The following is a 72,089-nucleotide window of genomic DNA, read 5'->3' as shown; positions in this document are numbered from 1 at the left end:
GCCAAGGAGGCCTCACTGTGTGTCTCTCTGTGTGTAGATACCCCTATATAGTCTGTGGCCAGAGACACTGGAAGACAGAAAATTCTTCCAGCTGTGCATGTGGCCTGCCAAAGACAGAATACATAATTGGAGAGTCCCAGCAGGGGAAAAAAAGTCCTTGTTCAAAAATATTAAGAATTTTAAGATGGGGACATTAGAGCTTAGACCAAGTCCAAGGACCTTCTGGGTACAGGGGTCTACAAAGCTGCACAGGCTGCACATCTCTGAAGCCAGTCCTGTTAGTAGCAATAATTCCAGAAAGCAAGTTCAGAAAGTGCCATCAATGTCACAGTTGACCATTTGTAAGTACTTCCTTATGTTCCAATAACTGATTTAAGTATATTGTTCAATTTAAACTCATTTATTCCTCACAATAGGCCCATGAGATAAGTAGCCTTCACATTTTATGTCAAAGAAACCAAATTGCCCAAGGTCATGAAGCTTGATAGTGGATGAGCTGGGATTCAAAACGAAGCAATGTTGCTCTGTTAACCACCTCTTAGGTTGGTGTGGTAGCCTAGTGGTTAAAGTCCTCGCCTTGAATGCACCACGATCCCATATGGGCATCTAATCGCAGAGGCCCTGCTTCCCATCCAGCTCCCTGTTTGTGGCCTGGGAAAGCAAGATGGCCCAAAGCCTTGGGACCCCACACCCATGTGAGAGATCCAGGAGATGCTCCTGGCTTTGGATTAGCTCAGCTCCGGCTGTTGCAGCCGCTTGGGGAGTAAATGAACAGGCAGAAGATCTTTGTTTCTCCTCTTCTTTATATATCTGACTTTGCAATAAAAATAAATAAATGTTAAAAAAAAACACCTCTCACTGCTTTTTACCATGTTACTCAATGGACACGTCATTCTATTTCATTCTAATAGGCCTCTTACTTGCAACTGTGGGGTTGATGCCATAACAATCAAGAACTGTTTGAATTCAAATGTCCATTTTATGGTTTGCCACCTGTGAGATTTTGTCTAAGTTGCTTGTCATCGCAGGTCCTGGTTTTCTCATTTGAATAACAGAAATTACAGTTGTTCTTATCTTATAGTGGTATTTTAACAAGTTACTGAGTTAGTTAAAGTGTCAGGTGCATAGGATATACTCAACAAACTGTTAGCTCCTGCTCCTTCTATTTTTATTTGTGAATCTCACATAGAAGATTTCAAGCTGATTGTAATAAAATCAAGCTACTATGTATTGAAATTTACACTTCTTTAAAACTTAATGAATAAAAAAACTTAATGACTCATACCAAAATATTTAAATAAAGAATAGTCCTTTAAACAAATTATGCTAAGACAACTGAATATCATTTATATATTTAAAATATAGACCCCTTCTTTACACAAGTTACAAAACTTCAAGTGACTTACCAACCTAAATGTAAAATCTAAATTACAATTTTTTTGGAAGAAAAAACAGGAGTAAATGTTTATAATCATGAGTTAAGCAATGGTTTCTTATAAAAACAAGCTACAGAATAAAAAATAGGGAGTCAGCATTGTGGCTTAGTGGGTAAAGTGCCCACGATGCAGGAATCCCATATGGGTACCAGTTTGGAACCTGGTTGCTGCATTTCTGATCCAGCTCCCTGATGATGCACCTGGAAAAGCAGTGGAAGATGGCCCAACTGCTTGGGTTCCTGTGACTAACAGGAAGCTCCTGGGTATTGGCTTCAGCCTGGCCCAGCCCAAACCACTGGAGCCAGTTGTGGAATGAACTAACAGAAGATCTCTCTCTCTCTTTCTCTATAACTCCGCCTTCCAAATGGATAAACAAATTCTTCAAAAAAAATAAATAAAAAGAAAGAAATTGGAGTTCTCAAAAATAATCCATTTTTGTGTAACATTAAGGAAAAGAAAAGAACCTACAGAACAGGACAGACTACTTGCAAATCAGTTATCTGATAAGAAACTTATATCCAGAATATATAAAGAATTCTTACAACTCAACAATTAAAATATAATTTTTTTTCTTTTTATTGTATTGTTGACAATCTTTACATAGTTAATTACAGTTAAAGGAAAAAGAAGAAAAGAAAAGAAAAGAAAAAAAGAAAGAAAAAAAAAAGGTTCAGGGGGTATAGGGAAGTGGGTAATACTATTATGTCCATATTGTTTCCATCATGTATCTGAGGTAAAGGGGGATATTGAGGGAGAAGCCCCACCCGGTTTCCCGCCCACCCCAAGTCCCGGATGTGGGGCATGCTCTGAGATATGTGCTCGAGTGGTGTTAATAGTTCTCCAGTTATGAATCGCTGCCAGTTTCGCTCGATGAGGTCGTCCACCAATTGATATGGTCCATCATAAAGTCTCCGTTTGCCCCATAATTTGCTGCCAACATATAGCTGAGATGAATGATTGTCCTGTTCTGTCTTCTGTCTTTTCTTGGTTAGAGTTCTGAGTCCAGCAGTTCGATTGGGGAGATCTCCAAAGATACTTTGAGGTATTCCCAGATTAGTTTCTTGTATGTTCTAGCGAGCACAGGGCCCGGCACAGTCCATCACCCCGATCAGCTGGTGGTTGCAATTGCTGTGTTGGTTCTGTTTTCAGTCCCGAGTTGCACTGGAACCAATGGGTGTTGCAGTCCAGTCTGGTTCGGCCCTTACTTCAACCAGTGGGAGCTGCAGCCTAGTCGGGGCGACCCACAATAACCCCCACCTGGCCCGCCCCCTACCCTGGTTTGCCAGTATGTGTAGCAGAAGACCAGTCTGTCCCCCATCCCATTTGGCTCTGGTACTTGTCAATGGGTATTAAAGCTTAGTTCTATCTAACCAACTCAACCATCCAGCCCTCACAGATGTTGTTGAGTGCCTCTCTATCTAGCCATCCCAGCCCCCGTCCTAGTTTTCATGCCCTCCCACGGGAATAGTGACCCAAGAAGGGGGAACCCACTTTTCCCTCCCAGGTCTCTCTGTCCCGGTTTATGCACTCTTTAGGTGGTCCTGTGATTTGACTTGACAGAATTAGTCCCCAGTGCCAGCTTCTGCGGCCAGCTGATGCTGCGGCCCTGATCTAGTCCACATGCAGCGTACAGGTGTTATAGCCTTGCTTAGTCGGGTCTGTCTGTATCCCAGCCAACACTCTCCAGTGGGAGTAGCTGTCCGGCGAGGGGACCAGCCCCTTAATCCCCCCACCAGCTCTGCCCCTTCCTTCCTGGATCTCACGTGTGCTGGATGGGTGCTGCATTCATATCCAGTACAGGCAACCACGCCCTGGCATTCCATAATGTGTACTGGTTTTGTCGCAACCAAACCTAAGAAGCCGTTGAACTTGACTGGACAATAAGATGCTGGACTCTATGTTTGGTATACGCTTGCAATGGGGGAATCTCAACTGAACTTGAGCTGTGGTTATGCAACAAGGTGGAGGAATCCACCATGGTGGGAGGGTATGGGGAGGGGTGGGGAGAACCCAAGTATCTATGTAACTGTGTCACATAATGCAATGTAATTAATGAAGTTAAATAATAAATAATTAAAAAATATATAATTTGAGACCAACATTATGGTACAGTAGGTTAAGCCACCATTTGGGGAAGCCAATATCCCATAGCAAAGTGCTTGGAATCAAGTTCCACCTCCACTTCTATCCACCTTTCTGTAAATGCACCTGGGAGACAGCAGGTGATGGTCCAGTTGCTTGCTTCCTGCCACTCATATGGGAGATTCAATGGAGTTTCTGGCTCCCGGCTTCTATCTGGCCCAACACCAACAGTTGTGGACATTTGGGGAATGAATCAGAAAATGGAAAAATCTATCACTCCTGCCTCTCTGCCCTTTAAAGAGATATCTTTAAAAATATAAACCCAACAGAAATCAGCAAAAATTTCATTGCTCATTTCTCCAAAGAAAATATGTAGATGATTAATAAACATATTAAAAATTCAACATTGCTAGTCATTAGGGAAATGCAAATAAAAACCACAATGTTGTACCACTTCACACCCACTAAACTGGTTTTAATCAAAAGGACAGATGATAAGAAGTTGGCTAAAATCGAAAGGAAAGAAATTAACAGGTTGAGGTATGGAGAGATTTAAACTGTTTATGGTTGGTCAAACTGTGAATGGTGAGAGTGCTTTGGCAACTAGTCAAGCTGGTCCTGAAAAAATTAAATGTGAAGTTTTCTTATGATTTAGCAATTCCACCAAGTATAGAAGAAAGAAAGATACGTGTCCATTCAAAACCCTGTGCGTAAATATTCATAGCATCATTATTATAATTGCCAAAAAGTGAAAGCAACCCAAATATCCATCAACTGATCAAGAAATAAATGAACAGCATCTGCTATAGTTACACCATGGAATATTACTCAATAATAAAAAGGCACGAGTTACTGACACATGCTTCAAAATGGATGAATCTTGAGGATGTTATGTTAAGCAACAGAATTCAGTAAGAAAAGATCACATATTGTATGATTCATTTATGTGAAATGTCTGGAATAGACAAATCCATAGAGACAGTAAGTAGATTAGTGGTTGCCAGGGGGCTGAGGGAAGGAGAGATGGGGAGTGACTACTAATGAGTGTAAGTTTCTTTAGGGTGTGATGAAAATATTCTGGAATTAGATAGTGGTGATGGTTGCACAAATCTGTAAATGTGCTAAAAACTACTGAAATTACTTTATCAAGGTAGCATTTATGATACATAAATTATCTTTTTTAAAAAGCTGTGATTAAAAGCCACAAATCCTACAGAGGTGTGTTTTATTCCATGTCTTGTAGATAGGGAACTGACTTTCAGACTGGGTAAAGGACTAGTCCTAACTATTCTGCTCCAAAATTCCAGAAATGGAGAAATTTCCTTCTCAATCACATCCTTGGCTTATATCCAAGGTTATCTAACTCAATCCTCAGTCTTAAGTCCCCTATTGCCAGTCTGACCTGGCTCCTGGGGAAGTGGCTGAACATTGAGGCACAAAAGGGACTCCTAGGAAAGGTCAAAAACCTTATGTCAGTGTGACAATCTAATCCGCACTGTAGTCTGCTGATGCTAATCATGAAATCTGTTCCAACAATTCATGGCAATGCCAGATTCCATTCAATTGCTCGCAAATGTTCATCTGTCCTCAAGAATGGCAACACAGGCCTTTCTAGGCTCTGATCTAGCATTTACAGGCTTGATGTGAGTAGATGATGTTTTGACACTCACTGATTGCACTGGACAGCAATGTCCAGCATATGCTGCTCTTTTTTATTAGTCATAGTATTTTCCATGGGCTATCTATTATATACTACCTGCTGTTCTGTCTTTCTCTACTTGCTCCTCTGTGAGATTCTTGAAGGAAGAACTGTGTTCCACTCATGCGTAAATCTGACACACCATGGAAACTTTCCATCACTTATCAGCAAGAGTTCTAGTACCATTTCCTGAATGTGTGCTTTCCTGAGTTCCAGGCTCTGGGCTAAAATTTCCTGAGAGTGATCATTTTTGATATTCTCAACAACCCTATGAGGTAAATGCTATCACAATCTCAATTTTATACTTGGTCAATGGCAGCTCAATACATCTCTTTGAATGTATCTGGAATACATTCTTGCTCAGTATAAATTTTTCTTTCTGGCTCACTCTGGTAAAGTTATAGAATATGTTTTCATTGATTTAGGTCATGGTATATACTCTTGGCAAATAGAAAAACCAAGCAGGATGATGTCAACTGGGATATGACAAACCAATGGTGCTCACTTGGACTTGACCATAAACACGAGAGGTCAATGGTCTAAATTCCAGTCTTTTCACTTAGAAGGCCCGTTTATACAACTACATGCCTGAGCAATACCTTTGCTAGAATTTATACTACTACTCAAAGCAAAATTTAAAAAAAAAAATGATGTTGTGCTTTTAAAGTCCCAGTGCTGGAGTTGAATCTCTTTCTTTGTCCTTTGACAGGAGTTAAATGTTTTCCTTGCATGGGGGATTATTTGCTTGGGAGGGTGGCTGTTGGTACCAGCTTTCTGGAATGGTAGGAAATCACCCTCAGTGACTAAGGCAATTTCTGACAAGTGGAAGTATTGTTCCTCCATTGATAGGTGGCTGGTTAAAGAATCTGAGGTGTTACATCCTGTGCACTCATTATGTCAACTTTTAAACCCTGCTTTCCTGCCTAAAATGTATCATTCAGGACTTGAAAGGGCTCTCTCCTAAGTTTCTTATTTATGATGTTAACCACTGGCAGGATTCCTACACCTTTGTCAACATCACAGAATTCATCAAGGCCCATGTTAATGGGCCATCTGCTTTCAGCTTCACACTTGGGGACAGAGCCAAAGACACAAGCTCTCACTGGCGAGTACATATGAGTAGCTCAGTCAAGCTGGAACTGACCCCCCAACCATGTCACACAGGCCGATTGCTCACTCAGATGACCTTTCTGGCCCTGTGCAAGGAAGCCCCCAAGCTGTACTATGCTTGACACGCCCCACTTCACCTTCCCACTTCAAAGTGAGGTTTTCCTGCTGTGCTGAAGATTTCTTGGGGAGAAGAGGATCCTACTTTTGTGTCAATGTTGGCTTGGGATATGTATTTGCTTTGCTTAATTTCATTTGGTAGAGTGACCCAACTGGTTATCCTAAGCCTACATGCAACCACAGGAAGGAAAGGGTGAGAAGGAGGAAGAGAATGTTGGATCCCAGTCAAGGGCAGAGCAATCAAGTCAGGATAAGATAGTAGATATTGGAGGCTAGGGGAACTCAGATGCAAACAAAAACTCCCCCTCCCTCCAGACTTTGTGGATATGAAGAAAACAGCCAGAATTAATTTCTACAGCTTTGGAAACTCCAAACTTCCCTCCAAGATTTCAACTGATTTCGGAGGCCTCTCCTTAAAGTAGTTTTTGGCTCCAAGTTCTTAATAAGCTGCCTCTGTCCCTCACACATCAACTCCTGTGCTTAATCCAGGGCCTTCTTCATCACCAACAATCAAAATGTAAGAATCCTTCACCAAATCTTTTCCTGTTTCATAAACTGCCTTGAAATATCCCAAGCAGGTGTGTACTCTTTCGCTCTTCCTCGCTTCACCTTTAGATTCCACTTACCCAGCTCCAAATCTTCGTTCATTGATCAAATCCGGCAGCTGCCCTCCCCGCAGAAACTGTGTTCCAGATCCCCCTCCCAAGCACCACTCTTGGTATCTAATTTAACCTAAAATTGGCTCCCATAAAAAAAACTGTGCTGTCAATTACTAGAATAACAACACATTAGCTACCCAGTTGCCCTGGGACTCAAAGTTGTTTCCAAATTGTGAAGCAGTTATGTTCTGCTGGCAGTAAAGATGAAATTAGGTGACAGGAAAGAGGTTAGGTAGGTACTGGATAGGTACATCGATGTGACTTAAACAGATGCTAATAAGGTAGGGAAATAAAAGAATGTGTGTGTGTGTGTGTGTGTGTGTGTGTGTGTGTGATCATTAACTGCCACCTGGGACCCCTGCATCACAAAAGTGTTCCAGTTTTTATTCCAGCTACTCCATATTCAATCCAGCTCCTTGCTAATGTCCTGGGAAAAAAGTGGAAGATGGCACAGCTCCTCGGACCCCTGTATCTGTATAGATAATCCAAAGGAAGCTTCTGATTCCTGGCTTTGGGCTAGCCCAGGTTGTTTGTTGCAGCCATTTGAGAAGTGAGCCAGTGGGTGATAAATCTCTCTCTCTCTCTCTCCTCCCAAATAACCTTGCCTTTCAAATAAATCAAGAAAGGAAGAAAGGAAGGGAGAAGGGAGACAAGGGAGAGAAGGGAGATAAGGGAGACAAGGGAGAGAAAGAAAGGGGGAATCACTGCTGGAGCAGTTCTTAGCTAGAGGTGAACTCACAAGGGTGATTTCAAGTGCAGTCTCCAGAAATGCCACATGTGGCAGCTCAGCCTTGAAGCTGGGAGAGCCTAGAGTCCTCCCAGGGGCTTTCAAGCACACTCGGCTCCCTCAGTATCATCCTCTACTTGCGCCCAATTTCAGTAACACTGTTTCTGGCAGGCAGGAGTTCAAGACCTGTGTGGTCACTAGCAGTGCTCTTGAATCTCCATTGCTTCACCTACCATGAAGACAGTAACACTGCCTTGCAGGGCTCCCATAAGGACGAGAGGTAATGTATGAAAAGCACAGATCTGATACATGAAGGCTGTCAGGGAAAAGGTAGTTCTTCAGGTGATGTATTTTAATCATTTAGGCTTCATTATCATGCAAACAATCTTAAATGTAGTAAGTCCCATTAATTTTGTTGTTTTATTTAGCTCTGATCAGTGGCATGTTGATGAATATATCCTGCCAATTACAGTTAAATTACTATCAGATGATGGAGAGAGCGCTGTAGCATCTTCTGATTTGCAAAGTGTCAACACCCTCACCATTGTGTGACGCCACTGAGCATAGTGTTGGGAAGGGAAGGGTGCAGTTGAAGGGCACATCAGTGGCTCCACGTGCCCCTGACAGGACCTGTTCAGATGTATTAGAGGTTACATATTATGCACAGAAATTACACTTATTATTTACAACTAAAAAAGACAAAACAAAAACAGGAAATGATGTGCAATATTCTCCCTAAATCAGATAGCCTTGTCACAGGAAGCGGAGACTTCTACGTAAATTCCCACATTCTTCTGATTCAACATCTGCCACTCCCTGATCACCATTTGAATTTCATGATTTTGTGAAAACGATGCCCTGCGGGTTTTGGGGGGGGGGGACATGCACACACATGTACAGGCTGCCAGCCTTCTCCCTTCTTCTCTGACAGAGAAGAGATTCACAAGCCAGCCTTGACTAGACTCTTCTGATAGCTTGTAACCCCAATTTAATGATAGATAAAGGAAAGGAAAATTACATTTTCCTTCACTTAAATGCTAAACCCTTCTAATTGTTTTACTTAAAAATAAAACTGATTTTCCCTTGTAATTATCAATAGATTTCTATCACCCCAGGAAATAAAAAGGCTCTTTTCAAGGACAATTTTAACACCTGTAAATTCCCCAGATATTTGAACTGATTTTGTGAAAGAGAGGAAAAAAGCTTGTTTTACAGTATGACAGATTTTCAGTTTGGTTTTTAATTTCTAAAAATGCTTTCATTGTATTTTTTATTAGTCATGGATAAATGTTTGGATTAAAAAACCCTACCGTATGACTGTACCCTGCATTCTTGCTACTGATTTCCCAGATACAACAATTAATGAAAATATGCTTACATTTCAATGCAAGGATCAAAGTTCTCAGACTCAGAACTGGAGGGGACTGCTTCGACTATGACTTTGCAAACAAACAAACAAACAAAAAGGTGGCTTAATTGGCTAATCCTCCACCTACAAGTACAAACATCTCATATGGACACTGGTTCATGTCTTAGCTGCTCTACTTTTCATCCATATCCCTGCTTATGGCCTGGGAAAGCAGCAGAGAATGGCTCAAGTCCTGGGACCCACTGTGCAAGACCTGGAAGAATCTCCTGGCTCCAGGCTTCAGAGCAGCTGAGCTCTGGCCACTGGCTAATTACGCAGTGAACCGGCAGATGGGATATCCTTCTGTTTATCTCTCCTTCTCTCTGTAAATCTGCCTTTCCAATAAAAGTAAATAAATCTTTTTTAAAAATATGTATTTTTCACTAGAAGGACCCAAATTCAGAGAGAAACGTTTCCTTATGTCCGCCTTCACAGTCAGAACCCTCATTTCTAAGGACTGTGTTCTAGCTGGTGACTTCTGAGTCCTGAATTCAGGAAACAGTTCTGCAGAAACTGAGCCTGTGACTCCGTCTGGTATTCTTGCCCATGACAGGTTTTATATCTGTGTGCTCATTTAAGCCATACTATGAGGCTTAATTTTCATTGCTTGTTTCCATGACTCATGCAGGAATATTGGCTCAACATCAAGCCAATTCACTGATTAGAAAGCAAGATCAGAAACCAAATATGAGATAAACCCTGTTTCCCCACTGATGAGCAAGTTTGTAAGGCACCTCTGATGATGCAGGCCATAGTCTATTTATTTCCTAATACAGAATAAATGTCTTTGTTTTTGTTGTCATTTAAACAATTTGGAATATTTGAACGGAAATAACTGTCAGTGATGAGAAATGTCTATGTTCTGTGTACAAACTACCCCAGAACTTTCAGATTGGAAACAATTACCGTTTTTACTACGCTTCACGAACTCCACAAGTTAGGAAGTCAGACAGGGTTCAGCTGGGTTGTTCATCCACTCCTCCTGCCGAGAGCAGATGATAATCATGAGAGCTGTCAGCTGTATACCTCACTGCAAGATGGCTGCGCTCACAGGTCAGGAGCCTTGGTAAGGATAACTGGAATACTGAACTTCATTAGGACTGCTGACCAGAGCACACTACATCTGTCCCCTCTTTCCAGATAATCTCAAGACATTCTATTTACATGACGTTGGTTTCCCACTAAACGAGTGTCACAAGAAAAGGCACACAAAAATTCATGGCCTCATCTGACCTGTGTGGTAGGCCAGGTGGTGCCACTTGCACTGCACCCACAGAAGAAAACAGAAGCTAAAGCCAGATTCAGAGGAGAGAAATTAAATTCCTCTTTGATGGCAGAGTATAAAACCACATTCCCAAAGACATGTAAGATGGGGCTATTCTGGAAAAATACAACCACTGCAAAACACAATCTGAAACTGGAGACACGGAACAATCTCTATGTTCTTATTACAGCTTTAAGGCCAAAAATGGCTGTGTCACTTGTGGGTGATTCTTTGTTCTGAAGTTGTTTGTTGTTGTTGTTCAATCTTGGAATACCTCCTTTGTTGCCAAACCAGTTTGAGAGTTAGTAATTGATTCTGGGAGGATCTGCAGGGTACTGATTTGATACATAAATTTATTAAAGTGCTTAAATGACACTTAAACCTTTAAAAAATCCTTGGAAATGGGATGATATGGATTAGGATGAATATACTAAAAGTCTTCCAAGGTAGCAACACATTGTGTATCATTGGGACATATGATTCCACCCAGTGGCGTTGGTATGAAGTGAGATTCCAAATGCTGGTTGTGGCAGAGGGTCAATAAAGTGCCTTTTCTGGAGGATAGGCCAAGCTAACTCAGAACCTTTGCTATCTTGGGTATAACATACAAGTCTGAGGCTGGAGTTACATTTCATGTGAAAGTAGAAAACAGACTGCTTAGCATCCCCAACAGAACTTCATTTCTGCCAGTCCATCACATGAACCTCAGTCTCTCCTGTAAAGAAATGGTAAGCAGTGGAGCCAGTATTGTACACAGCAGGTTAAGCCACCACCCATGATGCTGACATATCTTGTCAGAATGCCAGTTCAAGGTCTGGCTGCTCCACTTCTTTTTTTTTTTTTTTTGCTTTTTTTTTAAATTATTTATTATTTAACTTCATTAATTACATTGTATTATGTGACACAGTTACATAGATACTTGGGTTCTCCCCACCCCTCCCCAAACCCTCCCACCATGGTGGATTCCTCCACCTTGTTGCATAACCACAGCTCAAGTTCAGTTGAGATTCCCCCATTGCAAGCGTATACCAAACATAGAGTCCAACATCTTATTGTTCAGTCAAGTTCAACGGCTTCTTAGGTATACCCTCTCTGGTCTGAAGACAGAGCCAGCAGAGTATCATCCCAGTCAATTGAAAGCTCCAACATACCATCAGCAAAAATTTACATCATTATGGAATTAATTGACGTAGTAATGAGTAACCAATATGTTAAAGATAAATGCGAGTTCCCAGCCACCTTCTGTGACCACCTCACCTATACTTCAATTTTAGTTTATACACAACATATAACATTCAAAACATAACATGTTATACATAACATCATATCATCTTAAATTAAGGCAAACATGTGGTATTTAACCTTTTGGGATTGGCTCATTTCCCTTAGCATTATGGTTTCCAGTTTGGCCCATTTGGCCGCAAAGAACTGCATTTTGTTTTTTTTAATAGCTGAGTAGTATTCCATGGAGTAGATGAACCATAGCTTTCTTATCCAATCCTCTGTTGATGGGCATTTTGGTTGCTTCCATGTTTTTGCAATTACTGATTGTGCTGCTATGTGGCTGCTCCACTTCTAATCCAGCATCCTGCCAATGTACCTGACATGGCATCAGAGCATGGCACAAACACTTGAGTCCCTGCCACCCATGTGAAATACCAGGATGGCTTTCCAGACTCCTGGCACCTGACTCTGGACTAACACAGACCTGACTGCTGAGATCATCTGGGGATGGAATCAGAAGATTTCCCTCTCTGTTGCCCCGAGTTTCAAAATAAATAAATCAATCTTTTAGAAATGGTAAGCAGATTAATTTTAAAAGTGACATTTCATTGTTTGGTCTTGAACTTCAGATATGTTCCTCCAGGCATCAAATCTCCTGCCCGGCTGTCTGGGTTGAGGTTGGGTGCTGATCATGATGCTGGAACCCAGTGCACCTCTGCCTTCTACAGGCTTTGCTCTCTGAAGTTTGACCTATAGTTTGGAAGCTTTTGTCTCAGTCTTGACCAATTCTTAGATTTGTAGAATAAGAATGATAGCAAATACTTACCTCTATGGTAGTGCGGGATGGACTAAATTAGATGAGAGAGGCTGGAGATCACATTACTGTGGTTGGTGTGGTGGCGAGGGTTGGGGAGGGTGGCATTTTCATCCCTCTAGATGAGCACTTGCATGGCCATCTCATAAGCCACTGTACACTTTCATAACAGCACAGGTTCATCATTGTCACCTTCAGCACTGCACAGAGTCTAGCTGAAGGTTCTCAAATTGAATAAAACACAAAAGATAATCTATCCTCTCAGAACACACAGTACTCAGTGTTTCAGAGCAATGATCTTGCATGCTCCTGGAGCCCTCGTCCTATCTTGGCAACAGAATCATTTTCAATAAATGAAAGTACTTATAGGGACAGTGCCAAGACCGAGCTGTGACAAAGCAACCAGACAAGATAATGGAGTTATTTGGGAGGACTTCTTAAAAAAAGAACTGAATATTGATTGGAGGTGAAAACTATGGAATGGCCAAACTTCATGTACCAGTATGATTTTCTTCAGCATTTGGAGCAAGCTATGTCACTTCCAAACACCCAGAGGTATTCAGCAGTTAAACCACCATGATTTCTGTCAGGAAGGATGTGCTGGATCAGAAAGTATCTCCAAAGATGACCCAGAGGATGTACCTTCCGACCCCAGGATCTCCTGCTTGGTTTCCAGTTTGCAAATGTAAGCATGCTGTGCGGCAGGCCAGGCATTTGTGAACCAAGCTTTGCAGCTGCTCCCTTACTCTGCTAATATCAATATTAATTTTTGTTGGTTTCTGTCTTCAACACATAAGGCTGGAAATGCAACTTGTACACACCTTGATGTTTGGCAAGGGGATTTGTGAACCTATTCCCAAGGCACCTCCTTCGCTGCATCCCCCCGTGGCACCATGCAAAAATCTGGTTCCAGCTCAAGACAGCAGGGAGAAAGCAGGAAGAGCAAAGTCAAGCCGCTGCTCACAGGCCAAATCGCAGAAGCTGAAAAACATGTACCTGGGTATTACGTGACTGCCTCTCTGGTGTTTTTGCCGCCAATTCCCCATTTGGCCACATGTGCACATTTAATTAATGTTCTGCTCGTCATCTCCTGCTAGTCATTAATAATGATGCTCTGTAGGCCTCAGCTCAGCTTAGAGCATGCCAAAAGCACACCATTGGCCACCATTTCCCAGCCAGCCCATGCTGTCCAGCAGCTGCCCACGTGGCCTTCCCACCAGGTCTCTGTCAGGGAGATGGAGCTCTGAACCAGCTCGGTTGAACTCATCTTTCCAGTGCAATTTCTGGATGCATCTATTTCATTTCCTTCACCCACTAATGTTGTGGTAGGTTTTTTTAATTCTATTAAAAAATGCAATTAAATTTGTCTCGTGGAATTTGCTCTTTAAAACTCCAGACAGCTGCTTGCTCGTGGTGGCATTATGCTCCTGATTCTTACACATTTTTTTTCTTCCTCACCATTCCATTACTTTCCTGAGGATTAAAGACAGGCTTACCAGATGGCAAATGCCAGGATCTCATCCCACTCCCATTTCCCGAGCGGAAGGTTGGGATCAAGTCAGCCAGAATGCACCGCCCCGCCTCCTCTAGGCAGCTTTGGGCAGGGGCGAGTAAGCCATTCTCTGATATTCACTGGTGAGTGCCTAAGGCACAGTTCAAGGGCAGGAGCCAGGAGAGACAAGTCTTACACACAGGCACTTAGCTGGGCATGCGTGCCAGGCTTGGGCCACTCTCCCTGTACCTCAGTTTCTTCGTTTCCTTTGTCTCCCTTGCCTCCTCCACCATTTCTCAGCCATAAAGCAGTCATGGGCCTGTGAAGCAAATGAGGTAATGTCTGTGGTGAAATGGTTTGTGCGTTTCCAAAGAAAGACACCATATAAAAAGCATTCTGATTGCTAGCAGTCAGGGATGCTGGGGACCGGGCTGGCCAGCTTTATAAACTATTTAACTGCCTGCTTCTTGCAAAAACTATTTTTATCAGTTAATTACACATTTTTCTTATTAAATAACAATGTGAAAGCATTTCTTGCTCATTTTCCTGTCATGATTAATTTAATCTGCCTCTCTTTATTAAAAGTCCAGTTTTCTTCCCCTTGTCTCATCCAGGCTAGTAAAAGCCCCATGACTGTTCAGCAACTTTGATTCACATTAACCCACTCTGCTTCTTGCTAATCCTCAGCCCAAGCCTCAAGCCTGTGCATCTCATATCAATCAAAGCACCGGATGTGGAAGCAGGTGCCTTGCACAAAGTGGTAGCTTCTCTTCTCCTTCTTGTTTCTGTGCTCTCCCTCAGCAGGTGAAATATCCTTGGTACATCTGGTTTAAACCCATCTTTGGGCTGTACAACAGAGTCAGAGAAGATAGCAATACTCATGTTTGATTTCAAAATGAGAGTACCTGTCACAGGATGAAGATCTGTGGGGATAGGGGTCAGACAGATGCCCATGCCAGCGGCATCTACCACAAAATGGGACTCTAATGTTATCGACTATGACTTACATCAAATTCTAATTCAAGTCAGTGATGATGTTATCATGGCCCACTTAACTCCTTGACAGAGAAAGGGGACCTTAGAGAAGCTTGTGCCACTGCTCCAAGAAATGGAGTAAGAATTGTGCTGTGAGGAGAGAAATCACTGTTTTGAGGCAAAATAGTTAACAACAACAACTACAAAAATAGCCACAGTAAAAGAAATTTCATTTGCTGCTTGTGGTTGGCAGGCAGGGTCTGAAACAGCTACCTCCCATGCCCACCTCTTGCAATCCATTCCTTGGGGCAGGCCCCACCGAGCAGGGCCTGAGGTCCCGGCACCCTTCTGATGAACAGCAAACTGCCTGAAGAAGGCAATCAGGGGTCATTAAAGACCATGGTCTCTACTTAGCATTCACTGTCATTGGCGAAAACCAGCCGCCAGGTCCAGCTGCCCTGGGAGGAGGCTGCGCTTGCTGAGAGCTGGAGGCCCTCACAGCTACAGAATCCCAACAACCTGGAAGACTGTGCGTTTGCACCCTGTAGCCTCAGACAACAGGGCTGATTGCCACCACCCAAGGAATTCGGAGATGGAAGAGCCGGCTCACGTGCACCTATATCCCACACCCGACAGAAATTGTGAGACAGCAAATGTTTGGCTCTGTTGAGCAGCAAGTTTGAGGGCAATTTGTTGCTCAGCAGTCGATGACTAACGCACCAGGCGGCCCACATGGATGTGAATCCAGAAGTAACCTGGCACACTGCAGTGCCAGGGAAAAGGAGGATGGCTTCCTTACATTCTCCTTGAGTGGGTGACCAACCAACAGGCTGTTTCCACTTGAATGTGACCTTCAAACCCTTCCTGACATAACTCTACCTGCAGCCATGCCCAGTTCGTCATTTGGCAGTGACAAGAAAGCCCATTTGCTGTCCCTGGAGCACTTGAAAGAGATCTGGTTTCTCTTCACAGCCAGGAGACTGTGGACACATCCTAGGTACCCTTGAACTGCTCTTCTTTGATAAAAGGAAATGTTGCATTCAGGTGCTCCAAGGTACGAGAGCCAGAACATCCAAATAAGGGTAATTTTTTTTTATTAATTACATTGCATTATGTGACACATTTTTATAAGGTGGATAGAACACGGTCAAATAAGGGTAATTTAACACCACAAGATGATAGTCCCAACTCCCAAAGACAATGCCCATGACAAGGAAGCACCTTCTCTCCAGGTCTATAACTGAGGAACTCGTTCCACAACAGTTCTGAAGCAAAATTCCCCCAGTACTGGAACAAAACACCCCTAGAGTCATTGCTGCCTGAGGGGATCCAGCCAGCCCACCCACATTTTACTTCTGAGACTGGGAGGGACCTAGCCTCTCCGAAAAGAGATGGCTGTGTAGAGAAGTGCTGGCCACATGTAAGCTGCTATTAAGTATGTGTGTTCATCTAGAGAGGCCAGGAGATGCTAGAGTGCATAGCACACCATTGTTTGAACTCAACACACTCCGTGCCCAGCCCAAGTCAGTGGAGGGCTTCGCTCAGCTCTTCGAGGCTCCACCCCACCACATAAGCCTGGGAGCTCCAGCTGCATCAGAGGAGGGGCTTGGTGTGTTCTGCTGTCACCTTCCCCATGCATATACTAAGTCACAGCCAGTTGTTGCCCTCCCCTAACTGAAAGTGTGGGCTTCCATGTACCAGAAGGAAGAGAAAGAAATGGCAATCATTCCCACCCCAGTAGGCAAGCCACAGCTCTTAAAACAAAGGTTTCTCTCTTTACAAGGGTTTTGTGATGTTCCAAGGAGACAACGCAGATACTTACCTCTCAAACATTCACTAAGATCTACCAAGCACTGAGCCAGGATAGATCACATTGGGTCCATGAAACACAGCCACAGGCTTCCTCACAGCTAGAACCATTGCCATGTCAATTTGGCTTGTCTTCTGGCTCCCCTTCTAGGTTCATACTAATCATCCAGCCCGCTCACAGACCTTGTCTTTCTGTTCCTATTGTTGATTTCAAAGCGTTGGCAATACCCCCCATGAGGGCTTATGGTTAAAAGATCAGAGGAAAAAAATCCAAAGAAGCAGTGCCTAAGGATGAGTACCAGAAGATGGCGGGACGTTATGCTAATGCCTCCATTTCCTTGGTCTCCACCTCACAAAATATAGAAAGAACAGATTGTTTCTCTGGTTCTTTCCAAATCTCTTTGTGTGGCTCAAGAGAGAAGAGTTTCCTACCTGAGTTGATTCTAAAATCAACTCACCTTCCTCTCAAGCTCTCCTACTGTAGCTGGCACTATCAGCCACTCGGTGCTTTCTGATTTCACTTCTCTCATGAATGGCAGCTTCTTAAAGATGATGTCATGATATTGTTGGGGTGGCTAGCCTGCAGTGGCAAATGGACCCTAAAATGCCAGTGCCTTCCAGAGCATCACAAAGGATCACCGAAATTCACAACTAGCTCAGGCCTGTAGGGAAGGTCTTGTCTATACAATTATTGTGGACCCAAACTGATGATGATTTTTTATTTTCAACCATGGCCACTAAGGTTGTCCTGGGCATTGGAAATACCATGGATGTCTCATAAGAGGATTTCCGGGCTGGCCCCAGAATGGCATTTGTCACTTCTGTCCTTATCACTCCTGAAAACTTAGTCACATGACTACACCTAACTCAGGAGATGCTGGGAAATGTCATTTAACTGCACTTAGGAAGAAAGTAGAACAGATTTTGGTGACAGCTAACCCCAGACTCTACCATACTCCCCCACACCAAAACTTCCTGTTTTTCAACTTAGCGAAAACTGAAAGCATGGTGCTTCTAAATGATAGTGAACTCAATGGCCTTCTAAGGGGCCAGAATTTTTCAAGGAGATTTATAAACATTCTATAATGAACAAAGACCTGACATACTGCCCGTGTGTTATGTGTTATTCCTCCATGTGATTTCTTTATCAGGTGCTCCAATTCTAGTTGGATGAACTTGAGCACAGGAAGTGATCTATACATTTCCAACACATGTAAAAACCAATGGATGCTTCCCGTGTAAGAATCATCCCTTTACAAGCAATTAAAAAGATACAGGCTTACAAGAAACACATTCCACCAGTCACAAGACCGGAAGAGAGGTGCTGCTCTAAATACCTTCCATGCATTCACCCCCAGTACTCATGGCATGTGTCAGGCTGGGCACCTCAGGAATGCCAGGCACTACACTGGCACTGGAGATACATTGATGACCCAGAACCATTTGATCTCCTGAGTCTTACAGACCAAACCAGAATGGAAAAGCGAGCAAGAATAAAGCAAAGTCTAACACAGTATGCAACTACAAAGTAAAAAGAGGCCAAGGCAGGAAAGAACAACAGAGGTAGGGAAGGGTGGTGGGTAAGTTACAACCTGGAGGGTAAGATGTCAGTCATGCAGAGAGCAGAGGAGAAGACAAACATTCCAAGTAGAGGGCTTAGGAAGTTCAAAGGTCAAGAAAAGGGGAAAGGTTTGACAAGGCTAAGGAACAAAACAAGGAGCCTGTGTTGCTGAGGATGATGAGGGTAGCATTCCGGGAGGATGGTACTGGAGAAACAGGCAAGGGGCAAATTACAAAGTTTTGTAGGTCACAATGAAGACTATGCTTGAGTCTTCAGAGGAGGTGGTGGGGGCATTGTGGTACAGTAGATTGAGCCACCAATTGCAGTACTGACATCCCACATGAAACTGGTTGAAGTCTTGGCTACTCTGCTTCCAATCCAGCTCCATGCTCCTGTAGCTAGGAAGACAGCAAAAGATGGCCCCTTGCCACGTGCAGGGAAGATCCAAGCTCCTGGCTTTGGCCTGTCTCTGCCCTGGCCACTGTAGCCATTTGGAAAATGAATCAGTGGCTAAGAGATCTCGCTTTCTCTATCACTTTGTCCTTCGATTAATTAAATGAGTGAATGAATGATTTAAAATAAAATAGAATGACTGCTGAGCATAAATGGGAAGATGGGGTCATTCAAGTGAAAGCAGGCAAGTTAGGAGGGCTGGTGAGAAGTGGTGTTTGCCTGGGCTGAGTGTCCAATCAGAAGTAGGGTATATTGTGTTGATGAAGTCAACAAGAACACTGATGATTCTGTTCCATTGGTGAGGCTAAAAGTTGAAGTAAGGATACTTCTTAAGCTTCTGCTTACATGAGAAAGAAGATGATAATGCAGTTTATAAGCCTGCGTGTTTGGGGGTATAACCCTTCTCCAGGATGGAACTCCATGGCTTTGAGATACATATGAACCATCCCAGTAGACCAGACACATCCACTGCGGAAAGTGAGGGGCTGATTCTTGGAGTGGAGGCCTGTGCCCAGAAATGAGTGTTCAATCATTTGCCTCAAAAGGATGTCAAACCTGCCGGGACAGTCGATGTCCAGAAGCTTTGTCACTCCCTCGGAAGGGTGGTCCCGGAGGGCGGAGCATGCGCACTAAAACGCCAGCGCCTGATTGTCCACCTGAGGCCCAGGTCCTCTGGTTCCTTCATTTCTGGGGAACAGGACGACGGTTCTGGCAGTTCTCTCCCAGGGTTGCACAAGGGTTCCTGTTGTGACCCACTCAGCCTAAGCTGCAAGGCTACCTAAGTCGTGTGAACATACCCCCGCACACCCAGCACCTTCCACAGAAATGACCTACACTTCGTGAGGTTCACATGTCCCTAGAGATGATCTCATTTGCCTGCTTCAAAAGCGCTTTGGTCTGCACAGCCTGTAGCAGCAAATTTACACTTCAAAAAGCAGACAGCTTTTTCCACATCTTATTCACTTAATGGGTGAGAATGTAAAATTAGTTCCGTTGCTGATGAGGACCTTGAGCCAAATGAAAAGTGTTCATTTGTCAGCACAGACTTACAGCCTGAGACATGATTATATAGCTAATCCAATAATGGGTTTTGATGCTGAGCATTTATTTATATACAGTATGTCTTGTTATCTGTTGATAATCAGGACCTACAATTTACTCTTTCTTGTGCGTGTGGTGTGAAATAGCAACATCTTCCAGACATATTGCTTTTAAGTACCAACATGCAAACACATACAAAAAACGCCATCATCAGCAAAATATTTTATTTGCTTTCTTTGAAAAAAAAAGGAGAGCCAATGCTTGAATTTCAGCTTTCATATTTTTAAATAAATGTGGTGAATAACGTGAGCTCTCTCTCGCTATTATATAAGGATTAAAACAATGAAGATGAGGGTTCCGTTATCATCTTGGCCCTCCGTAATCAAGTGATGTCTTCTCTCTGCTCTCTAAAACTTCTATTGGCTGTCAAAGTCTACACCTACACCTATTTTTATACAAATGGTATGAACCAAAACAGTCCCCTGGGGCAAATCATAATGTCACCCCATGACTCAGGGTACCTGAATCTTACAATACTCTGCTTGCTGCAAAGATGTGCATTATCGCCATGTGAGCAAGGGGAGCGTCATAATTATCCCAGGCAAAACCTTTCTTTAGAAAATGTAACTTAAAATTAAATATAAAGCTACCACATTTCTGTAAGCTCTTGTGGCGACTACACACTGCTGCAAGATATTGTTTCTTACCCCATGCATGAGTGCAAATGCCTGTCACCAAAAGATGGGGACAGTTTCAGCCCAATATAAACATAAAATCCAACATTCAAGCCAAGAAGGCACTTTTATGGATATGATGCATTGTCACAATATTCACAATATGCCGGCTATCACAGAGCTCATAAGAAAAGAGAGGCACGTCAGAATTAACTAGTCTGTCAATCGTGAATTTGTAGCACATCTGAAACATCCCGTAACATCTGGGGACAGTCAGGGAAAATTTTTTTTTGCATGCTCCCATCTTTCAGATGGGCCTAGAAACATCCAGAACAAATGCAGAGAGATTGCAGAGAGCTGGTATCTCCTGGTGCCACTCCCGTCCCACTCAGAGATTCAGCCCCATGAGGTTGGCAAAACTGGCCCCTCCCTGGTATGCGACAAGGCAGGGGTACATGTACACTTTTTTTAGCTGAAATTTATTCTGCAATAAATTCTTCAATGTTGGTGTGACATGATGTTTTATTGGATTACACTAGTTTGCTAAAGAAATCACATTGGGAATAGCAAAGCCTGTGGTTTTCTGGGTAATGCATCTGTAGATGTGAGGGCTTTGCACTGGAAGAGTGTTGGAGAAGGATGACAAGGCAAATTAGGACATGACTGAATTCATGCAAATCTGTATTATGGCAGCACTTCAGTTGCTCAAGTCCAAGAGTTTTTTGGTGGCAGTCACTTTACCCAGGCCAGATAATTCATTAGGTTTTTGACTCTGGCAAAGATTAAATGAATATAGCTTGCATTACATTCTTACTTTCATCACAGAAACAAATCTTTCTTGTACCAGCCAGTGTAATCTTCAGAGTTTTCATTCTATAAAACACCTCAAGAAAAATGCACCTCAGTAAGATTTACACTTTATTACTCTAATGATTCTACAAACACTACCACAATGTGATGAAAGACAGAGCAGTCCCGGCCTGACTGAGAGCTAATAAAAATCAGTAGTGAAAACTGCAAAGAGCACCCTTATCATCTTTCTTTCATTTAGAGCTGATTACTGGGGGATTATAATGCAATCACAGCTATGTGTGAGAGGTAGCTATGGGAACCAGTTTTAACTGTTTATCTAGCCAAAGATCTTAATTTAAGTTTGAACACTCTGATTCATTTATATGTAAGACACCAAGGAGACAAAATGCAGAAGAAACAGATGCGCACTTGTTCTTTCCATTTAACTTCATAAGCTACCAGCCAATTTGTCTTTCAGGGACAAAATTAATTTCTGATGACAATGTGAGCAAGTAATAAACTAGAAGTTCCTGTCCTGGGAAACTTGTTAATGCCATGTAATGTTCTGGAGTTATTTAAGAGGGGAAAAAAGAGATTTGCTCCTGGAGTTCCAAAGATGTCTGCAACAGACCTGCCTTTGTCCCAACTCGTAGTCACTCCTGCAGAGGTTTACGACACCTTTTCTAGAGGCTGAATCAGGCAAGTTCAGGAGAAGCCATGTTTCTTGCCATTGCTTTCCTGTGGCATAATTTTCAACTATTCCCTTTCCTTCCCGTTCTCCTCAGGACTCAGCTTTGCTCAGAGCACAGGACTCCAGCTCACTATTTCCCAGTCCTGGTGGCAGAGGGACCAGGTGGATGATGATGAGATGAGAAATGAATCACAAGACCCTTTTCTTGGATCTCATGGCGCCACGGAATACAGCCCTTTGCACGCATGTGCACTCAATCTGAGAGGTTCAAGGTTATAGCAATCATATCACAAGGAAGGAAAGTTCAATGGCGGGCTGAAACATGTTAAGTCACTGCCATCCGGAAAGAAGAAGGCCAAGGTGTGTTTGACCAAACAGACACATGCACACTCACATGAGAACAAGACAGGCCACTCCCCCCTCTGTCTTGGGTGCTATCTCCTCATGTCGATGAAGCCAGCCATAATAATAATAATAGTAGTAGTAGCAGTAGTAATAATAATAATATTAAAGTTAGTAGTTAGTACTGAACACCAGAGAATAAGGTGGGCTTTCTGCACACATGATCTCATTGGATTAGCCCAACAATCCTATGAGAAAGTCAAGGAAACCCATATCACAGCAAGCAAGTGGAAAAGTCAGCATTGGAAAATTGCAGCAGTCAGACTCTCAAGATGATGGCTTCAAGCACTATGAAGGGCACACCTTGACCGGCATCTTCAACCTGGGCCGTTATCTTGCCCACCTTATTATGCACCAAGTGTTTATGTTGTCTCAGGACTGTTTGTCTCTGAAGCCCTAGGGCCTCTGCCCCCTCCTCCCCTACACCTATTGCCCCCAACTTCCCCAACCTGTACTTCCCTGCTGTCTGGGGAAACTTCCCACAGCACACTGGCTGTCCATTAGTGTGTTTTTAAGACTTCGCTCCCTCCCATCCTCTGACAGTTTTCATATGCTCCACATGAAGGATCCTTTACCAGAAATACTTTTGAAGAAAGTCTAAAGAAGCTAAAAAGTATTACATTTTTCATCTCAACAGGAAAATGGATTTAAGAAAAGGAGAGAAGAGCCTGTAGGTCTTTCAGATTTTAAAAAGAACTCAACACACTGGTGCATTGGCATGGGGAATACATCCATCATAGAAACCAGGAGAGCATCTGCATTTACACACTGACACGGCTTCCTTCATCCTTGATCATGATAATGACTGAGAGTTCCACTGTGCCTTTCATGGTGGGGAGGGAACACCATGGTCCCAGCAGAAGCTGGTCCAGCCAGGAGCCCCTCCACCACCAAGGCTCTTTCCCTGCAAGATGAAAAGAAGAAACAGCTCCAGGAACAAAGAATTCAAACAGGCCAACATTCAATTCCATTGGCAAAAGCAACCGAAAGAACAGTATCTCTGTCCACATTCAATTTCTCCATCTGAAACTCAGGTGTAACAATGCAGTCCAAAGACATGGACAGAGTACTCTCCATGGACAGAGTACCAGTGGTAGATTGGGAAGCTAGCAGAGGCTTTGAGGGTCTGGAAGAAGCCAAGACTCCTGAGCACAGGATGGCATACTAATTGTCCTATTTATTAAACCTCCTTCTGATACCTGGAGAAAAGACTTGCCTTGGGACAGTGTCTGCTTCCTTGGCCCTACCCTGGGGAAGGAAGACTATCCATGGGCTAGCTTGCTGTTTGGGAAAGCATAGGATCTGGCGCAGAGCTGTCCTCTTTGCAGAATGCAAACAGCTTATGAGACAACATAGGGAGCAGGGTGCAGTCCCTCTGAGGGTTCCTGACACCCCAGGTGAAAGTCAGACTCACTCTTGGCAAATCAAGTGTCTGCAACTGGCTCCAGCCAGCCAGCCCTGGAGACTCTGAGCACATGCCTCCATCCATGGTTCTGTTAGACTTCTGTCTGGAATTCCTCTCTCTTCCCCTTCCTGACTCTTCCTTACCCACCACCAATATTCCATTCAGGTGTCATCTCTCTGGGTAGCCTGGAAGGTGAGCCAAATGTTGCCCCTCTACATCTCCATGGCATCATATACCAACCTCAGGTGCTACACTCTTATTTCCTGAAATGCATGATTCATGGGCATTATTTGTTAAGCACCTGTGCCTGTCTCCATGCTAAACATTTCCTGTCATCTATTTGATCACGCAAGGTACTATGAATATTATTCCCATTTTACAGATGAGAAAAGTGAAGGGCAACAATATTTAATCTTACAACTGGTTGATGGCAGAGTAGGGATTTAAAAACAGAACTTGCTGCCTATCCTGATCCTCCTATCCCAAACTATACTTGCCCCAGGTTATCTCAAGCACCTTCTGTTCTCCATTTCAGTTTCTACCATGGTAGCACATGCCCCAACATTTTAGTTCCTGGACAAACACTGCTGAATTACCATCACTGGGAGAAGTGTATAAGCAACTAACTAGCTCAAATGGGGACAAGAAGAGTACACTGGCCTTGTTAGCCTGCCATTGTACCAGTTGACTCCTGTGATTTGTCTTGGTGACGACAGAATTGATATGTATTTTTAAAGACAGTCAAAGCATTTAAGCAAATCCTTGGTGTCATGCTGACACATCAGTAAATGTGTTGTCTTCCTGGATTCAGGTGTTCTTTTCACTGAATTCAGTCAAACTAGTTCTGCATACTGACACAGGAGGTGTAACTTACAGCGATGCAATTGTTATGCATCACTGCATAATCACTTCTGTCATCTATTGCTGTCCTTCTCCATCAAGGCTGATGCAGCCATGGAGGAAGCATGTGTGTGTGTGTGTGTGTGTGTGTGTGGCTCAACATTCTGTGTGAGCCGACTGTGGTGGCAGAGCCTGTTCACCTTAGGGTAACCACTGTCCTTTCTCTCAGGCAAATGGCAGCCCTACGCAGCCTTCTCCTTCTTCACATTCAATAATCCATGCCCATCTAGTTTTCTTCTTCCATGTCTTCATCCCGTTCTTCCCCATTGACGTTGAAACTACCCTAGTTCAAGTTTTGCCCAAATCCCTGTTGGCTTTAGACACCAGTTGGTCCAAGTCATTCTGCATGAACCACCCCATCATACACCCAAATTATTCCCTAAGTTGACTTCCCTAACATCTCACCTCTTCTGACCTTCAATAGCTATTCAGAGCTTCTGTCTGTCTTTAGGATAAAGTCTAGAGTTGCTAAACATCAGCTGACTCCACCTCCTCTTTCAACATTGTTTTCCTCTAAAATACAACTACCCTGCCAGTGTTCTCACTGATGCCCAAACAAGTCATGCCCAGCAATGGACCCCAGGTCACACAGCCCTGCCCTGTCTTCAAGGTCCAGTTCAATGCTCTTATCTGCAATCCCCAGGAACTTTTATTGTTTTGAACTCTCATGACACCACCTGACCACCTTACAATCAATGATCTGATGTCATCTTATGAGACTGTACATTTTAACTCTAGATATTTGTGTCCAATACCTTTGGAGAAATTATAAATTTTTGAGGCCAGACATTGTCTTTTCTGGCTGTGCCCCATAAGGACCCTAGAGTAGAGAGCATTTTAGCAATTGTTCTAAGAATGTTCATGAAGACTGATTGTGCACACTCCACTCCAGGCAATCCACAGTCCTCAGAATTCCCCAAATGTGCCATGGTATCCCTCTTTTCAGGGTTCCACATAAGACATCCTTCCCACCTGGACCGCTGAAGCTCACATGCCCTCCAATTTCAATTTCCCTGGAAAGCCACGTTAGCATCAGTTGATCCCGAGTCCTCCAGCAACTATGTGCTGATTTTCCCAATAGCTGTGTGAATTCCCATTATTGACGGAATGCTCTGTGTTGGTTAAGACTTTTTTGGTTACACGTGAGGGAAAACTGACTCACACTATGAAAAATAGGTTATGCATTAGCTCAGGCACCTGCAATGATCAGGGTGGAATCAGAGAATGGGGATCACTCTACTCCTCTCTCCCCTTCTCATTCTCTCCCTCTACTGGACTCTGCTTCATTGTGCGGATCTTAATCTCCATGAAGCAGAAAGCAGAGGGGTGAAAGTCACATACTTTATTTCCCTAAGACTTCTGTTAACATTATACCCCAAAATAATGTCTTTTTAAAATGTCAGTGATATGATTTACAAATTTTATGTTCATGGTCTTTACATCCTGATTCTCCCTTCATCCTTCTCAACATAGATTCATAAACTTTTAAAATTCATTGTTTATTTAAATTCAAAGCCACAGAGAGACAGATACAAAAAACATTCACTAGCTGGTTCATTCCCAAAATAATCACAACAGCCAAGATTGGACCAGGCAGAAGCCAAGAACTTTTTCCAGGTCTCCCATGTAGTAGTGCAAGGAACCAAGCACTTGAACCATCTTCTGTTGCTTTCCAGGCACATTAGCAGGGAGCTTGACTGGAAGTGAAGTAGCTTAGACCTGAACCAGTGCCCATAAAGGGTGCTGATATTACAGGTAGTAACTTTATCTGCTATGTCACAATGCTGGCCTTTCGTAAACTTCTTAAACACTTTGCAGTCCCTGCAAGCACAAAATCTTTCAGTGAGATTGCATTCCAAACATTGAAGTGGTATTCCAGAACTTTCCCAAGAGCCCCACCCCCTTTCTAGCTCAGATCCCTGCACCATTCTAACATGAATATCCTGTGCTCACCATCTGACCCATCCATCAAAACTTTAACAGAGCCATCTTCTGCCTCTTGGCTATGGCATCCTCATTGCCACGTTTCTCCAGCCTTTCTTCTCTACTGGTGCAGCCTTACTCTTTGTTTAGTGATCAGAGTGTTTCTCGATACAGAGCTTCTCAGCTCTCTAATTCGTAACGTGGGAGCCTGTCCTCCAAGCCAGCAGGTATGTTCTAACTTGTGATCTCGTCTCTCTTGTTTCCCTAGCAAACGTTTTCAGTTCCTCTAGATAAGGAACTTAGTAGCAAGGCCAGAAATCTTACATTGCAATTATTTTGTATTCCTTCCACTACTGAGCGTATAACATTGTACTAATTTCCCAACAAATATTTAATCTGGAAAAAAGACTCTCTTCCGACATAGCCAAAGAACACTAGGAAGATAAGATCTGTCTTCTAAGGTCTTCCATTCTTCCTTTCATTCAGGATAGTTTTGAGCTAAGAAGGCACTGAACTAAAGAGTGAATAGAGCTTTAATCAAGAAAATCCTAGCCTGAGAATTGATTAATCTCTTTTTTTAGTATAGGATTAGGAGTTTATTTAGGGAAAGCAAAGACACAATAGAAAAATGGTGATCTCTTGAATGAGTTTCTTTTTGCTGTAACTTTATAATTTACACTGAGGTGTTAACACGAGTCCACAAGACACATTCCTCTTCAGACACAAAGGCAAAATCCCATGACAGGGGAGTTGTGGTTCATGCTGATGTTCTGAGAACAGATCTGCTTCGCTTGCTTCCAAATGTTCTATGGAAATGGTTGATGAAATGTCAGTCAATCGGTTAAAACACCCATGTTAAAACACCTACATTGATGTGTCCCAGTTCAATTTTTGGCTGTGGCTCCAGATCAGGACAGACCATGGAAGGCAGTGGCTATGACTCAAGTAGCTGAATTCCTGCCACTTACATGGGAGGTATGCACTGAGTTCGCAGCCCGTGGCTGCAGCTTCAGCCCAGTCATTGCTGATGGGGATGAATTAAAAAACGAGACATCTATCTATCTATCTCTTTACCTGGTATAGACCTGGTACATAGACATACATAGAGTTTTCACTTCCCTCCCCCATCTCTCTGCTTCTGTAATAATTTAATTAAAATTTTTAAACAAAAATAAAATAATGAAACCCAAAATTGTTCAAGAAAAGTAGAATGCATCATAGATGAACTAGAAGTGGAGGCATTCCTGGATGATAAAAAGCACACCAGACCAGAAAGAAATAAGAACTGAGGATGCTGCAAGCAAATTCTGGACAAGTTCCAAACTCAGAGTCAACAAATGCAAAGCTGAGGATAGGGGGAGGTGGCAGAGTGGGGAGTGAGAAACCAGAAGAGCAATTAATTAAAGGGCTGCATTTGGAACAGCTGAACAAAGCTAGCAAACACCCCACCAACACTACCCAGGCCTGCAGATTGGCTAACATCTTAGTGCCTTTTTCCTTCTGGTAAGTGCATGGAAAATTCTTACAGGAGGGCAGTGATATGCCTAGAGTGATCCATGTTAGATCTGGGCACGGAGGTTTAGTAGAGTAGAGCTGGGGGCAATTCTAGACTTTAGTAACAGATGCCAAGGACAGAACTGTGAAAGTAGAGCTGCCCAGGTCATCCTGGGCCACCCAGATAGTTGTATTTTATGCCACAATACCCACATAACTATTACTAGTTTTCTTTTTGCTCTCAAAAATATCCCAGTTTGAGTCGTGAATTTTGTCATCGCCTTTTGCATCAGGGACATAGAGTGAAGGCATGTCTCCCAAGCCAGAGCTCAGGCACTATGTAAGCCTCTGACCCTCTCCAGGCTAATCTGTGCAGATCGTCATCCATCCAGAGGACTCAAGTCATTTGGCCAGCACAGGGCACAGATGCCACGGTAAACACAAATGCAAACGTGGATTCTAATATGATTTGCCGTACTAGATGTTCCAGAATCTGCAACTGGCATCTTAAAACATTGTCGTTAAAATGAAAATCAGATTTTAAAACCATCTTACAGAACTCATAGTCTCTTAAGAATATATATGGGGACATATTCCAAGAATCACTAAATTTTTTTTTCAAATTATGAAGAAAGGAAGGAAAACAAATCCCTCAGGGAGAAGATAGATCATTCGGAAAAATAGAGGATAATTTTATTTGAAAATTCAATTAGTTTCAGAGGAAATTCAAGAGGACAAAGAATCCAATAACCAAAAACAAGATGCTGTTTTTCTTAAAGTGCTCAGAGGGGGAGAAAAAAGGAAAAGAATTCTTGGAAAGAGATAAACACAATGTCTAAATAAGAAACTTAATGGGCAATCTGAATAATTGAATGTGTTATGGACAACAAATGGAGATCTGGCAAACTCCAAGAAATCTGTCAAACCATGTTACAAGAAGACAAGACAATAAATGTAAGAAAAGGTAGAGATGTACGGAATCAGTAGCTGGGTAATGAGAATCCTGAGGGGCATAAGACAGAGACCACAGAAAGGAAAAAATAAACAAAGGCAATAAATAAGAAAAGTTCCCTCAAATGATAGACATGAATGTTCAATCATAACAGAGTCAGTAAGTGATGCGAAATGTGAATGAAAAGTAAAAATCCATTTCAAGCTTCATCCTGATGAAATTTCAGGAACCCAAGGATAAAGAGAAAATTTCAACAGACTTTCCAAGAAAAAAAAAAAAAAAAACAGCTATCCACAACAGACTAACAATAAGATTTGCCTAAGTTTTTCCATAACATTCGATGTTGGAAGCCAAAGAAAGTAATGACTTCATACTTAAAAGAAAAAGTTATGTAAAACCCAATTCTATATTTATCTGTAGGGGCAAATGGTAGTATATTTTCTTCACTTATTACAAGGGTCATGGGCCTATACTCCCATAACAAAAGACAGGTTATAGAAAATGTAGCGATTTTGTTTAACAAAGTAAAATGTGAGAGCCTTCAGAAATGAGGCGTGGAGGCCCAAGGAAAATGGTCTATTTTTATGCTCTGTCCGAGGAAAGAAGTACACGTATATGGCAAATATTCACTTGGACAAAAAGGGTCTGATTTCATGGGATAAACTGAGGGTCAAGTCCAGCGAGTTTAGTTGATTCAGCTCCTTAGTCTGAAGACAGGGAGAGGAAGAAATCAAGAAGAGAGAACATCATTGAGACTTCCCTTCTCGGCCCCTCCTTCCTCCTGCAGGTCAGTGCTTACCACCGCCCCAATCCATACTCCGGATGTTTTTTTAACCTCTGGCAGAACTAAAGCATGCATATTTGGAAGTATACAGAATGGGGACAAAATAAAATTGCAGAAAGTAAGGGCAAGGTCTGGAAAGTCTGCCTGAACGATTTCAACACGAGAAGGTAATTACTGGAGGAAATGTTTAGAAAAGCAAACAAAGGAGTAAAGACAGCACACAAGGAGTGTGGCAAGCAGCTTCTCCACCAGCGCGCCCAATGCCCACCTCTGCCTCTTGCCCTTTAAACCCAAGTACAGGCAGCTTGGTTGCGCAGTGAGTAACATTTGCATGACAATAGGAGTTTTTCAGATTTTTGAATAAACTGTGAGTTAAATAGAAAATACGTAACAAAAAAGCAAGATGCAATTTTAAAGTTTAACAACATGAAAATGACATAATTAATCAAAATGGAGAGAAAAAAGCTCCAATAAAGTGTACGTAAACTAACTTTTCATGAAGGAGATAAATAGAAATTTAATTTCAATAAATCATCAAGTGCAGATTTAAATGCAGATTAGTCAATGCAATAAATTCAAATTGTTCCCGCTGGTTCGGAGGAAAGCCCTTGCCTTCTGCGCTAGTGAGTATGGAGGAGTGAAAGTTCTTGGCAGGCCCAGGCCTCTCTACCTGGCCACTTTCCAGCCGCTTTCCTCCCAAGATCATGCTGTGACAGCAGCTATGTCCAGCTGCAGGATGGTTCTCCTGGTGGGACTTGCTCTCCTGAGGGGCAGACCAGGCTATTATCACTCCCGTGTTGTAAATGATCACAAGAATTACAAAGTGGTGTGTCGCAGAACTTACACAGGGTATCTCTCCTTCTCAGGCTCAGGACAAGGAATGAAAAGGCTTGCGAATCCGTGTACTTGATGACGATGAGGCTGATGAGCAAGCTGTCAACCTTCACCTGACACACATCCTCAAACTGTTCAGAATTCTACGAACCAAAACACAGGAGAAAGCAACCAAACAGCCTTCTTCCTTAACCTGATTGATCTCCACAATGATTTTAAAAGCTAAAATACTTTAATATTAGTAGATGTTCTCTTAGTTTATTTACGAGGCCCTTTCTCTTATACAAACTTTCAGAAACAATCAGCTTAGTTATTCATCCACCAATTATGCAGTTAGTGTATCACCCAGACCTTTAGTAATTAGTTCTTGCAGTTTTTTTTTTCCCTTTTGTTCTCTGGCCTTTCACTATTTCAGCTTTTCTCACTCATCATTTCTAGTTATTTTGTAAAGAGTTTGAACTGGGAAAAAAGAAACCTTCACTAGTTTATTGTATTTCCTGAGAATTTCATCCCTGCAGATGACACATTCCCCCCACACCAGCAGGAGAAAGAATCAATGTTGGAAACTCCACTTCTGCAAAACTGTAACAGTTTTGAATAGCACTGACTTAAAGGGAAAATAAATCTTGATCTTTATCAAGGGAGTGTTTTTCTTTTGGGGATATGGGAAAGTTTTCTTTAATATTGTCCTATCCATTTTGTAATAAAACTGGGAGTAGGCATTAAAAAATATTACATGTACTCTCTGGAGAAGAAACAATATCCCTAAACACTAAATTAGGCAGTGGTTACTGACTAGACATGATGCACGTGTGTGTCCCTGTGTCTGTTCTGCCACATTCTCTGCAGCTTTGTATCAGAAAAGATCTTTCTAGAGCTTTCTAACTAATTGGCTGGGACTTGGGGGGAAAAAGAGGGGGCATTTTATTTTCAAACCCTAGCCTCTGGTCCTTCTATCTCCTTTTCAGTTGGAAACCAGGAGTTGGGTAGTATTGTTGGATTCACCGCTGAGGAGTTGAGGTGGTCACCGCATCATGAATTGGCCTTTCCTTCCAGTACTGCACCATTGCAATAATAATAATAATAATAAATTTAAAACACAGCTGCAGATTAAGAAAGGATTTAAGCAGAGAAGAGAATGAGCAGGGGAGATGACATGGGCGGCCAGAGTGGGTGTGCCCTCGCTGCCTGGCCCCAGCACCTGCTTGGGCATGGCTTAGCACAGGCCAGCTCCTGCCGCTGCGTGGAGACTCTTCTCCCAAGATACAGTCAGAGCTCACTTGCTCAGCATCCTCGGTCTTTGTTGACATGTTGTAAGAGGCTCCAAACATTCATCACGCCACCTAACCCACTGCACCCCCAGCCCTCCTCTCATATCACCATCTCCTTCTCCCCTTCTCCCTCTGCCTGTCCGTCACTGCCCCTGGAGTCCATTGCAAAATCTGCCTGCTTTCCCAGCCCCTCCTGGAAGTGCACACACAGCCCCAATCCCCAGCACTAACTGGTGTCCACATCCTCTGGGAAGGGTTTCTCACGTTGTCTTCCCCAACAACATATTAAAACAAACTGCACAGGAAGCGGAAGTGAAATTGGAAGGAAAAGCCTGGAGCTACAACCCTGCCTAGCCAGGAAAATGAGTATTTACTGAGTAACTGTGTCTCCAGGCCCTGTCTTGGGCCCTTAGTCTACAACCTCGCAGCAGCCCCGGCAAGCTGGAAAACAAAGCTTCTGTAATTTGCCCTTTACAGTGGTTCTTACTGGATAACTCCCCAAAATCTAGTGGTTTAAACCCATAATTTGTTATTTCTCATGATTTTGTGGGCTGACAGGCTTGGCTGGACTGTTGTTCTAACAGATTCTTAGATGACAGACAGAGCTGGCACATTTGGGATGCCACTCTCACTGGACTGGCACCTTTCTGGGTCACCTTGCTGGATAGTGTGAGGTGATGCGCAACAGGGCTGCTGGGAAGGCCAGGCCTTGCTCTCTTGCCCTGGTTGCCACGTCTCTCCACCTGCAGTAGACAAGCCAGGCTTCTTAGGAAAGAGGAAGAAAGAGGAGGAAACAGAAGCTGCCAATCTTGCTGAAGGCTAGGGCCAGAACTGGCGTGGCTGCATGGCCATGAAATACTCTTGATCCGAGCTATTCACAAACCAGGCTAGAGGCAACAGCACTTCTCTAAAAAGAGTGACTAGGACTTCACAAAACACATAACCTACTGTATTGTCCAGGTCACCAAGGCGGCTGACCCAGAATTTTTATTTTTTTTTGACACATTCTGATGCTCCTGAATTTGTGTGGTGTGGGACACAGGTCATGGTTCAATGAAGACCTAGCCTGTATAGGAGTTGACAGAAGGTCACAAAACAAGGACAAAGACAGTGAATGGCTGGGAAAGGAGAGGAGAGCATAAAGTCCCCTGAGAATAAGAATCCACATGAGAGATAGCGGGCAAACATTTAATTCATCAGTTAAGACAACCCCTGGCTTAGCTGGTGTTGTGGCACAGCAGGCTGAGCTACCACTTACAACACCATCCCATATTGGAGTGCGAGTTCACGTCCTGGCTGTTCTATCTCTGATCCTGCCCTCTGCTGATACACCTGGGATGGCAGCAGAAGATGGCCCAAGCTTTGGGTCCCTGCTACCTGTGTGGGAGACTCTTGAGTTCCAGTCTCCTGGTCTTGGCCTGACATAGTCACAGACTTTGTGGCTGTTGAGAGTGAGCTAGCACTTGGAAGATCTCTCTACCTTCTTTCCTCTCCCCCCGCCCCATCACTCTGTCATTCAAACAAATAAAATGAATATTTCACAAAACGACAATAGTTGGAGCACCCAAATCCCTTATCTGAGTGACAGGGTTCAAGTTCCAACCCCACTCCAAATCCAACACTGCTACTTATGTGAACTCTGGATCAAATATTTGGATCCCTGTCACCCATGTGGGAGGGTCAGGTTGAGTCCCTGGCCCCAGCTGTTGTAGGACTATGGGGAATGAAATTATTAGAGATGTCTGTCTCTATATTTTTCTGCCTTTCAGATAATTTTTTTTCTTTGAAGCATCCATACTAGATTGCATAAGTGAGCTAAGTGTTCTTCACCTGGGCCAAGCATCGTAGCCAACTTAGAGCCAGAGAAGATCATAGAGTCAGCAGAATATTGCACAGACATTTTGAATAAATGAGAGTGCCTAGTTTCTTCTTGAGGAGCCATCCCAGCAGATGAGACAGAAAGACAAACAAGAAAGACAAACAACTGCATCTTGTTCCTTGAACCCCACAATGCTGAAGATGTGCCACAATAGCATCCACCCACCTTCCACATCCAAGAGCAATACTTTTCCCCAGCCAATTCATTCATTAATGCCTGTATGTGACCAATTGTCACGGAGAATCTCCACTGTGTCACATACTTTAGAGGGCTGCGGATCCACCGAGTAAACACAGTAAAGCATCCTTCCCTTCGCAGAGCTGGAGATGGAACATGCCTGGCATGTTACTCTTGCGCCAAGGATAGGGAACAAGGGAGCCCCGTACCCTTTGATTCATTCATTCACCAATTCTTTTTTTTTAAGACTTATTTTATTTTTATCTTAAAGGCAGAGTGACAGAGAAAAGCAAAGACACACAGAGAGAGGTCTTCTATTCGCTAGTTCACTCCTCGAATGAATATACCGTGGGGGGGGCTGAGCTGACCCAAAGCCAGGAGCTTCCTATAGGTCACCTACATGGGCACAGGGGCCAAAGCATTTGGACCATCCTCCACTGCTTTCCCAGGTACATTATCAGAGAGCTGAATCAGAAACTGAACCATCAGGACATGAACTGATCTCCATATGGATGTCAGCACCACAATACAGAGGCTTAGCATACTACACCACAGTGCCCGCCCTGTCCACTATTTCTTGTTAAACATGTACCACTCACCAGTACATACTCAGCATTGGTTCATAAGGTGATCTGGGGCTGTCTCCTCTAGGGAATGACCACCCAGAAAAGAAAACAGGCAAACAGAAGTCCCTGCAAAGCAATAAAAACATGGTAATGGCAAAAGCATGGCCCAGCAGGCAAGCTGCTCAGCTGAGCTGAAAATGTCTGTTCTCAGTCCATCTGCTGATGGATCAGGGAGACAAGGGTTGTGTTTTGTACTTGAAATAGAATCTGCCCATATCCTCAAATATTACAGAATCATAATTTTTATTAAATGCAAATTTTATTATTGCACTTTAAAGTGCGGGGTAAACTGCATAACATAATCACCACATGACGATCACTTTGAATTAGTATTGCAGATACTTCCTACTACTTAATTATTTATTTTTAAAATATATTCCAATATTTTAATTATGTTCAGTTAAGTGTACTTGAATATTTGCAGCACTCTGCATTATTTATATTAGAGAAAAAGCAGCCTAAATCAACTTGCTCTGGCATCCCATAATTTGTGCTTGCTCATCTCTTAAATAGATTTATATATAGCTATCAAATGGTTATTCTGAATATGCTATGATTTTAAATTTTTATCTGAATTTTATTTTAATGTAGCACAAAAATAAAATTTATTGGGTTCTTTACACTGGTATGTGTCTTATCTGATTTTTCATATCCAATATTTGCAGAATACTAACTGGAGCTGCACACTCGTCGATTAAGTCAAATATGTAGATTTCATGATGCTCGTCCTAACCCCTACTCCACCCAGCCCCTACCCCAATCTTGGAACTCCTGTGAGTTTGAGCAAAGCTCCCTAGCAGTACAAGGGAAAAGAGGTTGGGAAATCGTGTCTGCTTGGAACAACAACATTACCACCAGGGAGAGGGCGAATGTGTGATTCAAGGAAATTCACTCTCCTATACCAAAGGGAAAGGAAGAATCTAGAAATGGGCACTGACACAAACATAGGCTGTATTATTGTAACCAGCCTGAAAAATAAACACAGGCTGCTTTGCTGTTTGGGGTCTATTCTAATGTCTCATCTGGCTTCTCAATTCATTTCCAAATCAGTTCTGAAGAGAGGATAAAAAATATATTAAAGTTACAGTATTTCAATAACCCTCTTTATGGCACACAAATCCAATAGACAGACACTCACTAAAGAGATTACAGCTTGAATACTTAATCCCAATTTGGATGTTTTTAAACAAGGCAAATCTGGCCTTAAATGCAATGCGCACAATTTAGCTAAGTATAAAACATTAATGCACAAACATGACTATAAATAGAGCCAGAGAATCTGGCAGGTGGAAGCTACCCAGTGTCCACCTCTGCACATTACTCTCCCCAATCAAAGTCTGGGCGAGTAATGAGCGTACCCATTTCCAGGTCGAAAGAACAGGTGGATCGTGACGGCCCATCTCAAAACCTGGGAAGGGAGGCTGCTTAGATTGACAGACACGTCAGAAATCAGGGCGAGGTTAGCAGCTGTGCTTGCTGCGGGTCTGGCGTCCCATCCTCTCCTGCTTTTCTTGGATTCCAAGAGACCGATGTATTCTCACTGCTCAGCAATGGGACAGGGAATGTAGTTTTCACCAGGGCAGCATGGACTCACATGTCAAATTACCTGGGTTCAAATATCTCTCCCACCTCAGCATTGTTATCTAGGCCACCTTGTATACATTGCTGCATCTCTCTTCCCAATTTCCTCATGTGTTTCTGTGACACATAGTGGTATAATAAGACCTGGGATATGAAGTCCTTGTGAAATTAAAAAGTGCTTGGAGCAATGCTTGCTTCATAAGGAAGAGGTTTAAAAAACCAACTTCCAACACAGCTCTACGATGGCAATTTGGGGCTGGGGAATTATTATCTCCTTTACACATCATACCTTCATCTATCCTCCTCTCCTTCCTTTTCCAGTCTCTGTTCAAAATAAGTGAATTCAGTAAATGTTTGTTGGATACATGAACTCCTAGGCTACTAACCGATGACAACATCACCTGTTAAGATACTCAGCACATCCAAGAGAGATAGCATGTGAGGGATGGCATGCTCTGCGCTGCTCCTACCACTGCCCTTGCACACCTTTAACAGAAAAAATACTACACAAAATACAGAAAGAATGGAAGTAGAAATGAAAGAAGGAAAGGAGGATGGGAGAGAGATAGAGAAGAAGGGAAACAGGTGGAGGGCAAGAACACACCCTTGTGTCCTCGGGGAAACCAGCAACTAAAATCACAGTGTTGTGGTAAAAAAGAGAACGTGAAAATAACAACTGTGCTTTGTTAACTCAAACTCAGGAGTTAGCATTTTATACTGATTATGGCAGTAAAATTACAAATTCCACATGTTAAAATGTCTTGTTATAGGAACTTCACAATAATAAACACTTCTATTCTTCTCTTCCCATAAGTGGAAGTAGAATCCTCACAAGAACTAGAAATGCCAGTTAAACAACTCCCTAGGGTTTTGTTTCTTTCTCTGGAAACTTTAATAATTTCATCAGAAATTGGTCCTATTAAAATATCACAGTGCATCTTCACAAAACAAAAACCCGCTCCTCCCACTCGAGCTTCCTCCTCTAACTCTCGCGGGGGCCAATCCAAGCTTGGATATTTCCTGATGTGTCTGGCTGTTGCCTTGGCCCTACACAAGAAAAGTGAACAATGCGGAAGGAATGAGAAGACAGGACATGGGAATTCTCACCCCCTCTCTGATCTCTGAACTCTTTGACAAGCTTCTCTCATTATTAAACACAACCTCTGTTTTGTAGTTCATTGCCAAGACTCACCAAGAAATGCACTAGCAGTTTAGTTGGTATACAGCAAGTGCTCAAAAAAAAATGGTAGCATCAATATTGTTTGCATTCATAATTTCCCCAAGTGCAGACATGATTGTGGACAAGTCAATTCACTTTGCTTAGTTTCCTTTGTTTTATCCATAAAGCTGTGATTCTGACAAGCTTCTAAAGTCATTTCTGGCTATATGACCGATGTATTTATAAGTTTTCCATTTTTATAAAATGCTTTTGTGTGCATCCTAACATTCATTTCTCACTACCCTTGGGGGATAGGCAGTGCTGTTTCCCATTTAAAAGTCACGGAAATAAGCCAAACCAAGAAAGATAAATTCCACATGTTTTCTCTCACATGGGGAAGTTAATATATGGAGATAGTATAAAAATGGTGCGGATGCCATATTATTTGGTATACAGATCATAATAAATGTTGTCTTCACTGAATTATTCCCTGTACATAATAATATACCTCCTTTTCTCAGTTTATGAATTCCAAGTTATGTGATAGAATGTTCCCTGCTTTTTTTTTATTTAAAAAATCTGTTTATTTGATCAGGCAGAGCTACAGAGCTAAGGAGAGAGAAATCTTCCCATCCACTGACACCCCCAGATGGCTGCAACAGTCCAGGTTGAGCCAGCCCAAAGCCAGGGGCCTGAGCTCTATCCAGATCTCCCACAGGAGCAGCAGGGGCCCACGCAACTGCACCATCTTCTACTGCCAGGACGCTGAATCAAAAGTGGAGCATATGGGACTCCGAACCGCACTTACATAGGATGCACTGGCACAAACAGCAGCTTAATGTGCTGTGCCACAACCCCAACCCCAATATTCCCTGCTTTCAAGAAGAAAATAGTATATGTGTGTGTACATGTACAGCATCCACATATGAAGCCAACATGCCAGCATGTTTTTTTAAAAAGCAGGCATAATGTCTACTCTTTTTCTAGTATTAAATAATTATTTAAATATTAAGAAAACACAGACTAAAAAATCACTAAGAAAATGATCCAAAGTAATTTAGATAATTCAGGTCACTTGGTAAAAGAAGCAGCAACTCAAAGTCTTGCTGACACCAAAGCCATGTTTCCCAGTGCCTTGTTCCAATGCACTCTCCAAGAAACAGGCCACCGTCCTGTGCTTCCCAGCCATGGCCAACACTCACCCAGCCACTCGCACATTCAGCAAATATCTATTAGTTGCTAGATACCCAGATGAATGTTAAGAACACAGCACTGATTTTATAAGATACGTTCAGGGGCCAGCACCAAGATGTAGTAGGCTAAGTCTTTATCTGCCACACCAGCATTTTATATGGGTGCTGTTCATGTCCCAGCTGCTCCAATTCTGATTCAGCTCCCTATTTGTGGCCTGAGAAGGCAGTAGAGGATGATCCAAGTCTTTGGGCCATAGTTCCCACATGGGAGACCTACAGGAAGTACCTGGCTCCTGGCTCCTAGCTCTAAACTGGCTCAGTTCCAGCCGCTGTGGACATTTAGAGTGAACTGGAAGATAGAAGACCTCTCTTCCTACTCTTGTCACTTCTCGTGATTCTACCTTCCAAATTAAAAAAACAAACAAAAAAAAAAACTTCCCTCATGAAGTTTACAATAGTCCAATAGAAGTAGCAGGCATTAATTAGAATCGTGGAACTACTAAACTGAAATCAGAGTACTAAACTACAGATAAGGCGCTGAATACATTTCCTATCACGATGTGGGCCAATTTCAAGAATGCTGCCCTGACAGAACAACTATCAAGAAAGTCCAGAAGGGTGAGAGTAGCCCGAAGTCAGCCAGACGGAATGAACAGTGCATGCAAAGGCCCTGAGATTGGAAAATACGTGGCACGTTTCAGAGACAGAGGTCAGTTCCAGCTAGGACGACACAGATAAGAGGGAAGACTATTCAGAATCGTTTGGAAGAGCAAGCCGAGTTCAGGACTCACAGGCCACAGCAGAAGGCTCATCTGCATCTGAGGAGCAAGAAGAAGCGCATGGTGATAGGCCCAGACTTCCATTTTTCAATGATCATCCCAAGTGCAGATTCTGACAGATGATGGGGACAGAGCAAGTGTGGATGCAAATGGCCTGATAGCAAAGCTGGATGGCAGAGATAGAGAGAAATTGGAGCATCCTGCAGATAGGTGAAAGTCCCAGCCATCAGGGGAGAGTGGCAAATTAGCTGTATCATGATTTTGAAATATCCCCAACAATACTCCTTGCATCTCCCAGCTCCACTCTGTGAAGCACCTCCCGCCATGTGCCACTGCATGGTCATTGTTGCTTGCATGCTGTGCGTCTGCCACAGCCTCCCCACCGCCCATCTTCCACAGCCTGAGGTTGCTCCCACCACCTGCAATTCTATATCCTCAATCTCCGCATATCCTGATCAACCCATCTTCCATTGCTTAAGTTTCTCTTCATTCATGAAAGAATTATCAAATGCCTACTGAGCACCTATTACATGAGGCAGATCTTTAAAAGTTTATGAAAATTACATAATATGAGAAAACCATGCATGAATTTTTAAAAAGCACTGCACCAAAATTAACTTATCTTTTAATTCCATTTTCCATGAACATTTTGAAATATCTTCATTATGCCAGGTATGAGGATACAGAAATGACTTTTTAAATGTCCTGGCTTCATTGTACTTCTGTCCCACACCCTTTGGGCCGTCTCTTTCTTCTGAATGCATATGAAATTTATAGATCATATCTCAAAACACATTAATATTGTCTTACAGTTTTCTATGTATCCCCTGGTAAAAATTAAATCTCTTGAAAACAGACCAGCATCTTAGTTGCCTTCCAAATCTTCCCCCATCCTCCCCCACATATGCCATCTGCAACATACCAAGAACTTAAATGGCTTAAAAGGATCATTGGTGGTAATATGGAAACCTTACATTAGCAATTATAGAATTAAAGTGCTTTCACATTCATTATATCATTAAGACAATCTCTGAATTACAAAGCACCATTAGAAACGTGTTGTTTACTGCTACTGTTGTTGTTGGCAGACAGTACCTCCTGAGTAGTCTCCAAATCTATTCCCAGCCCTGTTTCTGGCAAGTTGCATATAATAATTATTTTTATGGTAGAGAATTACATGTAAGATAATATTACTTTGTCAGAAAATCCAGTCCCCATCACTGAAGAATAAAGGACACCAATGATAGTAATCTCAATAACAGACATCAAAGGTATATAAATCCTTACTTACTGCACTGGCAGCTACAGGAAGGCCAAGTTCCAAAAGAAACCATCCCCATGGACAATCCCATCTCACCTTTCATTATAGGCCTTCCATTTGTGAAACTCATTTTCACAAGTTGGGAGATTATCCAACATGGCTCTAAGCATATTGCAATTTGATGCCACAGACTTGGAAGGCATGATAGTCAACCGGCAGGGGTTAATCTAATCTCAGCCCCAATCCCCAGGCTCCAGAGAACACGGATTAAGGAAGCAACCACCTTTCAGATTACACTTTATGGGGTTCATAGAACAACCAGATTTGGAAAGAAAATGAAATTAATTTTTTTCCTTTAGTTGAAATTCCATGCGGCAACAAAGCCTTTGCATTTTTTTTCATCATAACCAATATCTTCCAGTGATTGGACTGGATGAAGGTTTTCCATTAGTCAATGGAATAGAACTGAGAAAGCCTGGGAATACCAGGCATCTTCAGTTAATAACATTTCCTGTAAAATAGCGTGGTGTGGCATTTTACTTTGTATTTTTCTAGAAAATATTAAGAGGTGATCATCATGTCACTGGACCTGGGCACTCCCCTGAAGCCCTGGGAGTGGGAAGGTGGCCTGCGGGCCTAGCGTCTTGCCTTAAGTGCTGTACTAGCTTATGTAAGATACTGTTCATTGTCTGCATCCTTTGAAAACCTTGAATTTGTCCCTGGGAACCTGCTGAAGTGCTCCCATCAGCAATACCATTAGTGTGCCTGTCTCTGAAACAAAATGAACTGCTGGGAGTGAGTTTGTCCCATACTGCTTGGTCATCTACCATACAGGTTTACTTATTCCATTTTAGTTTTGAATATCATTCCTTTTTAGTTATGAATATCATGTGTTCTAGTGTTATCTAGGTTTACCCCTATACAACTAGTAAACCTATCTTATAAGAGAATTTGCTATCTAAACTATCTAAAACCAACATGGACTCTGAAATATCCCATCACCACATGCCTGGGTAAATGGGATGATTTGGCCATAATAAGCTTCTCTTTCTAAGTCATCTGTAATAGAATGTTAGTGAATGGTCTTTTAAAAATAAAAACTTTGGAGTAAAAGGAAAACTGCACCTCTTCTATATTTTTTGTTACTAACAAAGAATGCTTTTGTAAATTGGAATGGAAAACCACTTGTATGTATATTGCAATCATACCCTAAGCTTAATCTAAAATACGCTACTTGATAAAAATTTCATGAAAGTTGAGTTCCAGTTATCATAAAATAAATGCATTTCAAACCTAAAAAAAAAAAAAAGATCGATACAGGATCAAAGTATAGAACTCCTAGAAGTCTATAAAAATTAATTTTAGAAGCAAATGTTTTAATTAAAAATTATGAGATCCCCCAAAAGCCCATAAAAATTAATTTTAGAGGTGCATGTTTTAATGAAATCTGTGGTGACATGTGTTTGAAAAATCATTGTTTAATACGTGTAATTTAACCACTTAAATTTATCCCCGGTTTTGGCATTTAAGCCATTCTCCAGTTACATAACGATAATGGCCTCCTTTGGGGAGATCTGCTCTGGCCGTATTCGCAGGACTTTTTGTTCTTCTCCCTCACCACAGATGAATGATCCAGAGGTGGACACTTGATCCAAGCTGGACCAATCAGGATCCCTATTGGATATTTGAAGTTAAAGCCAAGGGAATATTTATTAGACTCCCTAGGTGCCTGAACTCATGACATATAAATAGTTTCTTCATGTGATCTAAGAGGGAAAGAAACCCATGAGAAAATAGAGATGGGGAAAAAGAGAGGAAAAAAGATAGAAAATAAGAAAGAGGATAAGGCAAGTGGATAATTAACAGCAGAAAAATAAGAAACAAAGAGATCCTTTCCAGATTCAGTCTGGGCCTGGCTCAGGCTATATACCCTAGCAGTGGATTCCATGAGACATTTTTGGATCTTAATCAGAAATTCCTTGCTTTTTGCATAATCAACTCCAACTTTGCTTCTCTTAAAAAAAAAAAAAAAATCAATGCAGTCTGGTCTAGAAGGCCATGCATTCATTCACTCACTCCACAGTCACTTGCCAAACTAGCCACTGAAGACATAGACATGAATTAATCAGCTTCTCAGTCTCAAAATTTTACATTTAGTTGTGAATACAGAGAAAGGTTTTTGAAGAAAAAAAAAGCTACACACTATAGATAAATACATCATGTGGACGGCAGACAATGATGAAGGAATGTGGGGGGAGCACATAGAAGTTACAAAGCAGGAGAGCTAAGTTTCCTTGGGACAATATGGAAGGCCCCTCAGAGAAGGTGTTGCTGCCAGGAACTCCTAAAAGATGGCAGGTGTCAACAAGGAGGAGAAGCTTAGTCCCAGAGCAATCCATGCATGAAAGAAACAAGAGTGGGAAGAAGGTGGAAGTGCATGGTCAGAGAGGGACCAAGGAGATCAAGCAGGGATGCTAAGAAGGGCAGGGGGCCTTTGCTGGGAGCAGCCTTAGGGTCAAGACAGTCTTCTGTGCAGAAAAGGAGTGCACAGCCCTTGCTTTTCCTTCCTTAGCCCTCTCACTTCTGTGAGCAAATGAAAGCAATGCTTACGTCATTTTTCAGGTAAGAAAAACTAGCCACTCAGGAGGATTATGGGACCAGCTCCTGAGATCATCTGGGGATTAGATAGGATAAATAGAACCCCAGTCATAGAAAGATGTAGAGGAAAAATGCAAAGACAGGAGAAACATGGGCAGTAACAAAAACAAGTTCAGGAGGAGTAAGCACTGCTCTCAAAGGAGCCACTCTATTGGGATGAAATGAGAGAATCAAGTATCAAAAAGCAAGAGGTAAAATTAAGATAATCACTTTAGTGCAACTTTCCATTTGAAGCTTTCATGGAAAAAAAAAATTTTTTTTAATTAAAAAGAAAGAACAAAAAACTTTCAGTAGAGAAACAGCAGGTAGGACCAGGAGTTTCCACTGTGAGCTATCCCAAAACAATGATTGATAATTGCCCTGAATTAAATCATTCATCCTACAGTACCAGATGGTCCGAGCTGGCCTTTTATTTGGGAGATTTAGTTAAGTTCAAACAAATTTTGCCACCACACAAAAGTTTAATAAAGTCAGAAGAAACAACTAGTGCTTTTTCTTAGGCTGTCGTAGGAGCCTAATCCAACAGCTCTGGCAGGCAGGCTTTGGTTCCTGGCCTGCTGTCTTTTTATGTTGGTCCCTGATTGCAAAATATCTCCAGCTGTTGAAAGACTTATTAACTCTCCCCCATTAGAAATGTGCAAGAGAAATAGGGATCCCTCCAGGCCTTCTCAGCAACCAGGGCAGCTAAATCCTGTCTTAGCAAGGTATTCTGCATCCAGAAATACTTCATGTGACTCCTGAAGCCCACCAGCCAACACAGTGCCTCCTCCTAACGTCCTTCGTGAATTTTAACATGCTAATGAATCACTTGGAACTGTTCCTAAAGCACAGGCAGGGTCAGAGCAGTAGGGCTGGGTGGGCCCCAGGGCAGCATTTCTAAGAAAAGTACCCGCTGCTCCTGATGCTATAGACCAGACTTGATGCAGTGTGGGTTCCCAAAGACCACCCATCAGTTAAGAGACTTCAACCACAGTTCTGTAAAAACAGGTGGGACCAGGCTGAAAAGGCCAGAAGATACAGGAACTTCTGTAGCTCTTTCATATCAACTGCTGCAACAGTATCCCCAAAACAGTGACTTTCACAACGTGCCAGCCGGAGGTTGAGATAATCGCAGGACTTCAGACATGGACTACATTGCTGGGACAGATAATCATACCAAAAAGGGGAAGAGAGTCCAAAGGCATTCAGATCTCTGAGCAAATGTGACTTGCACTTTATTATCGTGTGAAAAGCACAAGCGGAGCAGCATTGTGATTTTTTTCAGGATATAGAAAAGTTGATAACATCGGAACTGAGCTATCTCCAGCCGGTCTTCCCTCCTGACACAGACCCATTCTGTGCAGACCTGGAGGGCCTTACCGATCAGCAGCTCTCAAGGGGGTCATGTGCAGTTGCCCAAGTGAGATAGAAAGATTTCAAAAGTGTGACACACCAATGGACCCTTTTGTACCACAAGAATAACATACACGACAGTAGAGAAATATTATCCCAGGGTTGGTGCCTCATCTAGTGCCGGCTGTCCCCTAGTTCTGTTCAGGCAAGGATAAGGCACAGTAGCACTGTCAGAGGAGAGGAGTCCAGAGGAGTGGCTGGGATGCCTGAGGCCACTGTCCCCTCAGCATCCTGGACCAAGACAGGTGCCCTGGCTCGCATCATTAAGAGGCCTTGGCCATCCTCAGGAAACTGCTCAGATGTTTCTTTCTTTCTTTCTTTCTTTCTTTCTTTCTTTCTTTCTTTCTTTCTTTCTTTCTTTCTTTCTTTCTTTCTTTCTTTCTTTCTTTCTTTCTTTCTTTCTTTCTTTCTTTCTTTCTTTCTTTCTTCTTTAACCTTATTACCAATCTTTCTTAGCAAAGGTCATGAAATGGGCAGGGGATGTCTCATCTTCGTTATAATCCACTGTTTGAAACATTTCAATTAAGCTTCAGATCAGGCCCCAGAACTGAGGCTGTTTTAACGAGGGGAAGTAATGACCTTCTGTTGCAGGTGGTTTCTGGCACACCATCAGTTTTAATTCTTCTTGATCTTGCTGCACCCTTTGATAGCCGGGATCAAGGGTTCTCTTTGTGTGCTTCAAGCACACCGGACGACTTTTAGGGACTGCACTGCTGCGGTTTTCATCCCCGCAGTCTCAGCTGAGCTGGTTGTCACCTGCAAGTTCTCCACGCTTGTTCAATTTACCCAAGATTAAAAGACAGCTGATAAGACAGGGCCCATGTGCTAAACCGTGAGTATCTGCATGTGTTCCTGAAGCAAGTGAACATCAGGAGGATCCTGCAAAGCAATGGGATTACCCCTTTAACGTGTGCTCCCTGCTCCCCCAGTGGAAGGAAGGAAGCACCACAGGAGGACAAGAGAGAGTTTGGTGGATTTAATGGGGTGCATAGGGAATGTGTTTGGAATCGCTTAACAATTGCATGGGTTTCATAACAGAGGGAACTGCTTCTTGTGGAATTTCATTTCCGTAATTGAGATGTGGGTAATTTAAGGAAAGTAATCCTTTGGCAAAAGACTTAGCACATGTCTTGTCCTGGGCAAAAGACGAGGACAAATGTAGTACTCTGTTTCTTCTCATTATGAAGACTTTCATTCATTATACTCATTCTGCAACGATTCCTGAAGCCTACTATGTGCCAGGCTCATGGCTGGGCTTCTCTGTGTTGGGACTGGAGGGAAAACAAGGAACAAAAAAGTGGTCTCTGTCTTCAGAAGTTTCTAGCTCTTTCTACAGGACTCGTGTTTTAAGAATAACATCCATAAATGATTGTTTAAACTAAAACTTGGATATATAGTACAGGAGAAATCACACTTTCTAATCTTGTGGAAACTCTTTTTTGTTTGAAAAGGAAAGTGAGAGGGAGGAAGGGAGACAGAGCAACAGCAAACAAGAGAAACGGCCTATCCACTGGTTCATTTCCACATTCCCTAAACAACACGGTGGGGCCAGGAAACTGGGTTCCAGAGCACAAAGTGACCATCACCTCTGACCAGGGACCTCATCTCTCTGGGGCCTTCAAAATGTGGTAGAGTGCAAGAGAGATCACCCCAGACACAAGTGTAGGATGTTAGGAGGAGTCTTTAGTGCCCAACTTGGTGACAGCAACTGTCCTCTCTATCGATTAACCTGTCAGGCAGGTGCTAGCCATCAACCGCTATACCTTATCAGTATTTGAGCTGTCACAACTGCCTCCCAGGGTGCAATGAGCAGAAAGTTGGATTTGAAAGCAGAGCCGGGACTGAAATCTAGGCACTTGATATGGGTTACTGGTATCCCATTGTGACATGTAACCACTGCACCAAACACCCACCCTGAGCGTCAACTTCTTAAGTAAATATGTGTCAGAAGCACCAATCCACTTGGAACATTCATATTTATTCCTAGAGCAGAGAGGTGAGCCTGCTCCACAGGGGGAAGCAGAGTTGGAAGAAAACAAAAGGTGTCCTCACCATGTCTATCAGCAGCTTTTATGGGAGTGAGTGTCAGCATCAGTAGCCTCCTCTACTGCCAACACTTACTCTGTCCAAACGTAGGTAAGTATCTATATACTTTTTGCCCCCAGCCCCATGGTGGACCAGCCTATCGGGTCAAAGTTCAGGCTCTAGAGTTGCAATACTTGATTTCACTTTTAGCTTGGTCACTCCCTAACTCTGTAATCCCCGAGCCTCTGCACACCTCTGTCCCTTCAACTGTAGAGCGGAAATAGCAGGAATACTGACCTCATGGGGTTTATCTCAGGATTAAATGAATTTACAAGTAGAACGTGCTCACAGCTGTGCGTGCTTACTGTCGTGAAGGTCAAATGGGATCTTGCTTATGCGGGGAGCCGGGGGAGTGCTCTCCCTTCAAAGCTGCTTCTCTCGCCCCTCCTACCGCCGTGGGCAGCCTCAGTAGGCCCAGAGCTGATCACTGTTTAGAACACAGCCTTTCCTGGGCCGGGGCAGGTCCTGCTTCAGCTCTGCTGCCTGCTCTCTAGCATGGGCTCATTCTCTGCGAAGATGACGTCCTCCCGCCAGGACACTGAGAATGGATCATTGGAACGAAATGGCTCCCAGTGACTTTTCATTCCTTAAGCTGTTCTCACTCACAACCAGACGGTTTATCAGGAAGGGTATCAGCAAATACTGTGTGCTTTACTGCTGTTAGATGGCACTGGCATTGAATTGAAAAAGCTCTAAAAATGGCCGTCAATCATTTGATATACATAGGCAGTGATCTATAGTGATACGGCTCCAGCTACCAACTGGAATGGTTTGTCTTTCATTTTACCCTTTATATGAGGGTTATTACCGTGCACGCCACTTACAACAGACATGGTTATTATGGACAATTGGTTATAGTGGACAAAAACTGATTTCCCAAACCAAACATATTAAGTCCACCCCATTTTTCATAGGTTATAACAGAGAAAAAACGTGGTTTCAGCTGACATTTTCCAGAGACTTTAATGACATTACTATAGGACTCCAAAGAGAGGAGAAAGGATGGCAGATATCAAAATGAGGCCAGGGAGCACCAGAGGTTTCATTTTTGACAAAATAATTATCCAAGGATGGGAAGCTATTTTGGAGCTAACCCCCCACCCCCCAAATGTCCCTGTTCAAGTGACACAGTGTCTGTAAGCAGTTTCTCTGCACTCCCCACGCCAACCAGGGCCTCAGAATCCTGGGGCAGTGACAAGTCCAGGGAAAACAAAGCCCTTCCAACACAGGCCTCTTTTCTGGAAGGCATCCAAGAGCACAACAGGTCCAGTCTTGTCCAGGAACACCACTGAACCAATTAGTACTTTTTTGGTTAAAAACTAAGATGAACAGATCTCTTAAAAGTGTATTTAGGAGGGCCCGGCGTGATAGCGTAATGGTTAACGTCCTCGCCTTGCACAGACCAGGATCCCATATGATTACCGTTTCTAATCCCGGTGGCTCCATTTCCCATCCAGTTCCCTGCCTGTGGCCTGGGAATGCAGTCAAGGACGGCCCAAGACTTTGGGACCCTGCACCCATGTGGGAGACCCGGAGGAGGCTCCTGGCTTCGGATCGGTGCAGCACAGGCCGTTGTGGCCACTTGGGGAGTGAACCATTGGACGGAAGATCTTCCTCTCTGTCTTTCCTCCTCTCTGTATATCCGCCTTTCCACCAAACATAAATAAATCTTTTTTAAAAAGCGTGTTTAGGAAACTAAATGGGGGCAGGAAGAAAATCTTTGGTAATGTATGCCTTACATTTTATGCTTCTTCTTGTTTTAGTTTTGCGAAACACCTGATAAGGACTCCTTAGAAAGTAAACAGTTTATCTAGCTCACAGTTTAGAAAGTTCAAACGGGAAGGTGTCTGCTTCAGTTTAATTCTCGGGGAAACCTTGTGATAATGAGTAGATGATGTGTAACAATGATGGGTGCATGTGTTGGGACAGGTGGTCACACCTTGAACCAAAAGTAGAGAAAGAGTAGGGTCCCATTGTTCCTTTTGAGGGTATGCCATCACTGAACCGAAGACTTTCCTTTTTAAAGGTCACATCATCCAACAAATATAAACAGACTTCGGATCAAGTTCCCAACATATTAGCCTTCTGGGGAAGCAGAACTATAGCATTCTGTCCCTAGCAGGTCTCCCTGAAGTTCATGTCTGCCTCACCATGCAAAATGCCATCATTCTCGAGAATCCCAATGTGTCAACTATTCCAGTATCACTCAGAAATCCAAGTCCAAAGGCACACATGAACCTCAAAACTAGTCCCTTGAACTGTGAGCCCCTGTAAAAAATAATAATACAAATGGCATACTCCCAAACTATGACAGCAAGGAAGGCACAGAGGCACAGGATAAGCATTTCTATTCAAAACAAAGAAAGGCAAGGAGACAGTAACTAACCCAAAGGAAGATCATACCCAGTAGAATAAACATTAATTTCTCACACTCCAAGCCTCACGTCCTGAGCACACTGTGGCAGGCGAGGCGTTCCCAAGGTGTTGGGCAGTCCTGCCTCATTGCTTTGCTGCTTGCAGTCTAGACAGCTGCTTGCTGAGGCTGCATATGGATGTCTACAGCTTCTTGAGGTTACTGCAGCAAGTGGCTGGTTTCTCTGCCTCTCTAGGATCTCCACTCAGCTTCATTCCCACCACTCCAATTGACATCATACCCCAGCAGCCTCATGGAGGGGCCCCAATCCTGTAGTGCATTGTTAAGTGTCCTCCTAGTAATACCTTTGAAACACCAGAGGAAGTTGTCATGACTTCATAATGCTTGCATTTAGCACACCTACAAGGTCAGACTCACAAAGGTGACACCAAGGTCCTCTTGAATCATGCTCTAGCAGCAAGGGTGGAACCCTTTGATAGCTAGTCAGCCCTGAGCACCCAAGGCATTGTGGAGCTGTTTCTGGAAAATTGCGTTTCCCTGGAAGATTTCTGAGATGTCCTCATGGCATCTCTCCTATTGTCATGATGCAAAGCACTTGGCTTCCTTTTACTTGGGCCAGTCTTTAGCAAGCAGCATGGCTGAATCCTTGCCTTCTAAACACAGTTTTAGTCCTTTCCTGGCGAGCCTGCAGATTTTCTAAATCTCTCCTCTATGTCTCCTTTCAGCCACTGTGAATCTGGCTAAAAGGTGGCCAATAACTCCAGGCCACAGTCTTGCTCTTTCAAAATCTTTTCCTCCAAATAAAATAATCCATAATCTTTAAGTCACAAAGTCTTAGGACATGGGCACAATGGAGCCAGGTTCTTAACTTTTACTCCAATTTCCCGTAGAATCCTCGGTTGTGTTTGAGGCCTCGTCAGCATGTCCTTTACTGTCTGTTAACATTGCAGTCTTCCTCTGAGCCCTCATTAGAATTGCTCATAAAACATTCCACTTTTAGCTTTCTCTGCTTTTTCTAGTTCTGCTTCTCCAATCTCTTTCAACCTCTTCCCATATGCCAATTCCAGAACGACTTCAGGGTTTCCAGATATAGTTACAAGAACAGCCCCATTCCTTGGTAGCAAGCTTCCCTATTAGTCACCCTTACATCACTATAATGAAATAAGTGGGGCAGGCTACTTGTGAAGAAAAAGAGGATTTATTTTGATCGTAGTTCAGGAGATTCAAGAGCATCTGCATAGCTCAGTTCCAGGAAGAACTGCATGGTGGATGAGTGGATGAGAAGACTGACAGTGTGTACTGGGGAAAACGATCATATGTTGGACCAGGAATAGAGAGACTTGACTTCACCAACTAGAAGTTTAGAACAGCTCCTAATACTGCCACCCTGAAGACCAAATCTCAAAATATTCTGTCTTCAAATCACGCCATTTCCTAAACCAGAGATCACAGGAAATGCATGGAAATCCAACCAGATTTTTAATGTCCTAACCCAGCACAGACCATACTATAAACTTCTTTCTTGGCTCATTGCTTGGGCTCAAGGCTGTACAGATTTTCCTAGTTCATATTAGAATACAAAGTAACATCGACTCTGCTCATCTTTCACCCAAATCCCACTCTCACTGCACTGTTTCTGCTTCCCGCAGCCACTACATCCATGTACACATGGGAAACACCGGGACAGAGTATTATTTGCTAGAATTGATAAAAATGACACAACACTTTGGTCACTTGGAATATGGACATAAATCAAATTTATATTTTAATCTCTCCTCTACCTTTTAAACCATGTCGCCTGGAAGTTTCTCAGCCTCTAGCCTCCTTTTCTCTTAGGACGGGTTGACTGGCAATGGTGTGGGACACCTTTTACACAGAACAGCTGAAGACACTTAAAAATTCTGTCATACTGTTGGCACACATGGAAGTTTGGGGTCCTGGACCACCCATTGTAATATTAGAGGGGAAATCAGTCGGGTGGGGGAGGGAACTTGGAGAGAGGGAGTCAGGAAATCCCAGAGTCTATAGAACTGTATCATAAAACAATAATACAAAATAATTTAAACAATTGGGGTTTCCTTCCTCCTCCTCCCCTTGCACTCCCAATCTAGCTTCTATCAGTTGCCCCTGGATGCAACTTATTTCTTTCTCTGTCTACTTACCCATGCCCACTAGGAATTTCTCAGAACTATACTGAAACTCAGTCACCTCAGCTGTCCCTGTGGCCAGGGGTACAGTAGGTGCTTGCTAAAGTTTTGTTGAATAAATACTCAGAAGTTCCTTTCTTTGCTCACTAAGAATCCTTTCACATCAGAGGTAGTTAAGGTCTTGTCGTCAGGGCTTCTCTCAAGGGCTGTAGTTCTCCGACTTTCAGCAAATGGTCCAGTCGCCTCTTGGTTCTGAATTCTTTCCTCACTGGTCCTACCGTTCCTCTCTAGCCCTACTTGAAGGACACTGGGCATTGTCTGCTCTAGAGTTGCAACCCTTAGCAAGCTTGAACTCCTTCAATACCTTCCTTTATCATCCTTCTTCATCATCCAGGCTTTACTTATCCAAAGCCAGGACAAGGATGCTAGAGTTAAAAGGGCTGACACCAGGAGGCAAAGTTCCAGGCCTGATCCCAGGAGTGGCACTTTAGCCTAGGGGCTTATATTTACCTAGCTCCATCTCCTTGCCTGTAAAATACCCTACTCTACCTGCAGATGCTGCAGGATCCAATGTTAGAACACAAGAGAATCTACTGCATACACTATGGTGTACACCATGAAGTTTTTAAGACCAAATTAGGCTTCCCCCTTAAGTATGCCATGTGAATCTTTCAACACTCAAGTCAACCTTGAACCAAATAACTTATTGAGATCATTCTTATATGATTGGAAACTGAAGGGCGGGTAGCTCATTACCAGATCCTGGCCCTCTCACTAGGCCTGTGCCCAGGACCACCCACCCACACCATGTACACAGCACCAGCTTCATCCCATGAGAAACAAGCCCAGGCACACAAAGCTGACCGCCCAATTCTTCCTCTTTTGATTAAGAAATTCCACAAAATGACTCCTTGAATGATCCACACATACTCTCCTTGCCTGAAAGATGTTTGCAATCTGCAAAGAGAATTACTTGAACCCTTAGTACAGAGGAACCACACCGGTTCCTCTCCTATGGGGGACCCCTCTTCCTTCTTTTTTTGTTTGGAGAGGTAGTTGGGGAAGTATGGGACTATGTATTTATTTGAAAGTCAAAGTTACAGAGAAGGAGAGATAGAAAGAGATCTTCCATCCCCTGGTTCACTCCCCAAATGTCCACAACAGACAGGATTGGACCAAGCCAAGCCAGGAGCCAGAGCAGCTTCTGGGTCTCCCATGTAGGTATAGGAACAAAAGCACTCAGTCCATATTCTACTGCTTTCCAAGACACATTAGCAGAGAGCTGGATTGGATGTGGAGCAGCAAGGATTTGAACCAGCACCCATATAGTATGCCGTGCTGCAGGCACAGGCTTTACCCACTTGAACAAAACACTGCTACCTCCTTCCCTCCTTTTCCCTCTTCCCCAGATTCCCCACATCCTACCCTCCACAGTTCTATAGACCAATAGAGATAAGAGGTACTGAGTTGAAAATTACCTTTTTACGTTTGTAGCAACATTGCCTGTTAAATGTAAAATTTAAAAGTTTTCTGTCCAGCATTGGCATGCAGTTGGTTCAGCCAATACTTTTGTGACACTAGCATTTCATATTAGAGTGCTGGTTTGAGTCCTAGCTACTCCATTTCTAACCCACGTTCTTGCTACTGTGCCTGGGAAGGCAGCAGAACATAGCCCAGAAGCTTGAGTCTCTTCTTCTGCTGGTTTACACCCCAAATGGCCCCAATAAGCATGTCTAGGCCAGGTGAAAACAGCAGAAGAAAGATCTTTTTTTTTTTTTCTGGCATATCTCTGTTTCTTCCTCTCATCGTCACTCTGTTTTTCAAATAAATAATTAAATCTCTCTTTTTAATTTATTATTTATTTATTTATTATTGGAAATTCAGATTTACAGAGAGAAGGAAAACCAGAGATGAATATCTTTCATCTGTTAGTTTACTTCCTAAGTGGCCGCAATAGCCACAACTGAGCTGATCCAAAGCCAAGAGTTTCTTCTGGGTCTCCCACGCGGGTTTAGGGTCCCAAAGCTTTGGGCCGTCCTCGACTGCTTTCCCAGGCCACAAGCAGGGAGCTGGGAAAGGAAGCGAAGCAGCTAGGATACAACCCAGTACCCTTATGGGATCCTAGGGCATGCAAGGTGAGGACTTCAGCCACTAGGCTACTGTGCCAGGCCCTAAATAATTAAATCCTGAAACAAAAACTTAAATATTCTCTAAGACTGGTCACTCTTAAAAATGATCTGATTTACATAAGCTTTGCAAACACATTCCAATCAACTTCAGGACTGACTTTCTCATTATTTCTACAAGTGCTTCCTATAACTGTGGTTCTTCCCATGAGAAGTGTGGAACAGAATCAGAACTAGAGAGGAAGTGCCGGGTTCTATGCCCAGCTCTGCCCCTCAGTGGCTGAATCAACCCAAGAAAGGTATACGGCTCTATGCCTTGGTTTCCTCAACTACAAATGGGAGCAATAGTAAGTAACAAACAGCACCCTCTTCATAGAGTTATGATGTTAGAAGACTTGATCCACGTAAGGTACTAGATCTGACACGCAGCAAATGTTTAATAAAGATTAGTTATTCTTATGATTTGCATTTGAGAGAAATTCATCGTTTCTTCTTTGGGTTCTAGTAAAAAATAAATGAGTTAGATACATATCACGTGCTTAGCCAGTTCTTGGCCAAAAAAAAAAATAATAATAAAAGCTTTCAACCAAAGCTCACCCTGCCACAACGGGTTGCCCTGCTCCCACCTCTGTTTAATCACTGCCTAACCTGAGCCCAACCTGAGCTCATCTTCCCCTTCCATGAAGCCTTTCCTAATTAATGCAACTGAAAGAAAGCTTTCTCTCTCCCAACTTCTCAAAAGCCTTGGATTACCAGTGGCCCACACATGGAATCTATTATCCTCTGTCCTGCAAAATAATAATGTGTGCATGTATTGTCACTTCAATTTAGCTAAAAACCCAGAGGACAAGGTCTGGATTCAAGGCATACAGTACTTGCCCATCATAAGCCCTTAATAGATATTTGTGGGTTTACTAAGTAGATGAAGTAAAGTTCTGGTGAAGTTATGAATTCAATCATTTCCAGTAAAGGGAGTACGTAAGAGAACAGCTTTTCTAATTCAAGCCTCTGTGCACATGAATGTTTATAATTTCCTTTCCCTTGGGCTGGATAACACCAGAAACCCCAGCTCAGTCATTTTTGAGGCAAGGTAGAGAACAAATACATAAAATAAAGTCTGAGAGAACTGTCCTACTCAGCCTAAACTGTAGAAGCCTCAGCACAAACACACACCAAAAAAAGTTATGTTATGGTAAGAATACAAAAAGAAAGAGAAATCAAAAAGTTCCTTTAATGACTAAGGAGAAACTGAAAATAGTTCTAAGCCCTTGCACTCGGGAAAATACTCCCATGCAAGCAACTCTGGAGGGAAGCCTGTCTGTTGTTTTTGCTTGCATTTCCAAGTGACTCTTTGGAGAAGTGGGGAACTGAGATGCTGAAAACTGGTTTGTGAACTGCCAGGACCCTTAGACTTTTGTGTGTGCCCCTTCCTGGTGTGGCCTGGGTGACCCTTTCTTGGTAATGTTGAGAGTAGCAGAAGGAAACCAGCAAATCCTACATAGTTCTGGTCTTGGATGGTAATTACAGTTCAAGGCTTAAGGGAGAAAGGGTTAGAGTGAAACTATTGGTTAACACAAGGACTAGAAGTACCTTGGGAATCCCCTTGGCCCCCAGCCATCTCCTGGTCTTCTCTTTCCTCTAATTGTAGCTAGGGTGGGAAACCGGAAAGTTCACCGTATGGATCCATGGGATGTGGATTACCTTTAGCAGATTCCATGACAAATTGCTAGTCTTTCTGGGATACCACCTTTGCTGACAAGAGCTTTGCAGTAGGAGACCCAAGATATGGGATTTTGATGGAGGCTTTTTTCAAAGAACTCAAGACCTAAAGGAACTCCCCTATATGTGCTAAAGTCACAGCTGCCGGAGTCCACACTTGGACCCCCTCAAGTGCTGCTTTTTTTTTTTTTACCTCTGATGAATGCACCCATTGTAGTGGACATAGGTACAGAGGCACTGAGGCAGGGGGAGAAGCTTTTCTGTTGCTATTCTCTATGCCTGAGTGAGTGGCAGAGGCTTAGCAAGAAAGTTTCTTCTGGTTTTGGGCTGTGCTTCCTAAACAGCCTTCAATTGCTCCACTTTTCACCCCAACTCTGGTCCAGGAATTCCAGCCTTGGAGTTGCACACATAAAGTCCTCAGGGCCTCAGCCTAGACCCCCCAGTATGCTGGGAAGGCAGAGCGATAATTACTTAGTGGAATAGATCAGACTCACATTAAGAATTTTGCCAATTGAAGGGCATGTGAATGATCTGCCTTCATACTGTTGTGTGTACTGCCTTATTAATCCATTATTTAAGTGTTCCATAATCTGAAAACTTGTCTGCTTGGTAAGTAGTAAAACTTTCCAGTTAAAGACAATCACAGTAGCCCCAACACCCACTATGTTCCTAATTAGCTCTATAATTAAATTACCAATTAAAGAGAACTGAAAAAAAAAAACCTCCTCATTGGATAAAGTAAAATACCCTTAATTATGATGTTGTGTCCTCTATGAACAGAAGTAGAAATATATATACACATACACTCACACATGAGAAATTAAATATATATGTACCCACCATCTAGAAATGTCATCTTTTCATAGACTTTCCCGTACCAGAGCTTCACACTCCAGCTACTCACCAGAGCTGTGTCTTTCTTTGGCTGTTTTAAGAGGGTGGGTGGGAGAAAACGGGGACAAAACAAGACTTTATTGGTTTAAACTTGCCTCATGAAACTAATGATATTGCCCAAATTTACGGGGTTTGATTCAAAGGGGAATTGTTCAAGTTACTTCCAAATGAGAGCAATATAGTAAGAAAAGGGATATAAAATATGATGTCATTATAGAAATGGCTAACTGCTACTACCTGTTAACCCTGCTTTCTCTGATACAAAAGCAGATAGAATGGTCCACAAGATACAGCTGTGTTTTCTGAAGTTTCCCTGGCTGTTGGACCTCAGTGGGTGTACTGGTTGGACTCTTCGGCTCTGTGGGGTACCCGTGTTTTCCTGATGCATAACCCAAGAGGGGAAATGAGAAGAACTATGAACAGTAAGGGACAACTTCCCTTTCTTCTGTACTCACATCTTTCTCTGAAGTTGCAGAATCACTAATGTGTTAATTGAGTTCACAACTGTGCATACCAAGCCAAGAAAAAAAAAGCAAAACCAAAGCAAACACAACAGCAACCACCTCTTGCAGGAAAACAGTCATCGGAGTTGCCCATGGCATATAATCAAGTCATACACAGCCCCACTGTTCCAGCCATCCAGATGTTGAAAGCACCAAATAAGTCCCTTCTTAATTATTATGGGATTTAATTCATTTTCTCAAACCTTCTCTGCCTTTCCCCTGCCCAAATTCCCTTCCAAGTCATTTTATGTATCTATGCTTTTCAGCACATTTGTCTGCAAGTCTCAAAGTTAGACCTTATGTTGTATACTTCAGTCATGGCAAGAGGAATTTAGCACAAACATTCCAAAGGAAATTCTAGCAGGGTGATGAAATTTAGTGTGGAAATTTTTATCTCAAAGGAGACTTGGGTTTGGGAAAGTTCTTATTAAGGGGCAATTTTCCATGGACAAAAATTGAACTCTTGTCACTGCTACTGTACATTTAATAAAAGCCACATTTTTAAATGTTCTCTGTGTGTATGTGTTTATGGTATGGAACAAATCCTAGAAACAGAATCCTGGAGTCTCTGGGGCTCTTGTTATCTTAAGGGTGGTGCACAGCCGATCCCAAAGTACAAATGGACTATCCTTTTTCCTTACTCAAAAAGAGAATAGGGAGTCCAGATATGCCTTGGTGTTATCCTGGAGAAACATGTCTAAAGAAGATTTAGAAGAACAGTGCATCCATAGTTTGCTGCTGAAATTTAGAAGCACAGTTCTGGTGGCCAGCACTTCTCTTTCCTTGGTCTTTAAAAAATGAAGAAGAATTGCAGCTTCCATTTTATAAATGAGGAACCTTAAACTATCAGTAGCATCCATAAGCAGCCACAGAAGTTGTTGGGCTGTTAGGCTAACCTTAACGATAACAGCAGCATTAAGATCTGAACCCCCAAATCTGATCATCTGGATGCCGAGGAGGCTATGAAAGTCACTCAGGCAACAGTTCACTTTAGCAATTTCTTTAGACAATCCTTGTCACGTAGGAGAGATGGTGCATCTCCCGTAGCATATGACGTGCTGTTTTTGGCTGAGGAAGCTGCGCCCTACATCGCACAGCTCCGCGACAGGACCTCTCGCTACTGCACACGCTCGCTTCCCACATGAGCTGCCATATGTCTTACCCTTCAGAAGAAGTTGGGTGTGAATCCATTTTTATTTTAGCAAGGACTCTGGTTCTGTTCGTCATTAATCTTTCCCCTTTGTCTCATTCCTCATTTCTTGCCAAGTGACTTCTCAAGTACTCACTGAACTTGTTTTAAAGGACAAAACATTCTTGTACTACCACCGTTCAAAGATATCACAAGAAACAAAAGGAATGGCTACAACACATTTGGATTGTGCAATGAGGAATGTGTAGGCAGGCCTTCACATTTTAGTAAATGCCTTTCACTATGGGGAACCTATTAAGGAAACTGAGTAGAAATTGCTCTAGCGATCTTTAGCTAGACACTGACGCAGGGATTCGCAAACATTAATATCCTATCCTAGGAAATCCGTGGAAAAGACAGATTGGTAGGCGCCATCCCTATCCTCCAAGCCCTGGAATGATCATCTTTGAGAATTATCCAACAAATGCTGATGCAGGTGGTCCCTAGGCCACACCTGACCCAGCGCATGTTTATCCACATGGCACAGATCACTTGCAGCCTCTCCTTTAGGGAGAGGCTGGCTTCAGGATATCGGAATGCTAAGAGGTCAGGAGGAAGGGCTGGAGTTGAGACACTGTGAGCCCGAGATGTCCAAAGGTCACCTGCCCATGACTTTTCTGAGTCGATGGAATAACTTAGGTTGTCCTGCTTTCAAGAAGTCCCTTCTTACTCATGAGCAAAAGAAAGAATGGCTTGTTCAAAATCTGCCTGTGAACCTTCCTGGGCTCCTTAAGAGCCAAAGGCCTGTGTTCTTCCAGAAGTCACCTGACTCTTTGTATTCCCCTCCATGTCGGTCCTCGCCCTGCAGGAAGCAGTTTTCTGGTTCTGAATTGCATTTGCAGTGTGTGTCATAACTAATCTGGACTATGAAACTGAAAAGCACCTGCACGATCTGCAACTTGAATGCGACTTTTTATCAATAACTGGTGCTCTTAATATTTCATTTTGCTTAATGACCTACCATGTGAATCCACAAGGATTAGTGTTTCTCTCCCAATCAGTCCACACACACAGAGTTGAATTCATACAACCCGACTTTTAATTTTTTCTCCTATAAATAATTAATTCTACATTTAAAAACACGTTAAGACGTTTCATTTCTTAATCAGCTAATTTGACTGGGAAACAAAGATGCCCCTTATTCACAATTTTCTTTGAGTTGTGCTAATGTAGTAAAAGTTCCCCCACAAGATTTGGCTTTCGTTCACAAGTTCTGCGGCTGCCAATTACTTTCCGGAGTCACTATTTTTCAAAAATGCTGCTCACTTTTTAAAAATGTAATTGAATGTCTGTTCATCACAGAGTTGCTTGTGTTCAAGCCCAGGGTGTTAAACATGTTTCGGGTTGACTTGGGTCAGCTTTGAAAAATTTCAGACAGTGAAACCCGAGAAGCGACCCTACACTATGGTGTGTTCCTCACAGGCTGTTAAGTATTAAGTGGATATTTAAAATGGAGTTGTTATACTTCTCGACTGACTTAAAGTGAGCGGTACAGTTTACAAGACTATTAATTAAATGAGACGATTGCATGGGATGCACACGTATTTTCATAATCATTCACATTGGCCCAGAGTTGCCCTTTAATTTTCAGACTAATTAAAGTAACACATTTACTGCAGACGGTGGATGGCTGCGTTGCTGCATAAATGCTAACTCTGATGAAAGTGGAATGGTGCATTTTTCTCTTGTAAAGGCAGGAGAGGAGTGGGAGAAGAAAGAAATCGCCTGGGTGGACTCGGGCCCATTCACAGCTCCTTATTTGTTCCACCCTGGATCGAGTTTTTAATTTAGCAGGACTGCATTTTGGGGGAGTTTCCGACCTCTTCTGTTTGGGGCCACAATGTGCCCCACCTGGTGGTGCAACTGATTTTTGAATTAACTGGGCTTTCTCTCAGTACAATAGGGCAATTGTGTAGTAGCTTTTAAGCACTAAATTTCTTGGAATCTGATGGGCAAAAAAATAAATCAGACTGCAGTATGCAGCTCTCCAGGCTGCTAATCGCATCTGACCCATTATCCTCCACAGTCCTGGTTCAAACTTTGACACGGCTGACTTAGAGTTTGAAATGTCAATGGACGGGCTGCTCTTACAGGTCATCACACTGCAGAAAGTTCGTTCCTGGAACACTTTCTGAGGCCTGGAAAAAAGAAGAAACAGATATGAGCAATTATCCCAGGATTGTGCAGCTGCTGGCATTTGGGGCTGGCAGACACAGCCACTGGTCTCCCTTTCCTTCCAGCACAACCCTGGCTGGGAAGTGGGAAGGGTGATGAGCAGCTCCCGAGAGGCATCAAACCACCACGAGTTTATCATTCATCCCAAAGGGAGCAAGAGGGCTAGAGGCAGCACCCCTCTAGCCTGTCACCTCCCGCCTATGAAGCATCTGGCATTGACAGGTAGCACTTTTCTGCCTCTCCAGCTTTGCCCACCAGTCACAAAGCCACTGGAGGGAGGGCAGGATTTATAAAGAGCCTCTCTTTCTTTGTGATGTCTCACCCATCCTAGAAGGCTCACTCAAAAGAAATAGCTAGGTGGCTCCTGCTCACCGCTGGCTTCTCCCCAAGGGTGTGAGCACTGCCTTCAGCCCCACCCTCTGTAACCACAGTGCTCTACCTGAAGGGGCCACCCTAAGTGTATTTAACAGTGACTTTAAAATAGAGCAGGGGGCAGGGAGCAGGGCTTTATTGGGCTGGAGATGGGGACCTGAAAGAAGAAAGCTGTAGAGGTCAGGAGAGACTGAATGATTTCCAATTCAGGAAGGGCTCTAGGGGCTCACAGGCAAGTGCAGCTGGCACAGGAACTGGATCAAAGTCTCAACTCTAGCTAAAGAGAAAAGTGGTTCCGGTAAGGCAGGGCTGGGGCACTTACAGGGGGCAGGGCTGCCAACAGCTCAACGCCACCTGTGTGAGAGCAGACTCCACTGCTGGGGACCCCATCACTGCCAGAGAATACTCTGCACCTGAGGTGGCAAGTTGCTCAAGTTGGGCATCATTCAGGGAGACAGGGCAGTTCAAACCCCAGCTCTGCTTCTTGCTAGCTAAATGACCAAGTTATGTGACTGCTCTACCTCAGTTTGTTACCTTCAAGAGGGGCCAATAATAAGAGGTTAACTACAAAATAGCACTGCTCAATTCCAACCTCAAGCCTGGTGCGTAATAAACATTTGACAATGTCCAGGTTTGATCACCAAAACTTCAGGTAGCCTTATCCTCTCCTTTGCCAAAGACAGTTCAGTGGTGCTTAAAGTCCAGATTTCTGCCAGCAGCATCAGGGTAGCACACATGGAAGGAGGCTTGGCTCTCAGCAGATTAAGTTGTTGACTCTGCAAAGCCCACCCCATGGTGCAGCAGAGGGGGCTAGCTGCACCTGCAAGAGGGCAAAGGTGCTGGCATGCCATGCTCCTCATTCTACACACCATTGATCCTTGTAGGTCCAGCCTGGAGGATCTTTGGTTTCTTTTGCATTTTGTGCCAAGGATACCACACTTCAGCATCTTGGGCTTACTGGGGCAGGACCTCTGCCTTCCACTCTGCTTTGACCTTACTCTAAAGATTTAAACTCCCACCAGATCTTGCTGCTTGCTGATGTATTGGTTCTTACTGGTTCATTTTCTAAGCCAACTTGACTGACCTAACGAAGGATAGATAGCTGTTGAGTTGTCATTTCGGAGTGTGTCTATGAGGATGTTGGTTTAGCTGGTGAACTGAGTAAGGTTGATTGGCCTCACCAAGGGGTGGACACCCTCTTTTCCAGCAACAGGCTAACTAGAACAAAAAGGTGGGAGAAGGGAGAATTCCTTCTCACCTTCTCCTTTCTCCAGGCTTTAGAGTTCCTGCTTCCGGGCCCTTTGCATTCCAAATAGCATTTACACCATCAGTCCAGGTTTTCAAGTCATCAAATGTGGAGACTCACCTCACCCTGTTTCTCTAGCTTGCAGACAGAAGGTCCTGGGACTCCTTAGCCTCTATATGCGTGCTAGCCAATCTCTCATAATCATCTCTTTCCTGGGTCTGGCATTACGGTGTGGAGGGTAAAGCTGCCTCCCACATGCTAGCATCAGATATGGATGCTGGTTCAGGTCCTGGCTGCTCCGCTTCCAGTCGAGCTCCCTGCTAAAGGCTTGGGAAAGCAGTGTAATATGTAATACGACCTAAGTGTTTGGGCACCTACTACCCACATGGGAGACCTAGAAGCAACTCATGAGTCCTTGCTTCAGACCTGCTGATGTGGCCATTTGGGAAGTAAAGCAGCGTGTGGAAATGTTTCTCTCTCTAACTTCCAAACAAATAAATAAATCTTTTAAGAAAAAAGAAGAAGAAGAAAACAAGTCTCTTTCCATGCACTGACTAGTGTGTGCCCTATTGCTTCTATTTCCCAGGAGAACCTGCTGAGTCCAGCTGGTGTTGACCCAGGTTTCTTTTCTCACTGGGAAATCAGAAGACAATGTTTTTGTGAGAGTTTAATTATAGCTCTCACATGTATTTTAAAAAGGTGTAAGGCAGCAACTTTGGCAGTGCTGCAACAATCATCCCACCCATGTTCTCAGCTCAGAGATAGAAACGTACTGTTTGGGCCAGGTCTTCATTGCACCTGGATCTCTATATTTGCCAGTAAACAGAAGCACATGGAGTTATTAATTAGCATTTATGAGTTCATTAGCATTCATAAGCAATGTCAACACAAGATGATGAACTAAGCTAGAGTGTTTGGGAAGGCGAGGTGAAGGAGAAAACTTCCCCCTCTGCCTGCACTCACATAAATGTTACTTCCCTAACTTCAACCCTCCCCCCACCCTGCCCCCAGGCATCAGAAGAAATAAATACAAACACACAGGCCAAGACAGCCAATTCCCTGTACATGACAGTGGAGTTTCTGGTTCCCATTATTAATCTACTTCATATTGAGTGAATCTGGGACTCAGTTTAAAGAAAAGATACAGAACATACAGTAGCAATACAACCACCAGGGTGGCCCTATGTGATTCTCATTCATAAAATTTTCAACTTTAAAAGAAATTTAGAGAGCATTATATCATCTCCTCCTAAGAAAACTACATCCTTTAGTTAATAACAGAACTGGATTTAGCAATTTCACATCTCTACATCTTTGTATGACTCAACAAGGGATAACACAGATACATCCAATTTAGGGCTAAAAAGTCCATCCTGGGTCCAATGTTACACTTCATTCAATAGTCATTTTTCTCCACCAAGAAGGCGTACTTGTTTTAGTCTCTATAAAGTCTTTCGGGAATTCACTTTTCCTTTGAGTTTGTTGCTCAGCCCAGTTCAAGAAAAATCAATGTCAGTTGATGTCTGCACTTCAGTCTCTCCTGTGCAGTGCAGCTTAGTGATTCATTGTGTGAACAACTAGGCTTGTAGCGGAAGCAGCAAGGAAATGACATGAATCCAACTTACTAAGGACTGAAAGAGGCTTTAAGGAGATGAGGAAGGAGAACGGTTGCTGAGCGTAGGAGACATGGTTAGAAAATTAAAATCGGGTCCAGCAGTGTGGCCTACCGGCTAAAGTCCTTGCCTTGAAAGCACTGAGATCCCATATGGGCGCCGGTTCTAATCCCGGCAGCTCCGCTTCCCGTCCAGCTAGGGAGCCTGGGAAAGCAGTCGAGGACGGCCCGAAGCTTTGGGACCCTGCACCCGCATGAGAGACCTGGAAGAGGTTCCCGGTTCCCAGCGTCATCACTCACTTGGGGAGTGGATCTTCCTCTCTGTCTCTCCTCCTCTCTGTATATCTGACTTTGTAATGAGAATAAATAAATCTTTTTTTAAAAAAAAAGAAAATTAAAATCCCCTTAGAAGACTCACTTGCCAGTTCTTTAACCCATTTGGAAGTCTGGCCTTTTTATGCAGATCTACAACATTTGAAATAAGTTTAACAGTGGTTTTAACACATTAAAAAAAAACTTTTTAAAATTGTTTCCCACATTTAACTTATTCCAGGTATCTTGCCAAAAAATATTAGTCACAAAAGACACATCACAATTTTGGTTGTAGTACTTAACCATTGTTGTCTGACACAGACTTTCTAGATTAAAGTTTTATCCAGTTTCTGGAGGATACCCTACACCTCTCAACAATTATGCCTGGTTTCAAACCTGATTTTCAATAGCAGAGCATCCCACTGAGGCTCTGTGTAGGTTAATACCGTGGGGTGTATTGAAGCAACATCCAGCATTACATCTATGAGAAATGAGGAAATACCAAGTGCTAACCCAGGTTACAAACTGTTCTGAAAAATTTCTTGGAAAATTTTCTGGATTCTTATTTAGCTGACCCAAGGGGGACATCTTCTTGACATTATAATTTTTCCATAACACTTCATTTCTGCAAACAAACATAGCTTCCATCCTAGTAGACTGATTGCCATGCTCAAAGTCATTGTATTTTAATCAATACATCTTTTCACGGTTACTGAACAAAGTGAAAAACTAAGAAGCTGAAGGTGATCTCTAGTTTATTTATGAATTCATCTACATAGTACATTAGATTCTAACTGAAGTTCAATGTTGCTTTTTAATTTGGTCAGAATTTTGTTGCCAAAGTAGTTTATATGTGTCCTTTTCTCCTACTTTAAGAGTACACTTCAGAAAACTTCATAGAAAACTGGAATTAAGAGGTAGAGTCATCTTCACACACACAAAATTAAAATCCATGAGTAGTTTTCTCATATTATTCATTTTCCAGGAACTTTTTAAAGAGCCCTTAAAGCATATTGATATTTCCTAAATTAGGCTCTGTTCATCACCAGGTTGCATACTATGTGATCGTTAGACAACATTGCCTTTGTTAAATTCCCTTGAAATGTTGAAACCTTGGGTTTTACATATATTCTTGTGTGGGTTCTCTGTCCTCAGAATTACCAGATTATTATTTGACTCAGAGAAGTATCCCATGATGAGGAAGACTTTGTCAGTGCTATCAGCACATACAGAACTCCTGGGATGACTGTCTCAGAACCCAGTGCCCTCCTGCAACTCTAGAACTAGAATCATTCATATACCTCCCATTGTAACCTTGGTATTGCAGTTTTAACTCGGAAAAAACATAAGCCATTTTAAACAACATAGAAAACTAAAATGGCATCTGTACCTCTGACACTAAAGACCCTACCTACAGGGAGTAACCTCCAGGACTCCTTTCCAGCAGCCAGGTTTTCTGGCATCTACAGAGATTTGTAGGTGCTATAAATGCACCATCCCCCATGTTTCTGGTAACACTTTTGGAAGACATCATATACAGAAACCAAACAATACTCAAGCAGATTTCTTTTGTGGATGTAAGAGAGACAACTGTAAGTAAGAGGCTAAATAAAAGACAGAAGTATGCCAATGGCTCCACATCTCCCACAGGATAGTTTCTGCTCCTAAGCATGGAGGGTGAAAGCAAGACCTTCATGACCCAATTCCTTCATTTTCTCTGCCTAGATTCTCCAGCAACATCCATCCAAACTTTTTGTTACCCCATCCCTCTGCCTTTCCTAGAATGTCCTTCCATTTCTCTGTGGTTTCCTTTAGGAGCTAGCCTAGGCATTAGCTCCCCTTGCAAATTCCCCTTTACAGTCCTTCCCCTCCCTGTGCACAGGTTTTGTTCCTCTCTGCTCTTCTCAGCCACTGCACTAGCCACATGTTTAAAATAATCTAGTTGGGTATCTTTTTCCTCCACTGGACTGTCAGTTTTTAATGTTGACTTTTCTTACCCCTGTATGAAGGACAAAGCCTGACACACAGTGGATACCTAATGAATGTCCAGTGGGCGGACAATTGTCTTTGAACAATATGAAAAGGCTGTAGAAAGGCAGCAAATGCCATCCAGCAGCCTGACCTATCCAGCAGCCTAACCTGGTATGCCAGACATGGAAGAACTAATTTTGAAACAAATGATTAAATAGCATAAAAAACAGAGCTGCTGGGCTCGGCAGCGTGGCCTAGTGGCTAAGGTCCTCGCCTTGATCCCATGTGGCCGCTGGTTCTAATCCCGGCAGCTCCACTTCCTCTCTGTCTCTCCTCCTCTCAGTATGTCTGACTTTGTAATAAAAATAAAATAAATCTTTAAAAAAAAAGACAGAGCTGCTGAAAGCAGAAATATTTATCCCCACCAGACATAGTCCCTCCTACCATGGATGGAGCAAGCTATATTGACAACTGGTCTCAAAATCATGACTGCTATCATGATTGTCACTCACTTCTCATGACCACTTCAAATTACCTCCTCTCACCTGGCTTATCTTCTGGTCAGGTGAATATACCTGAAATGAATCATCCTTGAGGGTTCTGTGCCTCTTATCTTCTTCTGAGGCCATCAATGCTTTACTTACCATCAAACTAAAAATCTAAAACATGGGTCTGCTGGTCTCCATCGCTCAAGAGCTAAAGTTGTGGTCCCTTGGCACTTGGACTCTGTTCCACCAGTAGCCAAAGTCTAGAGTTTCAGGGAATGCTACTGTGTCTCTGATGAAAGGTTTCTCCTGTTGGTAGCCATGACACATAAGCCTTCAGGGTCCAGAACTACGGGAAAGGGAAATATAATTCCACATCTGAGCCACTAAGAGTGAGGATAATCCACCACATCTACTTTACTCTCTTGGTTTATGAGTAGTCTATGTGCTCTCCCTACGGGAACCAAGTCCCTGTAAAGGTCATTGAACTTGAGTGTCCATTTCATCTTGGAGAACTGTGACTAATTCTAGAGATGCCATCCACAAGCTGGTACCTTCATGCTATGCCATGACTCCAGGAGACCAAATATTCAGATGGCAATATTTGAGGATCAATGGGTTTCATGGCCTTGTGTCCACTGGTGCACTGCCCTTGTTATAAAGTGGGCCACTTGGTGTGACATGTTGTGATGTGGCATCCATGCCAGCTCTAGTGCAATCCATGTATGAAGCTGGCTTACGTCCACCAGCACAGTCATGTTATGTTGTTGGTTGTTTAACACCTCTTCTGTGTTACATGCCTTCTTTGTAGTATGACTGGGACAAACTGGTCATACAAAGATCTTCACAAAAACATAGCTCACTCCTACAAATGTATTCCTCAGACATCCAGGCTCCTTCCTTCCAGGATTTAGACCATTTGGACAACCCATTTGCCACTGTCCGTAAGTTCAAGTATTTTCTTTTTTACAAGAAGAATGGATAAAGGTCAGGCAGTGTGGCACAGTGGGTTAAGTAATCATTTATGACACCCATATCTCATACTGAAGTGTCAATTCAATTCCTGTACACACTGCTTCTGATCCAACTCTCTGATAATCTGTCAGGAGCAAGAGATGATGACCTAAGTATGTGAGTTCCTGTCACCCACATGGGAGATGGGGATGGAGTTTCCAGCTCCTAGCTACAGCCTGACCTTGCCCTAGCTATTGTAGCCATTTAGGCAGTAACTCAACAGATAAAATCAATCTCTCTCTCTTTCTTTCTCTCTCTCTCTCTCTTTTCTATTTAAATAACTTTTTAGTAGATAATTAGGCATGTTGCTTGAACCTGTACCCATTGGGGGGATTTTCACTCACTGGCAACTTCAAGATCCCCCTGAGTAGGGCTAGAGTGCAGGCCATCTTCACAATACCCCCATAAACTAAACAAATATTATACTCACAACCAAGCTTGATGTTGTATGTAGGCCATCACCTGGTCAGAAGGGACTGCCATGTAGCCGTAGATGCCCACCAAGAAAAAGATAATGTGCTGATGGTAAATGAGAACTTGGGAGTCTGGGCCACCTTGTTGTGCAGTTACTTCTGCCCTCTGGCTCAGCTCATTCTTTTCCATCTTAAAAATGGATTACTTCCTGGGCTCACCCAATCATTATTATGATTTGTTGGGCCAGACAGAAACCACAGTCCATAATAAGGAGTTCTCACCACATAATCATTTGATGACTAATAAGCAAAATCCCAAAACATGACAGTGTTTCTTTTTAAACTATGCGTAAAGTGGGCAATCTTTCCTCTGGGCTTGCTACTGAACATAGTTGCTTGGTAAGGTCTCTCTTCACAGCACTTCCTCTCTGTCCTGCCATTTCTCTGAGCCTTTTCATCCTTTCTCCCACCAACTGTCACGGTAACTCATTTCTACTTCATTGTGTGAACTCTCTCCAGATTGCTGAGAGACACTCAGTTTATTTGGTGGGATGCCAGGATGTTTGCCACATGGTAAATCCTCTGTCCCAGGGGAGTGCTTCCATGCTGATAAAATTTCCATTCTGTGAGTTAATATTCCATCTACCTTACCCAGTAATATCACACTCTAGTTCTTTAAATGATATTCCGCATCCTTCCAGTACCTTTTGGCCAGGTCCTTCAGTTCCTCTAAGGTTTGTATATTGCATTTCCTCTCCTGGCTGACCCAGCATCTCCCAGCCAGGCAATGTTATTATTTAGCCCTATTTACTTGTCTGGCTGCCAGGAGAAGGACCATGAGCGCAAGTCTGGAAGTGCACAAGAAGCATGTATCTTGCAAGGCAGAGGTCTTTGCATCTTCCCCAGGCTGGATAGGCATAGTGCTAGCCCTTGTCAGAGAGGAGTGGGCCATTTCTGCAGAAAGTTTGGAAGAATCTGGAGTCATCACCATCTAATATCTCAAGGAACCTGGTCTAGCATAGCACACTTACTCTGGTGACCTTGTAACTAAGCTCTGGCCCAGATAACAATTTTTTTCTACATCTTAACTATAGAATATTGGATTGCCTTGATAGCCAATCAGTGAGAGCTTCTGAATTTCACACTAACTGCCCTCTTTTTCCAAAGCATTCATTACCTCTAGTAATGGCCATCCAATACCATTGTTCAAATAATTATTATTTTCCTATAGTTCCAAAATGCCCAATACATTAACTCACTCATGAAGTCCCTTCAATTAGCATTTCATTCCAGCTCAACACTGCTACTTTGTGCTGGAGTCTATCATTAGTGCACTTCTACCCAGAAAAGTGTTTGCAGTACCAAAGGCTAGCAGGTGACACAAAGCTCCAGAATCTTGTCTTAGCATCGCCTTTCTTAGACCATTCCTGACACCAACTTTAAACCACAGATTTATGTACAGGCGTTTTATGAGTGTGGTGTCTTGGGGATTATCGTTTGTAGAACAGCAAGAAATAGGACCCGGTGAAGGGAAAAGTCAGGCTATAATACAGTCATGAGAAAGGCCTGCACCAGCCTCACAGACAGCTCTGAGGCTGGGATGCACTCAGGAGCTGTCCCAATTTGCCAAGAGGCAGACAGACCTCCACGCTCCTCCAACACTAACCTTCGTGTGCAGGGTCCTGCAGCAAAGGGGGTGTGGCAGGGGTGAAGAGGCTCCCTTGAGTAAAGGACAAGCGAGAAAGGGTTGACCGCTGAGCCTGTCCGTCAGCACCACTCAAAGCAGCTGGAGCAAGCCCTTCAGTCTGAACTGAGGTCTAGGTAGTACAAGAGAAAGACCACTGTAGAACCCAGCACTAGGTCTCATTAATTGTATGACTTTGAGTAAGTCAATTATACTCTCTGGGCTTTGTTTCCTGATCAATAAAATGGAAATGACAAAAGTGCCTACCTCCGAAGCCCCGTCAAGGAGATTAAATGAAATAACAATGAAATGCACCTTAATACAGACCCTGGTACAGAATAACTAACTTCTTTCAGCAATAAGAAGTTTAGGGTTTATATGGGTTGCTGTGACTAAATCACAGGGTACACCAAAAAGAGTGACTAAATTGTAGGCATGAGAAGCTTCGAAGAAGCTAAAATGAAGGACGCAAAGAACGATTATAAAGAGGAGATGGTCTGTGCATAACAGAGTTTAGAAAGAAGGAAAATACCTTCCAGGTGAGATAGTAATGAAAACAGAGGCCCAAGGAGCAAACCTAACCTTTGTAGGGTAGTGAGGATGCCAGGCTGGCTGCCATGGTGCTTCCTGCCCAGAAACGGACAGGGAGGAGAAGGAGGAGGCGAAGTTCAACATCCAGGCAGGAGTGGGCATTCCGCAGAGCCAGTCAGTGTGGATGTCTTCCGAGATTCTGCATGAAAGTACCTGTGCTCCTTAGAGCCAGTTCCAGTTCCTGAGTCCAGTTGCCTGTTAATATCCACTCTGGGAGGCAGCAGGTGATGCCTCAAGTGGGTGAGTCTTCGCCAGCCATACAGGAGATTTGAAATGCATCACTAGTTTCTAGCTTCAGCTGAGCCTAACCCCAGCCCTGACAGGCTTTTTTGAACCAGCAGATGGGAGAATCTGCATTTTCTCACTCTTGCCTTTGTCTCTTTCGCTCACTCTTTTTCTCACTTCTTCCATTAATATAAATACATTTTAACAATCAAAATTTAAAAAAATAGAAGAAGGGGCCACCATAGTGGCATAGTGCACTAAGCCTCCACTTGTGGCACTGGCATCTCACATGGGCTATGATTCATATCCCGGCTACTGCACTTGGGATCCAACTCCCAGCTTATGGTCTAGGAATGCACCAGATGCTAGCTCATGCCCTTGGAACCCTACAGCCACCTAAGAGATCCAGAAGAAGCTCCTAGCTCCTGGCCTCAGAGTGGCTCTGCCATTGTAGACATTTGGGCAGTGAACAGGCAGATGGAAGACCAATCTGTGCCCCCTTCCTTCTATAAATCTGCTTTTCACATAAAATAATAAAATAAGTCTTTAAAAAATGTAGGCAGAAATAGCACTTCTGGATATCCTATAAACCACAGTTCAGTTAGACTCAGAAATGGCTCACAGGTCGTTCCCGAGAAATGAATATCTTGGCAGGCGAGGGGAAAGGAGGACAAGGGAAACAGAAGAAGAGGGCCCCGAGGAGTGAGGAACGGGTGGAGACAAGTGACAGAGAGACAACGCTTCAAACAAACTGGGCACTAAAAGGCAGGCCATACTGTGCAAGAGATGAAGACAGAATGTAAACCAAGCTTTCAGAAATGTTGGTCCTCTAATTTCCAGTTGCTCCAAGAGTGTTAAGCTGCATTACTTCAGTAGAAAACAATACAAGTTACATTTATTAAGAAGCCAGTGTTTTTGCTATATTTTAACTATATAATTATAAATAGAGTTCTGAATTAACGTCCCTTTGCAAAATGCCTAGTTTTCCAACAGGTGCAATATTATACCATCTGCCCAACTGAAGAATCTTACTGTCATAAACTTTCCAAGAAAGTTTCTTAAGATCCATGATTATTATGGAGTTATTTAGCAATTCATGTTTGTATAGCATGTAGGGGTATACCAATGAGTTACAAATGTTGAATCTGAGTCACACAGTAACTCCTTCAAAAGACAGGAAGCATGACACTCCCTTTTGAACAGATTCATTCATTCAACAAACATTTCTTGAGTTTCTACAGGGTAGACAGGTTACACACAGATCTGGCTGCATGGAGTTTGATTCATGCGGTTGAGTGCCAACTCTGCCAACAAACATGAGCACCTCCCACATGCACGAGCCACCACTTTTCCTCTCTCCATTCCTGAGCCCCAGCTCTGCCTGTTCCAAATATGTCTATAGGTTTCTAAATAATATTACATATTCAGAATTAGCTATAAGTCTATGTTACTGCTATTCAAAACTTAAATCCTCTTGAATTCTAAGCTATTGTTAGCCACTGCAAAATTACTTCCTGTGGAAACCCCTAATCTAGCTTTCTGTCTCCTGTTGGTGATGATACAACATTCATTCATTCTCTGAACACTGAATTGTGCAACTTCCATAGGCCTTCGCAGTCATTAAGTCGAGACTGAGGCTGGACCCCACACTAAGATCTGCTTTCTTAAAAACTGTTGGCTTCTATGATGACTTTTATATTATGTGGAAAGAAGAGAATTCTGGGTGTAGAAATCTCTCCAAGTCAATATCCTCTTGTTAATCTGAGCTGGATGTGGAAAACTCCTTTGGCAGTTACCAAGTCCCAATGCCTATCAAATGGCCAGCACTCAGGAGCACTAAATCAGACACTGGGCTTCTCTGACTCAGCCCCACCCCTGCCCAAGGTCTCCCTGTGTGGGTGTAACCATGCTCTACTGACTGTCTTTGCAGGTGTCTGGTAAATTAACCCCCACATGCTCCGAAACAACCCACTGTGTGCAGTAACAACGTGCTAGTAAACTGGAGAAACGGTCCCACAAGTATGTCCCCAGATCTTGCACCCTCTCCCCCTCCTATATCCCAAAGCGAACACCGCTAAAACAAGCTTGTTAATATCTTGAAGGCATTCTTTGTTCTCATTGCTAAGGCCTGGATGTCATTCAGCCCCAATCATGAAAGCAGAATCTAGCCAAGTCCAAGGACTTAAGTGGTAGGGCAAGATCCAAGTACTATGCCCTGGGGCTATTGCCCTTGGGGCAGTCATGGCACAAGGAC

The 72,089-nt window shown here is 43.0% G+C and overlaps 2 long non-coding RNA genes across 2 annotated transcripts; one reads left to right on the top strand and one right to left on the bottom strand.

The window, feature by feature from the left end:
- The first annotated feature begins 26,583 nt into the window (after positions 1–26,583).
- Positions 26,584–31,358, top strand: LOC131479579 (uncharacterized). Its single transcript, XR_009244983.1, has 2 exons — positions 26,584–26,885; positions 31,161–31,358. It is a non-coding gene; the product is annotated as an uncharacterized LOC131479579 (long non-coding RNA).
- Positions 31,359–58,807: 27,449 nt separating this feature from the next.
- LOC131479578 (uncharacterized) lies at positions 58,808–63,081 on the bottom strand. Its single transcript, XR_009244982.1, has 2 exons — positions 62,995–63,081; positions 58,808–59,873 (listed from the first exon to the last, which is right to left on the bottom strand). It is a non-coding gene; the product is annotated as an uncharacterized LOC131479578 (long non-coding RNA).
- Positions 63,082–72,089: the final 9,008 nt, after the last annotated feature.

This window comes from Ochotona princeps, chromosome 2 (genome assembly GCF_030435755.1).
Source record: "Ochotona princeps isolate mOchPri1 chromosome 2, mOchPri1.hap1, whole genome shotgun sequence".
Lineage (NCBI taxonomy): Eukaryota > Metazoa > Chordata > Mammalia > Lagomorpha > Ochotonidae > Ochotona > Ochotona princeps.
The sequence above is the reverse complement of the archived record's forward strand: the minus strand, read 5'-3'. Positions and strand labels throughout refer to the sequence as shown.